Source organism: Erythrolamprus reginae, chromosome 5, assembly GCF_031021105.1.
Source record: "Erythrolamprus reginae isolate rEryReg1 chromosome 5, rEryReg1.hap1, whole genome shotgun sequence".
In the NCBI taxonomy this organism is placed as follows: Eukaryota; Metazoa; Chordata; class Lepidosauria; order Squamata; family Dipsadidae; genus Erythrolamprus; species Erythrolamprus reginae.
Genome location: NC_091954.1, coordinates 102373663 through 102445751, shown reverse-complemented (window position 1 = coordinate 102445751; position 72089 = coordinate 102373663). Strand labels below are relative to the sequence as shown.

Below are 72089 nucleotides of genomic sequence, written 5' to 3'. Positions count from 1 at the left end.
GCATATTGTAAAACTTTGTTTCTCTCTTGTATCTGAACTATCATAACCCCCATTTTATTTATTGTGTTTTTTTTGTTCTCCCTTTACAGTATTTAACTTTTACGACTATCCTGGACAAGGAAAGTAAATGTAGTGAAGATTTAAATATTCCAAAGTGTCAGCATGTCACAGTTACAGCACATTAATCTTCAACTTGCTTGATATAGATTTCCTTATTTAAGAAGGGGGTGGGTTTTTTGATCAGATAGGACATGAAAATATAACTCCCTCTCACCAAAACCTGCAAACAGAATTATCGTGAGGCAAGACAAAAATATTTACTATGTAGCGTATCTCAAGAACCTCCCCTCAGTGTATACACTGAACCTCCCCTCAGTGTAGCGTATCTAAAGAACCTCCCCTCAGTGTATACACTGAACTGGTAGAAAAAGTCATGTTTACAGACAAATGCAAGGGTCAACGTGCTAATATTATAGTTGCCAGCGGCTATTAACTTATACTTGGTAGTTTATGGACTATAAATAAGGACTCCTGGGTATTTTTGCATTCTTAGAAATTGGATGCAATCAAGGCTTTTGAATTCCAAGTATACTTTGGCTCACCTGTTTGTTGTATGGTAGGAGTTGGAAGGACGTGTCAATTGATTTTCTGACTTTCCTAAGGTGAAGGACAATTTCCTTTTGCAGATAAGTTCTATTTCTGTAATATCAGAAATAGATATTATTTCTGATATTACAGAGTGCTAATAAACTTTCCCCCTGGCAATTTTAAAGGGCTATACATCAGAAAGGAAAGGTAAATATTTTAGGCCAGTGATGGCGAAATATTTTAGGTGAGTGATGGTGCCCTCTTCCATCCCTCCGGAGGCTTTCTGGAAGCCAAAAATGCCCTCCCGGAGCCTCTGTGTAAGCCAACAATCAGCTGGCTGGCACACACATGCACATTGGAGCTGAGCTAGCGCAATGTCTCATGTGCCAGCAGATATGGTTCCGTATGCCACCTGTGGCATCCATGCCATAGGTTCGCCATCACTGTTTTAGGCCATTGAATTAGGGCGAGTCAGCCAGGCAAATAGAAGCAGAGTTGAATGGCTAATACAAGGGTCAGCAACCTGTGGCTCTGGAGCCGCATGTGACTCTTTCATCCCTCTGCTGTGGCTCCTTCTCACTGGTTGGCACCACAATTTTGAGAGGGGCTTCCGGTTGTGGAGGAGGGAAGCAGGGCATGCCAGGAGGAGACTCTATGGTAAGGGGCGGGCTTTCCGGTCAGCTCCACAATTGATAGAGCTTTCGGTTAGGACTGGTAGAGGAAAAAGGACGCCGTGCTAGGAAGAGACTCTATGATGGGGTAACCACACTTTCAGTCAGCTCCAGAATTGAACGGGGGGCTTCTGTGGCTCTTTGAGTGTTTAAGGTTACCAATTGCTGGGCTAATCATTAATGATTTGAAACTAATGTTAGTAGTATGATTTTTGGGAGCTCTAGAAACTGAAAATTAGGATTGGGAGCTCCACAAAGAGTTAAGGCTGCCTTTCCCCACAGGATTTTCTTTCTTTCTTTCTTTCTTTCTTTCTTTCTTTCTTTCTTTCTTTCCTTTCTTTCTCTCCCTCACTCCCTCCATCTATATCTATATCTATCTCTCTATCTATCCATCCATTTAACTATATACTGTATCTCTCTCTCCATCCATCCATCCATCCATCCATCCATATAGCTATCTATTGGATTTTTATGCCATCCCTCTCTGTGGACTTGGGGCGGCTTTGGTAGAAAACCAAGTCAGTTTCATATGACTTCCTGTGTGTGTGTGTGTGTGTGTGTGTGTGTGTTGTGTAATTCTAACACAGAAAAAACTGCTGGCTATACATGAGACTCTGACTTTGTTTAGAAACTGCTGGCTATACATAAGAGACTCTGACTTTGTTTAGTCAGCTGGCGAAGATCACAAGAATTGACGTCCTATCCAGGAATCATGGAATCCTTGAAAAGGGCTATTTAGGCTATCAAGTCTTCCTAATAAAAGAATACAAATTAAATAATCTGCTGAAAGGTGCCAGGCGAGGGAAGATGGAAAAACTGTTATCTTCTTGAACCATGCTCTTCCCAGCAGAATGTCCATTGGATGTTCACAGACGGCCTTTCCTGGATGTCAAAAAAGACATTGTCTCAGGATACAAAACCTGCTAGTTGAAGATTTAGTGGGATAAGATCAAGCAAGGATTCCCCATCACTGCTGTTAACGGTGCGATTGCGTGCACAGCTCCACATGAACGGTAGGTTAAGTATGTGCACCCATGTGAGATTTGGCTTCTGCGCATGCTCAGGAAACCAAATTTTGCATGAGGATATTTGCGCGTGCAAAAGTTTGCCAAATTTTGGCGATTTCTTTACTTCTGTGCATGTGCAGAAGGAAAAAAACATCAACATGTGAAATCTCGTATACGTGAACATTCTCGTGGGAGATTTGGCTTCCTGCACATGAACAAGGACCCAGGAGAAGAGCCTTCTCTGTGGCGGCCCCGGCCCTCTGGAACCAACTCCCCCCAGAGATTAGAACTGCCCCTACCCTCCTTGCCTTTCGTAAGCTACTCAAAACCCACCTCTGCCGCCAGGCATGGGGGAATTAAGACTTCTTCTCCCCCTAGGCTGATACAACTGTATGTATGGTATGTTTGTACGTATGCTGGTTTTATATATTAAGGGGTTTTAAGTTAGTTTTTAATATTGGATTTTTACTGTACATTGTTCATGACTGTTGTTAGCCGCCCCGAGTTTTCGGAGAGGGGCGGCATATAAATCCAATAAATGAATGAATGAAATGAAATGAAAAGCCAAATTGCGCACTGGTGCATTCACCTGCCCATTGGTCATGCGGAGCTGCACACACAATTCCATTTTCCCTACCGGAATGCCATCTCCCACCGTCCCCCCAGGAACCCAATACTGGATAATATTGAAATGAAACCCACAAGATTTTGATACTTTTTTTTAATTGAAAAAAATGTGATATCTCAAGAGCGGTTAAATTCACAATTGACCTCTCCAGTTTCCTAAGAGGTCAGTAAGGGGTGTGCATAAGTACATCAGCGTCCCCTTCTTTATAGAGTCTTTGGAAAAGGGCGGCATACAAATCTAAATAATAATAATAATAATAAGAATAAGAATAATAATAACAACAACAACAACAACAACAACAACAACAACAACAACAATATCTTTTCTTCTATTCTTTCATTGATATATTTTATTCCTATATCTTTCTTCTAGTCTTTCATTGATTTAACTTACTATAAGTTTATCCTCTGGAACCTTCATCATGTTTTGGACTAACTAACTAACTAACTAACTAACTAACTAACTAACTAACTAAACAAACAAACAAACAATAAAATAAAATAAACTCAAACCAAGTTCCTCTTCATCAAATAATCTTTTAGTTTTATGACCACTTAACTATATTTTCAGGATGTGCCTCAGAGGATAAGTAACCACTGGGTTAAAGGATTTTTTGCCTCAATTTCATTGTTATGCAACTTCTTCTTTTTTTAAAAAAAAAAGGATGAGAGCACAATTCTCCTTATATCCTGTCATCAGAGCCATACATCAAGTCCTTATACTGCTTCCAAAGAAAATTACAAAAAAGATTTTAGCACCTAGGCTTTTGCTGAATAGCTAAATCAAGTAATCTATAGTGTTCAACACAGAGACACCCCACCAAATTTGAGAATAAAGAATTTCATGCTTGAAACTGCAGATGTCCATCTAGCCTTGATGATAGTTTACTTCCTCCTCCTCTTCCTCCTCCCACAGCCCAAGTACATCATCAAAAGATACCCAGATCTTCCCAACAGCTAGCAGCTGTATAGTAGCCTATCCCTAAGGCATTTCCGATCATCCCTTATGGTCATAAATAATTCACCACAAGGAATCTAATCTACTCTCTTTGATAATCCCACAACATGTACTGGCTATTTCATTGGTCGCCAGAAAATAAACGGTCTTCTTTTAGATAAAGATATTGTTTGATGTTAATATCTCTGGGGCATTCAGCAACCCACAAAAGCCTTTGCCTCAGAGCATGTGATCTTGTAATGTTTGATCCAGCCAGCTTCCTCCAGAGCTTCTGGGATTAAGGTATTGCTGCCTTCAGAGATGTTAATCATCTATATGGTCAGATCTTTACAAGGAAGAATAGGAACAGCTTGGCCAGTTCTATAAATGCCAAGTGCCCATTAGCACGGAGAATAGTTGGCTTCCTTTTAATTTTATTATTTGTTTGTTTGTCAAACACGTACAAGATAGTAGTAGGTGGTATTTGTTGGTTCCCTGAACTACAGTGTTCCCTCGATTTTCGATGCGTTCCGAGACCGCCCGCAAAAGTCGAATTTCCGCGAAGTATGTGGAAGTAAATACACTATTTTTGGCTATGAACAGTATCACAAGCCTTCCCTTAACACTTTAAACTCCTAAACTGCAATTTCTCATTCCCTTAGCAACCATTTAGATTATTACTCACCATGTTTATTTATTAAAGTTTATTTTTTTAAAAAATTATTAAAGGCGGACAAAAGTTTGGCGATGACATATGATGTCATCGGGCGGGAAAAACCGTGGTATAGGGAAAAAAACAGCAAAGTATTTTTTAATTAATATTTTTGAAAAACCGTGATATAGCCGTTTCGCGAAGTTCAAACCCACGAAAATCGAGGGAGCACTGTACTCAAAATTTCCACTACTGGTTCTCTCCAGAACCTTCAGAACCTGCTAGATTACTAGTATTATGTACATAAATATTATAGCTTTCTATGCCACCAATATGTACGTGACAAAATAAACATATAAAATAAAAATAATGAATAGATTTCACCCCTGATGTAAGCTAAAGATCGGGGTTCCCTCTTTGAATGAGGAAACCCTTTTGTCTGAATGTTCTGCTAAATTGTAATAAATTTATCTTCCTTTCTGCTAAATTGTAATAAATTTATCTTCCTGTCTCAGTTTGTCTGGTTGGAAAACATGCACACCAAGGCAGGAGCCTGAAAAAGCCATCACTAACTATCAAAAAGAAAATATAAATTACAGTATTAAGAAAATAGTTTAACTGCAATTTCACACATTCAGAAAAAAGTAATTATAAAGCAGAATACGCCATTAATGGCTTTCACGTAAATAAGATACATTTTTATCAGAAAAGGCTTTACATATTGCTTTAGGCATGAATGCACATAGGCTGTATTAATGCTGATATATTAATTCAAATGTCTGATATTGATATCTGCTTCATTCTGCATTTTTTCAGTAAAACACACAAGAATTATTTAAAAACTAATATGCAGCTAAAATCTGAGGATTTATATAAATAAAGATCTTCCCAATAACGGAAAACCAAATACCTCAATTAAAACAGTCAAAAAGTCAAAGATTTGTTTATTTGTGATCCAATACAGGTAGTCCTCAATTTATGACCACAATTGAGCACAAACTTTCTGTTCCTAAGTGAGACATTTGTTAAGTGAGTCATTTGTTAAGTGAGTTTTACGACCTTTCTTGCCACAGTTGGTAAGTGAATCAGTGCAATAGTTAAGTTAGTAATAAGGTTGTTAAATGAATCTGGTTTCCCCATTGATTTTGCTTGTCGGAAGGTAGGGAGAGAGAAGCCTCCGTGGGGCCTTTCTAGGAATCTCCTGGGAGGAAACAGGCCCTCCGCCCTCCCTGTGGTTTCCCCAATCCCAAACATCATTTGCTTTTACATTGATTTCTATGGGAAAAATTGCTTCTTCTTACAAACTTTTCTACTTAAGAACCTGGTCACAGAACAAATTAAGTTTTTAAGTAGAGGTACCACTGTACATTGAGGAACTCTGGAAATTGATGTCCACACGTTTTAAAGCTGCCAAATTTGAAAAATACTGGATTAAATAGACTTTCAAATGCTTACGGTGATCCTATTGATGGTGCTTCATAAGATTCCTCTCTTTTGATGAGCGCACTGGGAATTGTCTTCCCATGTATGAATGTCATAGAAATGTAAATTAATAAACAGTGACAATATGACAATGAAAGTTGTCAAGAGGCATTAGGAGTATCCTCTAAACTTTTATCCAATCCTCCATAACACAAACATTTATGTATGTTTGGTTTTATAATAAGGGTTTCTAGTTGTTTTATTATTGGATTGTTACATGCTGTTTTTATCATTGTTGTTAGCCGCCCCGAATCTACGGAGAGAGGCGGCATACAAATCCAATAAATAAATAAATAAATTTATTTATTTCACATTCCAGAAATGTTTACAAGGAAGGATCATTCAGTTGTGTTCTCAGTCAAGGATAAAGTAATAGAATTGAGTTTAATTTTTTTTAGAAAAATAAACAAATAATAAAAACACATTCTTGTGTAGATCAGGTTAAGGAACAAGGAAATGAAAAAAAAAACATCAATAAGAAATCCCAAAAGAAATGGTTTCAAAAAGTAGGTCATTTAAATCTGTAATACGCGCTCAGCTCTATTTAGCAGACAGTTTTCAGCAGCAGTGAAAGCATTGCAGGCTTAACAAAAAACAGCAGAGAATTATTCTACCAAAACACACAAATGTAGAGTAGTTAGTCATCTTTTTCATCATTGTAACATGCAGGAAAAAAAACATGTCCAGAGCTGCACTCAATTCTTTTCCAGACAGACTGTAAATAAGAAAAAAAATAGCTAATTTGTTCAATTTCAACATGATTTAACTGTTCACATTTATCACCTTTGTTGTTTGCATGAATAACTCAGGGTAGCAAACACTTCCTCCTCCTATTTTCTCCACAACAATAACCCTGGGAGGTAAAGTCACCCAGATGGTTTTCATGACTAAGGCAGGACTTGAACTCATGGCCTCTTGCTTTCTAACCTGGTGTTTCTTGTCCTGCCTTTAGGTACTTTGGAGAATAATTTGATCCACTCTTCTTTGCAGCAGCCAGAGTCCTCTGAGAGGGGCGGCATACAAATCCAGTTAATAAATCCAATTAATAAATAAACCCCTTGAGTACTGGAATACTTTCCTTATCAGGAAAGACTTAATGAACTTAGACTTAGGGAAAGCAAGTAGAATGCATGGCTGCATAGCTAGAGGTATAACAAGCAGGAAGAGGGAGATTATGATCCCACTGTATACAGCAGGGTGAAACCACATTTGTGTTCAGTTCTGGAGACCTCACCTACAAAAAGATATTGGTAAAATTGAACGGGTCCAAAGACGGGCTACAAAAATGGTGGAAGGTCTTAAGCATAAAACTTATCAGGAATGAACTCAATCTGTATAGTCTGGAGGACAGAAGGGAAAGGGGGGACATGACTGAAACATTTAAATATGTTAAAGGGTTAAGTAAGGTTCAGGAGGGAAGTGTTTTTAATAGGAAAGTGAACACAAGAACAAGAAGACACAATCTGAAGTTAGTTGGGGGAAAGATCAAAAGCAGCGTGAGAAAATATTATTTGACTGAAAAAGTAGTAGATGCTTGGAACAAACTTCCAGCAGTTGTGGTTGGTAAATCAACAGGAACTGAATTTAAACATGCCTGGGATGTATATCCATCCTAAGATAAAATACAGGAAATAGTATAAGGGCAGACTAGATGGACCATGAGGTCTTTTTATGCCGTCAATCTTCTATGTTTCTGATACTGCTATCATGTCACCCATTATTTATTTATTTGTTTGTTTGTTTGTTTGTTTGTTTGTTTGTTTGTTAGTTAGTTAGTTAGTTAGTTAGTTAGTTAGTTAGTTAGTTAGTTAGTTAGTTAGTTAGTTAGTTATTATATTTGTATGCCGCCCCTCTCCGGAGACTCGGGGCGGCTAACAACAATAAAAAGACAACGTAAACATATCTAATATTAAAAAATCTAAAAACCCCAATTTAAGAGATCAGTCATACATACAGTCATACCATACATAAATTTTATAAGCCATGGGGAAGGGAATATTTCAATTCCCCCATGCCTGACGACAGAGGTGGGTTTTTAAGAGCTTACGAAAGGCAAGGAGGGTGGGGGCAACTCTGATATCTGGGGGGAGTTGGTTCCATAGGGTCGGGGCCGCCACAGAGAAGGCTCTTCCCCTTCTTTTCTTTAGACTTGCAGCCATTCTTCATACGGTTTAGTCTTCAGGCCTTTTATCATCTTAGTTGCTCTTCTCTCTGAACTTTTCCAAAATCTCAACATCTTTTTTGTAGTACGGTGACCAAATTTGGTTGCAGTATTCCAGGTGTGACCTTCTTAGGGTTTTATAAAGCAGCATTAATGTCTCACTAATATTTCAGACAAGGAAATTTGCCTGTTATCTATACATATCAGAGGCAGCATTGACTCAGAGGAGATGATGTTGTGTCTAATTAAAGAGGTGAACAGCTGATGTTCCAATTAGTGGCCCGTTTTCATAACATTCTCCATTAAATGTCTGGTGCTTGACTCTCAAAATCAAGATATGTACCAATCACAGGACCAGGTTAGGGAGATGCAACTACTCAGGTTCAAGTCAATCAAGAACAAAATAGAAAAGCATTAATTTACACGGAGACTGGAGGAGAGAAGGGTGTGATCCTTACCACATCTTCCGGAAAAACCTGATATGCTGATATGAAATTACCTTTTCTTTTAGTGTAATGAATTCTTGGCAGTTGTTTCTGCAACAGAATGCTTATTATTTGGAAAAACATTCTCTGAACCAGGTTGAATCAGGAGCAACCCACCGCTGATACATATCATCCACAATTTTAAAAGTACCCGTAATTTCAGTTCACATATTTTAAAGAGACAAAATAGAATATGGAAATAGTAGTGAGATTCTAAAAAATAAATGTTCTCCGTGGCTAGACTTTTTCTAGGGGAATCATTTTAAGAATATAATACAGTGTTCCCTTGATTTTCGCGGCTTCAAACTTCGCGAATAGCCTATACCACGGTTTTTCAAAAAATATTAATTAAAAAATACTTTGCGGTTTTTTTTCTATACCACGGTTTTTCCCGCCTGATGACATCATACATAATCACCAAACTAATAATTTTTGCAAATAAATAACAAAAAAATAATAATTATTGTTAATAAATAATTATGTTTATAAATATCAGGATTACCAAGTGTCTTATTCAATGGTGAATACCAGTAATAATGGTGAGTAAATTGTTGTTAAGGGAATGGGAAATGGTAATTTAGGGGTTTAAAGTGTTAAGGGAAGGCTTGTGATACTGTCCATAGCCAAAAATGGTGTATTTACTTCCGCATCTCTACTTCGCGGAAATTCGACTTTCGCAGGCGGTCTCGGAACGCATCCCCCGCGAAAATCGAGGGAACACTGTAGTGAGATTATTATAGATCAACACAATAGCAAGTAGCATAAGAACATAAGAAGAGCCATGCCGAATCAGGCCAAAGCCCATCAAGTCCAGCATTCTGTGTCACACAGTGGCCCACCAATTGTCCATGGGGATCTTGAGCAGAAAGAGAAGGAAAAACCCTCCCTTTCCCTTGACCCCCAGCAAATGGAACCCAAGGGAATCTTGCCTGCCTCAACCAACATACAGGTGGCACTTGGACATCCATTTCAATAACCACCAATACACTTGGCATCCATGAATCTGTCTAATCCTGCCTTGAAACTATCAAGGCTGACAGCTGTCACAACCTCCTCTGGAAGTGAATTCCATAAACCAACGACCCTCTGAGTGAAGAAATATTTCCCTTTATTTGTCCTTTCTTTCTTACCTATGAGCTTTAGGGAGTGCCCTCTTGTCCTAGTATTGTGTAATAGAGAAAAGGATTTTTCTCTATCCACCTTTTCTATTCCATGCATGATTTTATACACTTCAATCAAGTCATCCCTTAAACACTGTCTTTCAAGGCTGAAGAGACCAACATGTTGCAACCTGGTTTCATAATGAAAGTGCTCCATTTCCTTGATCATTCTTGTTGCCCTTTTTTGCAACTTTTCCAGTTCCATTATATTCTTCTTGAGGTGCGGTGACCAGAACTGTACACAGTATTCAAAGTGTGGTCTCACCATTGATTTGTACTGAGGCAATACAACACTTGCCAACTTATTTTTGCAACATCGAAGGAAAACGTCTACACTAGGTATTTATTATTAAATGGTTAACTTATTATCTAATTACTAGTCTGAGTTTCCACATCATTTTAGTTTATCTTGGGAGTTTGCAAAATCAGAGTGCCAGCTCAATTCCTCCAAGTATAAATCAAAAGTCGAAAACTGCTCTTTAACCTTTCTGAACTGTATTGACATTGTCTTAAGAGGGACATTCCAGGTCACTCCAACTCTTCATTCCAAACATGTTGGGTAAGTTTATAAATCTAAGCAACAATAAGTTTTGGTTTCTTGTGGCCCTGAGTATTGTCAACACAGCCAATTATGACTTAATTCAAAGAACGATGATTAAGTAAAGAACTTAGCACAAAGCAAGAACTATTCACTGGTAATCTCCTCAAGCTTCTCAATTTGATTCTGTTCACATATGTTGGACTACAACTTCCCTCATCCACAGCAGAGAATTATAGGACATACTACTGTCCCCATCTGAAAAAAATAAGAACGAATAAGCTTTGTCTAGTTTTTCCCAGTTAAATACAATGAAAAAGGAGGGTGGGTTTAATGCTATTCCCTTAATTTTTCTTAGGAATCTGCACATTTGCCTAGAATGTTTTATTTTGTTTGAATGTTTTTATTTGTACAGTGGTACCTCAATATACGAACCCCTCGTCTTACGAACAACTCGTGATACGAACCCGGGGTTCAGAAAATTTTTGCCTTTTCTTACGAACTTTTTTTGAGTTACGAACCGGCGTTCGGAGACTGCTGGGAAGCCGCGCGGCTGTTTTAAAAGGTGACAGCCGGGCGGCGGGGCTTCCCAGAAGCCTCCCGAACGCCGGTTCGTAACTCAAAAAAAGTTTGTAAGAAGAGGCAAAAATTTTCTGAACCCCGGGTTCGGTTCGGGAGGTTGCTGGGAAGCCCCCCAGCCCGGCTGTCACCTTTTAAAACAGCCGTGCGGCTTCCCAGCTGTCTCCGAATGCCGAACGCGGAAGTTCGGGTTTGGCGTTCGGCTTTGGGAGACAGCTGGGAAGCAGCGCGGCTGTTTTAAAATGTCACAGCCGGCCTGGGGGGGCTTCCCAGCACCCCCCCGAACCCCAAACTTTTGCCGAACTTCCAGGTTCGGGGTTTGGGGGGGTGCTGGGAAGCCCCCCAGGCCGGCTGTGACATTTTAAAACAGCCGCGCGGCTTCCCAGCTGTCTCCGAACGCCGAACGCGGAAGTTCAGGTTTGGCGTTTGGCTTCGGGAGACAGCTGGGAAGCCGCGCGGCTGTTTTAAAAGGTGACAGCCGGCCTGGGGGGCTTCCCAGCACCCCCCGAACCCTGAACTTTTGCCGAACTTCCGGGTTCGGGGTTCGGGGGGGTGCTGGAATGCCCCCCAGGCCGGCTGTCACCTTTTAAAACAGCCGCGCGGCTTCCCAGCAGTCGCCGAACGCCGTTTTTTTGCGGCAGTTTTTTTGGTTGCACGGATTAATTGACTTTACATTGTTTCCTATGGGAAACAATGTTTCGTCTTACGAACCTTTCGTCTTACGAACCTCCTCCTTGCACCAATTAAGTTCGTATCATGAGGTATTACTGTATTTATTTACTTCTTTCCTTCATTTTGTTTACTGAGGTTTCTAGAAAGAACTGACTTCAAATGTTTGAATTACCAGAAAGAATATTGAGATACAGTGATCCCTCGATTTTCACAGGGGTTGCGTTCCCAGACTGCCCGCGAAAGTCGAATTTCCGCGAAGTAGAGATGTGGAAGTAAAACCACCATTTTTGGCTAAGGACAGCCAAAAACTATCCCCGCGCACCCTTTTCCAAGGCCGCGCAAGGAGCTGGGCTTGAAGTTGAGGGTGGGGAGAGACAAAAGTGCGGAGGCCAGCAAAGATTGTTTTGAATGTTGGCCGCCCCCACCCCCCAGTGCCTCTGGCCTCCTCGCCGCTACCCCCCGCCCACACGATCTGACCCTCTCACCGGCTTTCTTGGGGCACGGATCCTCCTGCAGCTGCGCTGGCGGCTACGGCTTCTCATTCTCCTCATTCGGCCGCTAGCTGCTCTGAGCGCTTTGAGAATGCCCGCTCCACCCCTCTTGCAGTCCCTTAGCTGAGAGCGCTTTCGTCCCAGCTGTCAGCAAGGGGGCTGCAGGAGAGGCGGGGCAGGCGTTCTCACACAGAGAGAGAGTAACAGAGCGAGATAGAAAGGAGAGAGGGAGAGAGAGAGAGCAAGAGGGGGAGAGTGGAAGGTAGAGAGAGAGAGAGAGAGAAATGATAGAAAAAAGGGAGAAAAAAGAGAAATGAGAAAATGATTGAAGCAGAGAATGACAGGAAAGAGAGAAAGAGAGAGAGAAATGACTCTTGGTGATGACGTATGACATCATCGGGTGGGAAAAACCGTGGTATAGAAAAAAACCACGGAGTATTTTTTAATTAATATTTTTTTAAAAACCGTGGTATAGCCGTTTCGTGAAGTTTGAACCCGCGAAAATAGAGGGATCACTGTACAGGTAGATCTCGACTTATGACCACAATTGAGCCCAAAATGTTTGTTGCCAAGTGAGGTTTGCTCCACTCCGTGACCTTTCTTGCCACAGAGTGAATCACTGGAGTTGTTAAATTAATAACCTAGTAAACTGACCTGCCCACTGAATTTGCATGTCAGAAGTCGCAAAACAGATCACAGGACCCTGGAACACTGCAATTGTCATAAATACGAGCCAAACACCCAAATTTTGATCATGTGACCATGGAGATGCTCCAAAGGATGTAAGTGTGAAAAACGATTATAATTTTTCAATGCCAGTGTAACTTTGAGTGGTCACTAAATGAACTGGTGTAAGTTGAGGATTACCTGTTCTGTTGGAATCCTCAAACATAGCAGAGAAATCTGGTTTACAGTGTTCCCTCGATTTTCGCGGGTTCAAACTTCGCGAAAAGTCTATACCACGGTTTTAAAAAAATATTAATTAAAAAATACTTTGCGGGTTTTTTCCCTATACCACGGTTTTTCCCACGTGATGACGTCTTATATCATCGCCAAACTTTCGTCTGCCTTTAATAAATATTTTTTTAATAAACTTTAATAAATAAACATGGTGTGTAATAATCTGAATGGTTGCTAAGGGAATGGAAAATTGCAATTTAGGGGTTTAAAGTGTTAAGGGAAGGCTTGTGATACTGTTCATAGCCAAAAATAGTGTATTTACTTCCGCATCTCTACTTCGCGGAAATTCGACTTTCATGGTCGGTCTCGGAACGCATCCCCTGCGAAAAGCGAGGGAACACTGTATACCTGTCATTAAATGCTGATTTCTGTGGCTGTTAGAAGAAGTCCAAAATGTAATTTGTAAGGACAAGTTTCAGAAAGTTAGACTAAGTATTCCTGCACTGATATTGATATTAATAAGTAATATAGTAATAAGGATGTTTCAAAGGAAACACTGAGGGGCAATTTTTGGCAAGGCAACTAAAAATGATCTCAACTTTGTTTTTCTTATAAATTAACTTACATTGAGCTTTTTGGATACCCATTCGTTAAAATGTCACTGATTAATTACACATGAAAAGCAGTCTGTTGTGTTAGTTCATGAAAAGAAACAATTGACGAATAGCTAAGTAATCTTTTATATTACAGTATTACCACAAACCCAGAGTTCATGGACTTTGAAGAAGTGGGATAGGAAGAGCACTGATGCTTTTTTAAAAAAAACTCTGGTGTTGGAGAAGGTTTCTGAGATAGAAACATAGAAGACTGTCGGCAGAAAAAGACCTCCTGGTCCATCTAGTCTGCCCTTATACTATTTCCTGTATTTTATCTTAGGATGGATATATGTTTATCCCAGGCATGTTTAAATTCAGTTCCTGTGGATTTACCAACCACGTCTGCTGGAAGTTTGTTCCAAGCATCTACTTTTCTTTCAGTAAAATAATATTTTCTCACGTTGCTTTTGATCTTTTCCCCAACTAACCTCAGATTGTGTCCTCTTGTTCTTGTGTTCAATTTCATATTAAAAACACTTCCCTCCTGGACCTCACCTAACCCTTTAACATATTTAAATGTTTCGATCATGTCCCCCCTTTCCCTTCTGTCCTCCAGACTATACAGATTGAGTTCATTAACTCTTTCCTGATAAGTTTTATGCTTAAGACCTTCCACCATTTTTGTAGCCCATCTTTGGACCAGTTCAATGTTACCAATATCTTTTTGTAGATGAGGTCTCCAGAACTGAACCCAGTACAGTGGTCCCTCAATTTTCGCGGGTTCGAACTTCGCGAAATGGCTATACCACGGTTTTTCAAAAATATTAATTAAAAAATACTTTGCTGTTTTTTTCCCTATACTGTACCATGGTTTTTCCCGCCCGATGACGTCATACGTCATTGCCAAACTTTCATCTGCCTTTAATAAATATATTTTTTTTAATAAACTTTAATAAATAAACATGGTGAGTAATAATCTAAATGGTTGCTAAGGGAATGGGAAATTGCAGTTTAGGGGTTTAAAGTGTTAAGGGAAGGCTTGTGATACTGTTCATAGCCAAAAATAGTGTATTTACTTCCGCATCTCTACTTCGCGGAAATTCGACTTTCACGGGTGGTCTTGGAACGCATCCCCCGCAAAAATTGAGGGAACACTGTATTCCAAATGTGGTCTCACCAGCGCTTTATACAGTGGGATCATAATCTCCCTCTTCCTGCTTGTTATACCTCTAGCTATGCAGCCACGCATTCTACTTGCTTTCCCTACTGCCTGACTGCACTGTTCACCCATTTTGAGACTGTCAGAAATCACTACCCTTAAATCCTTCTCTCCTGAAGTTTTTACTAACACAGAACTACCAATACAATACTCAGATACAAAGAAGAAAACTAACTAAGGGATCATCAAACAGCAGAAGGTTTCCCCATGAGACAAGGATAAGAGTCAAACATACTCAGAAAAGTCTACCTACAGAGCTTTGATTTACATTTTAACAGCACTCAAAATAGAGTTTCCTGTCCAGAAATATCTGAAAGAGACTTTTCAACTTCTATGAGGAAACTCCTACAAGATTGATAGCACAAGTGGGAAAGGAATAAACATTCATCCCTCTTTTGCTCAACTTTGCGTGGTTTAGAATGTTAAGTGGTTAGATGTGGTTAATATTTAGAGGAAAGATTATCTTTAACAGCATTATTCCATCTCAGCAGCTTTAAGGTTTAATTGGATTTGTATGCCGCCCCTCTCCAAGGACTCGGGGCGGCTCACAACATATACAAAGAAACAGTAGTAAATCAATCCAATTAATATACACCCTCCTTGCCTTTCGTAAGCTGCTTAAAACCCACCTCTGTCGCCAGGCATGGGGGAATTGAGATACTCTTTCCCCCTAGGCCTTTACAATTTTATGCATGGTATATCTGTATGTATGTTTGGTTTTTATAATAATGGGTTTTTAACTGTTTTTAGTATTGGATTATTATTATATGCTGTTTTATTACTGTTGTTGGCCGCCCCGAGTCTGTGGAGAGGGGCGGCATACAAATCCAATCAATCAATCAATCAATCAATCAATCAATCAATCAATAAATAAAAACAATCCTTAAAATTCTAATTTTAAAAACTTCCATTAACATTCATTCAACAATCATACTAAAAAACATTCGTTGGTCAGGGGAAAGATCCAGCAACCCCAGGCCTGACGACAAAGATGAGCTTTTAGGCTTTTTCAGAAGGCATGCAGGTTGGAGGCAGTGCAAATATCTGGGGGGAGCTGATTCCAGAGGGCCGGCCACCCCACAGATAAGGCTCTTCCCCTAGATCTTGCCAGCCGACACGGGACCCTAAGGAGGCCAACTCTGTGGGACCTCACCAGTCGCTGGGATTCTACACATTGAAGTCATTAAGATGTGTGGACTTCAATCCCCAACATTCCCTAAGCCACCATGTCATGGCTGGCTTGGGAATACTGGGGGTTAAAGTCAGTATCAGATTCCTACTGGTACGGATGAGAAGGCCGCACCGGTAGTAAAACTGGAGCTGCGTGTGCAGCTTTGGGTCTCTGGTGTGCTTGTGCACACGTCCCAGTGCGATTTTACTTCTGTGCATGCAAAGAAAACAAAATTTCACAAGGGGACACGCACATGTGTGAGATTTTGGCATGTTTTTGCTTCTGTGCATGCGTGGATGCAAAAAAATTTGCAAAAATCTCAGGTGCACATACAACCCTTTGTAAGGTTTTGCTTCCTGCGCATACGTAGAAGCAAAATCTCACCGAGACCCATATGCAAGCACACCAGAGACCTGAAACTATGTGCACAGCGCACCAGGAGCAGTGGTAGTGGTACCCCCCGCCTGGTTAAAGTCCACACAACTTAAAGCTCCTGAGATTGAGAAATGCTTAGCGTAGGATGAGAAGCTGAAAAACGGAGAGGGGCGGCATACAAATCCAATAAATAAATAAATAAATAAATTGATAGATAGATAGATAGATAGATAAAATAAATAAATAAACAAACAAACAAATAAACAAATAAAAAGAGAGCTGTAAATCACTTCAACATCATATGAAGAAACACTTTTTTAAAAAAAAAAAATTGTTAACTGTATTGATACCATAATCTGACCCCTGTTTGTATGTCAACTTTTCTTGTATGGACTACTGGTAGTCCTTGACTTCTGACCACAATTGAGCTCCAACTTTGGATTGATAAGTGAGACTTTTGTTAAGTGAGTTTTGCCCCATTTTATGACCTTTCTTGCCATGGTTGTTAAGTGAATCTGCAGTTGTTAAGTTAGTAACCCAGTTGTTAAGTGAATCTGGCTTTCCTATTAACATTGCTTGTCAGAAGATCACAAAAGGGGATTGTGCGGACCTGGGAAACAAAATACAGTGGTAGCTCTACTTATGAACGCCTCTACTTAAGAACTTTTCTAGATAAGAACCGGGTGTTCAAGATTTTTTCACCTCTTCTTAAGAACCATTTTCTACTTAAGAACCTGAGCTCAGAAATATTTCCCAGGAAATTTGAGAGCAGCACGAAGGCCCGGCCAGTTTCCTGCCATTCCCCCTTTAATCCCGGCCATCTCTGGCTTTTCTGGGCTGCTACAGGAGCCTTTCGGTGGTGCTTAAGGAAGCTTTGGCAGCCCAGAGGGAATGGAGGGAGGCACGTGCTCCTCCTCGCTGTCTCACAGTCTCTCTTTTTTTTCTTTTAAGCCTTAAAGTTTTGGGGTTTTTTCTCTCACCTCACCTTCTTCCTTCAGCAGCGACTGTCTTCCTCCTCCTCTTCCTCCCACCCAAATTCCAAGCTTTTATTTCTTTCCTAATGGGTTTGCACGCATTATTTCCTTTTAGATTGATTCCTATGGGAAAAACTGCTTCTACTTACAAACTTTTCTACTTAAGAACCTGGTCATGGAACGAATTAAGTTCTTAAGTAGAGGTACCACTGTACTGGACAAAAAATACACAACTACAGTATTTTCAGATGGGTTAAGATCAGCCTGAATGGAACCAGAACGTTGCAGTGAGGCACTATCTGGGTAGAATAGCAATAGCAATTTCACTTAGATTTATATACCACTTCACAGTGCTTTACAGCCCTCTCTAAGCAGTTTACAGAGTCAGCATATTGCCCCCAACAATCTGGGTCTTCATTAAAGAGGACCGAGAATCTATTAAATATCTTTCAGAAAATGCAAGACAAGATAAATTCAGACTTGAAAGAAACTGAGATAATAGATCTTTAGATAGACAGCTAATTTACACATGGATATAAATTACTTTGTTTACATCAGTGTGAACAATATTTCCATGATACTCTGAATAGGGGCTGCCCTGAAAGCTTACAAACCTTTTTGGACTGTTGCCTTCTGCAGAAGATACAGAACAATTAAAACTCGGACCACACATTTTATGAATAGTTTTTCATCCCAGAGCTATACTTGCATTTAACAATGAACTAAAGGGTCACCACCAGTGAACTGTTGGACAGTATTACTTGCTCTGTTGCATAGATGTTTGGGTGGTTCAGGGTTGGGAATTTGTGGGTGGGTGGGGCATGTTTTTTGGGATTGTTATTTTTGTTGGGACTGGTCTTTAGGCATCATGTGAGTTTTGTTGTATGTGTTTCATTGTATGTGTATACTGTGTATGTATACATACAATGACAATAAAGTACTTATTTATTAAAAAATAAAATAAGAATTATTGGCCTAGCTCAATCACCTATAGATACCAACTTTGCAAGAACCAATAATATGGGGCACAAAAGTTGAGTATGCATTGGCAGTTCTGTGTTAGCAAAAACTTCAGAAGAGAAGGATTTAGGGGTAGTGATTTCTGACAGTCTCAAAATGGTCGGGCAGTGTGGTCGGGCAGTAGGAAAAGCAAGTAGGATGCTTGGCTGCATAGCTAGAGGTATAACAAGCAAGAAGAGGGAGATTGTGACCCCCTTATATAGAGCGCTGGTGAGACCACATTTGGAATACTGTGTTCAGTTCTGGAGACCTCACCTACAAAAAGATATTGACAAAATTGAACGGGTCCAAAGACGGGCTACAAGAATGGTGGAATGTCTTAAGCATAAAACGTATCAGGAAAGACTTAATGAACTCAATCTGTATAATCTGGAGGACAGAAGGAAAAGAGGGGACATGATCGAAACATTTAAATATGTTAAAGGGTTAAATAAGGTTCAGGAGGGAAGTGTTTTTAATAGGAAAGTGAACACAAGAACAAGGGGACACAATCTGAAGTTAGTTGGGGGAAAGATCAAAAGCAACGTGAGGAAATATTATTTCACTGAAAGAGTAGTAGATCCTTGGAACAAACTTCCAGCAGACGTGGTTGGTAAATCCACAGTAACTGAATTTAAACATACCTAGGATAAACATATATCCATCCTAAGATAAAACACAGGAAATAGTATAAGGGCAGACTAGATGGACCATGAGGTCTTTTTCTGCCGTCAGTCTTCTATGTTTCTATGTTTCTAAAAGTTTGTGTCTTAGACCCTCCAAAATATACTCGTGATGAAAGAAAAAAAATATTCTGGTGATAAATAACCCATTCTTTCCTTTCAATTCTTCAGAGCACATGATTTTATATCAATACTTTCTTTTTTAATCACTTATGAATTGTAAGCTTGTTTCTAGGAAAATGAAACCAGGGGACCAACAATACTCAAAAAGGCCATAAGGAAATTACAATGAGTAAGAAAAACTGAAACCTAAAATTCCTTAGTATTACTCACCCTCAGGATATCAATCTTGTTCAGTATCATGGAAATTCTGTCTTTTCCTCCTTAAAGATCTGAACAAAAACCCTTTCCTGAACGTTTATTTCATTTCAGGATTTCCATTTTACACTCAAAATACCTGGTAATTGTGTGTTTTACAACCAATCAAATGTGCTTACTGACTTGCATAGCATAAATGCTAAACGGGTAGGTTAAGTTTAAAAACTGTAAACTCTATGACCAAAACAACACCTAACAAAGAGTTTTAGGCAAAAAGATCAGTTGTAAAAGCTAGGAATAATGAAATTCTAGTTACTACAGACAACAATGAGTTAGTCAGCCTGATTCTGGACAAGTCTTTCCTAATTCCTAATCATGATGAATTGTCATTTTTAAGATGATGCAAAACAGCAATTTACATGGAATGAACTCAAACACCCCACTCTAATCCATATTAGAAGGAAAACATGGGGTGTTGCATCTTCAGATCAGCCTCGATTCCCGACTTCTACGAATGTTTTCTTGGCTAAATTATCGAAAGTTGCTTGCTCCTGCCTTCCCCTTTTCAGAGCAGAGAGAGATTGGCCTAAAGTCACCCACTTGATTCCGATGCCCGAGACAGAACTCGAACTCACCGTCTCCTGGTTTCTACCCTAGCACACCACTATCCCAATCCGTTTTTCCTGGGATTGGTACCCAATGGTTTTCGCATTGTCCTGGTGCCTGTTCAAGGACTCCCAGAAGTTCATTTCATTCGCAAATTTCTTTTGCTGCCAATTTCACTCCCCCATCTCTATCACTTATGCTGAAGCCCATCTGCAATTATCACCATTTTTATGAGTGGCAAAACTATAAGGGTCGCCCAGAAAGTAATGCACCATTTTTTTCTCAGCCTACAGTAATGGTACGAATGCGAAACTTTAGATATACATTGGTACCTCTACTTATGAACTTAATTTGTTCCCTGACCAGATTCTTGAGTAAAAAAGTTTGTAAGAAGAAGCCATTTTCCCCATAGGAATCAATGTAAAAGCAAATAATGCGTGCAATTGGGGAAACCACAGGGAGGGTGAAGGCCGTTTCCTCCCAGGAGATTTGTAGAGGCCCCACGGAGGCTTCTTCCTGCCTTTTCCGGCCCTGTTTCCTCCCAGGAGATTCTTAGAGAGGCCCCTCAGAGGCTTCTCCCTGTCTTTTCCGGCCCTGTTTCCTCCCAGGAGATTCGTAGAGGCCCCACGGAGGCTTCTTCCTGCCTTTTTCAGCCCTGTTTCCTCCCAGGAGATTTTTAGAGAGGCCCCACGGAGGCTTCTCCCTGCCTTTTCCGGCCCTGTTTCCTCCCAGGAGATTCTTAGAGAGGCCCCACGGAGGCTTCTCCCTGGTTACAGTTTCGGAGGCTCGGGTTTGTAAGTGGAAAATGGTTCTTGAAGAGGCAAAAAAATCTTGAACACCCAGTTCTTATCTAGAAAAGTTTGTAAATAGAGCCATTTGTAGATAGAGGTACAACTGTACATTATTTGAATTGTCAGGAGTGCATGTGCAAATTCTGCATTTCTTCAGAAAGCTAGCATAGCTGTAGCATGTTTCAAAATGTTGTCTGTAAGTGATGTATGTTACAATCAGTGTGCCGTCATTCAATTTCCCACTGCAGAGAAAGAAACTGTTGGAAACATTCACAAACGTTTGTGTATAGTTTATGGAGAATCTGCAGTCAACAGAAGTACGGTAAGTCACTGGGCACAGAGGGTGACATTAGAAGATAGTGCACAGTGCAGAAATGGCTTCGTAAGCAAACAAGGAGTGGTACCGACAGGGCATATACGTCCTTGTGTCTCCCTGGAGGAAGGCCATAGAACGGGAGGGAGATTACGTGAAAAAATAGGGAGAGTAGAAGAAACGTCATTCTTTCTTGTGCGTAGGTTTCATTGTGTTCAATAAATAATTGTTGAAGAAAAAAAATGTGGTGCATTACTTTCTGGGCGACCCTCATAGAATTCACCGTCTCCTGGTTTCTAACCTAGCACCACTACCTCAATCTGTTTTTCCTGGGATTGGTACCCAATGGTTTTTGCGTTGTCCTGGTGCCTGTTCAAGGATCCCCAGGAGTTCATTTCATATGCAAATTTCTTTTGCTGCCAATTCCACTTCCTCATCTCTAGCACTTACGGGGAAGTCCTTCTGCCATTATCATCATTTTTATAAGTGGCAAAGCTACCAGTCAAGGTGATTGCAAAACCCAACCACTGGCACCATTTCTGAGCTGCTGTCAGTCATGGAGTGTTAAGAAAGCCCTCAATTCTGTCCTAGACCAAACAGTGTGTTACATATTGGGAGGGAATTTTGGTTTGGGTCTGTAGTGATGTTCTTTTGCTCACAAAAAGGGATGTTTCTTAGAGGTGGGGGAACTGCTGAAGTTTATCCTACTGGATGTTCACTGGAAATAACCCGTCTGATAGAATTTCAGTGGGATAGTGTAGAGCAGGGGTATCAAACTGGTGGCTTGCGAGCCAGATGCAGGCCACACCCACCACAGCTCCATCAAGATTGAAAACATCTCAAAATGTCACGTGACGAAGACGCGGCAAGTTTGACACCTGTGGTGTAGAGTATGTGTCCTCAAGCTACGACCCACCAACAGTGTTCCCTCTAATTTTTTGGGGGGTGGATGGGCGGAAAAGTATAGTGTCTGAGCGGCAGTCCCTTTGGGACTGGGCGGCACAGAAATAATAAATAAACAAATAAATAAATAAATAAACAAACAAACAAAAAACCCACCCTGTTTTGCCTCAGAGAATTTCAAAATAAAATACTGTACTGTGTGTCTATAACAGTGAGCTCATAATAGGGCAACTATATCAATATCAAAATGCCACTTAAATAGTTGAGCTAGTTTCAAACTAGATTTTGATTTTCTTTCTCTCTTCCTTACTCCCATTCTTTCTCTTTCTCTTTTCCTTCCTCTCTTTTTTCTATCTGTTTCTTCCTCTCTTCCTCTCTCTCTCCTTCCCTCTCACTCTTTCCCTCTCGGCTTCTGGGCAGGTTTGGAAAACTCTGAGTTGATGATGATTTTTAAGTGAGCGATTGCTCACTGCTCAACTTAGAGGGAACTATGCCCACCAAAGCAAATAATCCGGCCCGCACAGGACCATGAGGTTGCATTGCCCACATCACCCTGCCCAGCTTTTGGCTGAGTGCACTACTTACCTTTGTGAGCCCCATGGGCTGGAACTGAAAGGGGAGGCCAACAATTTTGGCCTGCAGAGATGTTCTGGAGGCGGGGGTGAAAAATGGGGTACACAGATGCCACAGATGGCCTCTTTTTCACCTCCCCCACCTCCAGAAGATAGAAATAAAGAGAGGGAGAGACAATAAGAGAGAGAAGGAGAGAGCGAGAGAGAGACAGAAAGAGACAAAAGAGAGGGAGGGACAGAAAGAGAAAGAGACAGAAAGAGTGAGAAAGAGAGATTTCTCAAGCTCCTTGGGGCTGAGAAGAATTGCTGCAAATCTGAATTTTCGGAAGTAAACCACTATACAGTGTTCCCTCGATTTTCGCGGGTTCGAACTTCGCGAATAGCCTATACCACGGTTTTTCAAAAAATATTAATTAAAAAATACTTCGCGGTTTTTTTCCTATACCTTCGGGAGTTGGGCGGCATATAAATAAAATAAAATAAATGAAAATTAAATAAATTTGAAATGCAATGCAGAAGCAGCGGTATAACCTGCCAAATTTGCTGAGTGCTGATCTCCATTAGTTTTTGCGCTCCTACGATGTGCTGTGCAAACCCAGCCAAATTACTTGATGGTTCAGGGTCTCTTGCAAATTCCAGGACACAGGTTCCTTCAGGGTTCACAACATGTTCTGTGAAGTCCGAGAGAGGGGCTTTTTGAAGAGGCAAAGTGCTTTCTGGTTTCTCTTGGAAGACGTTTCGCTTATCGGAAGCGAAGCTGAAGAAGCTTCTTGGATTGAGAGGCGAAATGTCTTCCAAGGAAAACCAGAAAGTCCAGTTGAAAAAGCACCTTTGGGACAACCATGACCTGGATGGATAGATGGATTAGAAACATAGAATATTGACAGCAGAAGACCTCATGGTCCATCTAGTCTGCCCTTATACTATTTCCTGTACTGTATTTTATCTTAGGATGGATATATGTTTATCCCAGGCATGTTTAAATTCAGTTACTGTGGATTTACCAACCACATCTGCTGGAAGTTTGTTCCAAGGATCTACTACTCTTTCAGTAAAATAATATTTTCTCATGTTGCTTCTGATCTTTCCCCCAACTAACCTGATTGTATCTCCTTGTTCTTGTGTTTTCATTTTCATATTAAAAACACTTCCCTCCTGAACCTTATTTAACCCTTTAACATATTTAAATGTTTCTATCATGTCCTCCCTTTTCCTTCTGTCCTTGAATTGATATTTCTATGCCGCCTAACTCCCTAGGACAGTAATATGGCATGGGTGCAACAGGTGGCACGTGAAGCCATACCTGCTGGCATGCAAGCCGTTACCCTAGCTCAGCTCCAATGTGCATGTGAGTGCCAGCCAGCTGATTTTCAGATCATCAGGAGGCTCTGAGAGGGCATTTTCAACTTCCAGAGTGTCTGCGGGGGTGGGGGAGGGCATTTTTGCCCTCCCCAGGCTCAAGAAAAAACTCTAAAGCCTGAAGAGGGTGAAAAACGGGCCTATCGGGCTTACCAGAGGTTGGGAAATGGGCTATTTCAGCCCCCCAGAGGTCCTCCGGGGGGGGGGAGGCCATTTTCACTGTCCCCAGGCATTGAGTTATGGGTGTGGGCAATTGCACATGCGTGAAAGCACATTCATACATGTTTTCGGCACCCTAAGAAAAAAAGATTTGCCATCACTGCCCTAGGGACTCAGGGTGGCTCACAACAAAAACGAACATGAATCAGTATAAAAACATTTCAATTTAAAATAATTGCAGCCATCCAATGATTGCAATTCTCCAAAGATCCGTCGTGCGAAGAGCTTGAATTCATCTACATGCAGTGACCCTGATCCACTAAACATGGGGATGTGAACCATTACTAGAGACATTCAATAAGAGATTAGACTGCCATTTGTCTAGACTGGCATAAGGTCTCCTGCTGCACCAGCAGGGGGGTAGACTAGATCAGGGGTCCCCAACCACCGGGCCGCGGACCAGTACCGGGCCGCGGGGCATGTTGCACCGGTCCGTGGAGTCAGCAGCTGCCGGCCCTCATGCCGCCACCCCCTCCCTCCAGCGCTTCGCCTCCCGCCGGGCAAGAGGCCTCGGGAGGCAGGTTCTGCCGGCCACAGGACAATGGATGGGACAGAGGGGCGGGAAGGACCGAGAGGCTCAAGCCTCTTTTGGCTTCTGCCGCGGGGCGCTTTTGCGTTTTTGGCTGGGGGGAGGCAGGAGGGCCAGCCTGACCCCCTCTCTCCAGCACTTAGCTCCCGCTGGGCAAGTGGGCTTGGGAGGCAGGTTCTGCCGGCCACAGGACGATGGCGGGAAAGAGGGGCGGGGAGGACCAGCACCCCCATGCTTAATCCCGCCCCCAACCACGCCCCTTTCCGCCCCCACTGGGCCATAGAAAAATTGTCTTGCTGAAACTGGTCCCTGGTGGAAAAACGTTAGGGACCACTGGACTAGATGACCTACAGGATCCCTTCCAACTCTAATAATAAATAATAAATAAATAAATAAACTAAGGGGTGTGCATCAAGTGCACCAGCGTGCCTAACGTAATGTCCCCTGTCCTATTGTTTCTCTTACTAGTATCATGTATATAAACATTGTTATATCTTTGTATAGTGCCAATAGGTACTTGACAAAATAAATAAATAAATAAATAAATAAATAAATAAAATTTTACTCTGTTCCAACAGTGCTCCCCCTCCCACAACCCCCACCCAACTGAACTTTTCTAAAGTTTTCTTTTCTTTGAAAAAGAATGTGGTGAGACCACATTTGGAATACTGTGTTCAGTTCTGGAGACCTGAACTACAAAAAGATATTGATAAAATTGAACGGGTCCAAAGATGGGCTACAAAAATGGTGGAAGGTCTTAAGCATAAAACTTATCAAGAAAGACTTAATGAACTCAATCTGTATAATCTGGAGGACAGAAGGGAAAGGGGGGGGGCAGGATCGAAACATTTAAATACGTTAAAGGGTTAAATAAGGTTCAGGAGGGAAGTGTTTTTAATAGGAAAGTGAACACAAGAACAAGGGGGCACAATCTGAGGTTAGTTGGGGGAAAGAACAGAAGCAACGTGAGAAAATATTATTTTACTGAACAAGTAGTAGATGCTTGGAACAAACTTCCAGCAGACGTGGTTGTTAAATCCACAGTAACCGAATTTAAACATCCCTGAGATAAACATATATCCATCCTAAGAAAAAATACAGTTAATAGTATAAAGGCAGAATAGATGGACCATGAGGTCTTTTTCTTCTTCTATGAAAAAGTTTCGCTTCTCGTCCAATAAAACTTTTTCAGTGGCCTTTTTGGACAAAGGACCTTCGGGATAACCAGGAAGCAGCCTGAACGATTGGAGCATTTCCAGTAGACCTTCCCTTCCTTCCTTTCTTCTCTCCCATCCTGGGATCTTTTCCCCAACTTCCCAAAACTAACAAACAGGCGTAGCCGAGAAAGAGAAAAAGAGGAGGAGCAAAGCGAGCTTTGAAAAACGAAGTCCGGACTTTGACTCCACCTTAACCACCCCTAATCCCAGCCCCACGGGCCTCTGTCTCCATACGGGGCAGGGTCGCCCATCGCCCGCCCGCCCTTTCTTTCTTTCTTTCTTCCTTCCTTTCTTTCGCTCGTGCCCCCCCCCCCCCCCAATTCTTTTGTGTGTTGTTGCTGTTGTCCACCAGCGACCACCATGCTGGCATCCGGCGGTCCCAGCACGGGCCAAACCTGCGGGCTCATCCTGATTTTCGCCGTGCTCTTGCAATCCATCTTCGTGGCCATCACTTTCCTTTATTTCACCAACGAGCTGCAGCAGGTCGGTGCGACGTTCGTGAATGGGGGTTCGTCTGGCGGGGCGGGAGAGGGGAGAGAAGGGAAGGTTTTTAACTGCTTGCAAAAAAAAGAAAAGAGGAAGATTATTCAGCCCCCCCCTCCCCGGTTCCCTTCCAACAAGCTTTGCAAGCGGGGTCCCTTTGCAGGTCCTTTGTTGTGGGCCTGCGAGATCGATTCAACACTTTGCAACTTTGCTGCAAAATGCACGGTCCGATCCATTTGCAATTTATGTCACTGGGCCGGATCGGCTCCTCGCACACAAAGCCGCGTCGCTAAGGATCGCTCGCCCCGTGCGTCACGAATATACTTTATTAATTTCTCAGCCGCTTATTTCCTTTCCCCGGATCGGAAACTTTCTGGTTCTTTCCCCTCGAATCGGGCCTATTCCCCCCACCGATTTAGTGAGGCGCTTTTCCTCCCCGCTCCCCCGCCCCCGTGCTATGTTTTTGTTGTTGTTAACAAAAGTATAATTTTTATAATCATTTAGATATCTTTACATGTTCCATTTATAATGTTGTACGCCCTGAGTCACCTCGAGAAGGGCGGCATAGAAATCTAATAAATAAATCTAATAAATAAAAGTTGCCTCACGACCGACCGAATTTGCCAGTGGCCCTTTTCCCCCCTCATCCAAATCTTGCTTACTCGACAGAGTAAACCTTCCATAAAGATCAGAGGGATTAAATTGGCAAGAAAGGCTCGTGGTTGCAGTGCAAGCGGGCGGAAATCCTTTGTACGTTGCTTTGTGTACGTGTGTGTGTTTGTGTGTGTGAAGGGGGAGGGGGGAGACAAGTCAATGGCGGGAGAACGGTCTTGGTTTTAGCGGGACTGAACTAACGAAACTTTGCCGTCTTCAGTTACTTTACTTATTTGCAAAGAAAGCAAGTTCTACACTCGAAATCAGTGCACAGCGGCTGCTGCCTCCTTTTCTTGTGTTTCATGCATTAAAGAACAACGTCCTTGGAGAGAGGTGGCATAAAAATCTAATAAATATGTATGTATGTATGTATGTATGTATGTATGTATGTATGTCGGTTTGTCATGTAGATGGTTGAGTGGTTTAGGGTGGGGAATTTGTAGTGGGTGGGACATTTTATTCTATTTTTAATTCTATTTTTAAACTTACCTATTCTAATTTTATGTATGGTGGGACTGGCCTCTGGGTGTCACGCGACTTTCGTTGCCAATGACAATTCGTTGTTTTGACAATGACAATAATTTTTTTATTATTATGTATGTGGAAGGAAGAAAGAAAGACACTGAACTAACCAGGTTTAAAACAAGAACCAGGGAGCCCCTTGGTTTCTTTCTTTCTTCATTTATTTTCTTTCTCTTTCCCTCCCTCCCTCTTTCTGTCTTTCTCTTTCCCTCCCTCCTTCCCTTTTTCTTTCTTTCTCTTTCTCTCCCTCCCTCTTTCTTCATTTATTTTCTTTCTTTCTCTTTCCCTCCCTCTTTCTTTCTTTCTTTCTTTCTCTCTCTCTATCTCTCTTTCTTTCTTTCTTTCCCCCACCCCAGAGGGTTAACAACTTCACAAAAGGCTGAAAAATAACCGGCCTTTGTTTACCTCAGCTTTAAAAGTGGGCTCTCTTTGTCTGAGACCTTCCTGGGGTTTCTGTCCATAAATTGGCTTCTGGGGTAAGATTTGAACTCTTTACAGAAGCACTGAGTGCATGTTGGCCTGGGTTGGTATAGTGAAGACTTTCCTAAACTTGGCAACCTCCAACTCCCAGGATTCCCCAGCAAGCATGTTGGGAAAGTTTTGACAAACCAGTTTTGAAAAGTATAGAAGGTAGGGAGCAATCTCTGTGGGTTTGTTTTGTTTTCTTAGTGGGTTTTCTTTTAATAAAAACAAGCAAAAGCTGGGAGAATGGTATCTTCCCACTGGGCATTGCAACCTGATAAGATTTCTATTTCTGCAGTAGGCGGTATACAGTCATTTCTTCATTTAAAACTGAATTTCCCTGAAGCAGTTCCAGTCTCGTCTTGCAACGTTCAGCCTATATGTTTAAAAGTTGTTGTATTACACAGGTCTTGCTGCTAAATTATCTTGCACAGTTTTGGATTTCTGTGGGGGGAAAGTTGAATGTTTCACTTCTCGACTTGGAAAAATATTACTAAGCTAAGCAGAAAGTGAGCCTTTTTACACACACACACAAATATACATGCATATGTGTGTATTATATTTTGCTGATAATGAAAGTTCAACAGAAAGGAATATATAACCTCTGTGCTACAGGCTCGTCTCCGAATCAGCTTTTTTTACCAGGGAAGAGACATGGTTGATTTTCTGTCAAAACCACCCTGGTACAGTATTCCCAAATGTGGGAGGAAGCAACTTTGCTTTCCTTTTGCCTTCTTGGGATTTGAACCTGTACCATTCTGCATACAAGGCAGGATATTAACACACAGAGAGGCTAATATCCTGCCTTGCCTGCAGCACACTACAGGTTCAAATCTCAGTAAGGGTATGTCTATCTGATGTGGCCATAACAAGGCCGAACTAGATCTACTGTATACTAGGCTCCCTCCCTTTTCACTTACCAGCAAAAATATGTAACCATGTAAAATTATAGTTGTCGACTATAAAAATTTAACTGCCTTGGAATGGCCCCTGCGTGGGGCCTATAGGCAAAAGGAAAGCAAGGTTGCTATATCTGCATGGAAAACTTTAAAAGAAAAAAATTGGTTTAAAAATTTGCTATTTAACTCCTGTAGGCACTGTTTGCAGAGGAATAGTACAGATGAAACTAACTCAGCCCTGCAGGCACACATCCATTCTGTTGTTCAGGCAAGAGGAAGAGCTTGCATTGGACTTATTCCTTTCACACATTTCCACAATTCATACACATTTCCTGCAACCAGCAGATCAGGAAGAGCAAGGGAGTTGCCCAGACTGCCTACTTCCATGCTTTTCCCAGTGGTTTTCTAAGCCATTGGCTGTAGTCACATATTGTTGGATCCTGGTTTGTTAAGGCAAGAGTTGGAGTTAGGCATACTCTGGCATAAAGTATAAAGGCCCCAACCTCCTAGTGGGTAGAATCATCTCTTGGTGCTGAAATTAAAAAAAAATAGTGGAATCCCTTATCTCAGCCCACTGGGGAGCAAATGGAGAGGAGGGGATGCTGTTTTGAGACCCCAGCCTCCCCCCCCCTTTTCCTTAGTATTCATGGGCCATTGCAGTTACAAATGCTGAAACATTGGGAGCAGGAAATGGCACTTCTGTGCTGCTATAAACCAACTTTACATAATGTCTTTTAAAAAGAACAAAGCCCACTCAGCTCTTCCAAACCCCCAGGTAAAACTAGTACATTAATCACCCAATGTCGCCAAAGGTGTATCTCCATTATCTCATCTGTCTCGACCATAGATCTTTAGTAGACTACAACCACCTACCTACTTAACTGAGTCACTGAGCAGATTAAATAAAACTTCCCCATATATTTGGCTCCAAGATACTGGGAAGAAATTAAAGGTAGTGTGTGATGCCTTGATGGCCAATACAAGAATGATGCATTTCTTATTTGGAGAGAAGTAGTACCCTTATGAACAAAAGGTGTATACACCTTATTCCTCCAGGGGTCAAAACAGGTATTCCTTGTTTTTTTGCCCTAAGTGCACTTTTCAACACTGGACTACTGCCTATAACCTTTGGTCAGCAAAGGTTATTGAAAAATGTCCCAGATTAGCCTTGCTTTCTAAACAGTGGAAGGTTATTCTTGTTTTGATAAAGCGAAATGCTCTGAAGTGGACTGTGTTCAATGTCCAGGTTCCTGTTATGATTTGAAAGATTATTTTGGGACTTGGCCAAAGGCAGAAAGGTTGGGTGCAAACCCAGCACCTTTTGCTCATGCTTAACTGAACCAAAGGTTAGTGAAATAAGCCAGTATTCAGGATTTTCACTAGATCAAAGGCTAACCAATGCAGCCTGTATTTGCCCAACACTGGAGGCTAAAATGTGGCAAATTACGCTTGCTTGCAGTTGACTTCAGTGGGATCTAATGAGAGAAAGACTACGCTGCAACATGCAGTGTCTTGCAGCACAAAAATTGCTGATGCAGCGTTTGTACTGGGTAATAGAAATTGATCTGGTGCGTTCCAGGATGTGTTTAACAATATTGGCTCAAGTTACTTATTGTTTGTTCGCATGAATTGATGTAAAGTAATCAAAACTTTGTTATGCGGGAGAGCTGTAAAACTAGATCTAGGTGGGGAGGAAGAAGAAGATTGACTCTTTCTGGGGAAAAAAAGATTATTTATCCTATTATACTATTGGTTACTTCAATCAAGTTTGTGGTCTGTGAAATGAAATACTGTACAGGTAACACTCCCTTTGTTTGATTGATGGGGAATTTAAAAAACAGGACCCAAAGCAAATAACCCAGGCGCACTTCCGTGTTTATTATTCAATATATACAGTTAGAGTTTGCTGTTCAGTACATACTATTAGGCTTCTCATAGTAACAGACATATCATCTAGTAAAAGACAAGCACTGATATTTACACTTTTTTAAAAAAAGAAGAGAACATGATGCAGACATATATTTACATAATAGATGAGCCTTGGTTATTTGCTTTGGGTCCTGCATTTTTAATTCCACATCAGCCAGATAAAGGAGTGTGTTGTCAATTAAGAAGCTGTCTAAAAGCCCACTTCTTATCTTCACACATTTTCCAACTCAAATAACTTTATCATTATTGTCTGAACATAATCTGTCACTGCATTGGAGGCATCCTGCGAATTATCGGAGCTTGGGTTGAAATTTTTCTTTAAAAGATAAGTTTTTTCAGGCTGTAATGTTTTGTAAAGAGAACAATTTTAAAATGCATCCAGTATTAAAATGAGAGTTTCCTTCATAATACTATGTTTCAAATAATAAGATTCAATCGAACAGGAAGGGACCTTGGAGGTCTTCTAGCCCAACCCCTGGTCACTCCTCCTGTTTCTCTTAGCATTTTGTTTTTGCAGCCGAGGAGGGTGGGATGGGGAGTTAGAATCTCCTGTGATTATTTCGTGTTTAACAATTTTCACAACTTACACACAGAGAGGATTAGAAAATAGGGTATTTTAAATTAAATATGAAATCAATGAGAATTTTTTAAAAAAATAATCCTTATATTATTAAAATAAGAGCATGAACTAGGGAATGTATTGCAATGTTTTTAAAAAATTCTTGAGACAGGCTAGTTCTATTATTTGTGTTCCTCTAGAAGTTTAACTACAATTTTCATAACCTTTATCTCTGGCCACAATGGGAGGTGGAATTTAACTGAATTGTTGCCATTCCTGAATGGTGCAAGTTTAAAGTTCAGTGTGTCCCGAAGCTTTCATATATACATCCCTTCATCATACAGTTGCCTCTCCTGATTTTCTTCTTTTTCTTGACATCTGTTTTCCAAAATAACAATTGCTGAATTGTCTAGGAGGCAGAAGTTAAACCCAGCTACATCACATTTCCAATGCTTCATTCTGTGTGACTAACTTTTAATACTTCCTAAAATGCAGTTTCTGGGGAACTTTGTGGGTGCCAGAGTACAATTATATAAACCCAGTATTTCTTAAGAGAGAGGAAAAAATAATCAAGGAGGAAGTATTATATAATAGTATATAACTACTACTGTATGTAGGAGTTACATATAACTAGGACCTATAACTAGGAGCTTTGGTGACACGGTGGTTAGAATGCAGTACTGCAGGCTACTTCTCCTGGCTGCCAACAGTTTGACAGTTCGAGGCTCAAGATTGATGAGCCTTCCATCCTTCCAATGTGGACCCAGATTGTTGGGGGAAATATGCTGAGTCTGTAAAGTGCTTAGAGAGGGCTGTAAAGCACTGTGAAGGTGTACATAAGTCTCCGAGTCTTGGAGAAGGGCGGCAAACAAATCCAATAAATAAATAAATGCTATTTCTATTATTGATCATTGCACAGTCAGCCAGATGTTTAGGCTGGATTTGGCATTTTTGTCTATCTAATCCTTATCAAGGACCTGGGATAGGCACATCTGGATGTTTGATGGTGTTACAGAGATCATGGCAGGATATGGAAGCTGTTCCAAATAAAGCCACCTTCCGCAGTTGACTGAATTTGTTAATGCCAGTGATGTTCAAGTGGTGCTCCAGTTGTTTAGGATGGCATCCAAGGTGCTATTACTACGGGTACTATCCTTCCTTGCTTGCTTGCTTGCTTGCTTATTTATTTATTTATTAGATTTGTATGCCGCCCCTCTCCGCAGACTCTGGGTGGCTCATAACAATAATAAAAAACAATGTATCACAAATCTAATATTAAAAATTCTCTAAAAACCCCTTATTTAAAAAACAAGACACACACACAAACATACCATGCATAAATTATATAGGCCTGGGGGAGATGTCTCAATTCCCCCATGCCTGGCGGCAGAGGTGGGTTTTAAGAAGTTTGCGAAAGGCAAGGAGGGTGGGGGCAATCCTAATCTCTGGGGGGGGAGCTGGTTCCAGGGTGTCAGGGCCGCCACAGAGAAGGCTCTTCCTCTGGGTCCCGCTAGACGACATTGTTTAGTCGACGGGACCCGGAGAAGGCTAAATCTGTGGGACCTAACTGGTCGCTGGGATTCATGCAACAAAAGGCGGTCATTCTATTTCTGTTTGTAGGTCTTTGTATTTTGCTATCTTCTCCAGTTCTTTCTCTTGTATTCTGCTGTCTCCTGCACTGCTACTTCTACTATTAAGACTTTTTTGTCTTTCTTATTGACAATTGTTAGGTCTGGGGTATTATTTGGTAGGTGCCTGTCTGTCATGATTGTTGTCATTGTTATTGTTAACAATGTTATTGCTGCCTATTTTGCCATGGAACTACTCCAGGCAAATATAGATTGGCAGACATGACAGCCTCTTGAGTATTATGAAAATTCATCCATATTCTAGCCCCAAGAGGTGGAGTTTGTCTGCTGAAAGGTTCTTGATTGGCTGCTCACATTTTAGCACTGGCCTATGACAATTTATTGTCAGATTCAAAATCTGAATCATGGAATATTCATTCTGCCGGTTAGATGAAAGGGCTTAATGTGCAATTCTAGGCACAATTTTGTTTCGGGAACTCCCTCTAGTCTAGTTTATTCTTAAGTCAGACATATGGAATTACTGCTTGTTACTTCTACCCGAATGCCACTGTTGAATCTTAAACTAAATCAGGGCACAGTTATGTGTGTATAGCTTAAAATAGCTTTTAATCTATGGGTTATAGGAGAAAAAGATGAGTTACTAAAAGGAGAGGTTAAACATGTCATCACTTTGGAGACATTGCATTGCCACAAGAAACTCAAATCTCTCTCCCCTTTCCCTGAATTCTATTATCTAGTGCCAATTTAATTTTGACTATTAATGTGTTTCCCAAAAAATAAGACCCTGTCTTATATTTTTTTGAACTTTAAAATAAGCGCTTGACTTTATTGCCATGCATGGTTGGTCTTATAAGGGGATGTCTTATTTGGGGGGAAACAGGATACTTGACCAGATTCTTGTATAGGTAGTCCTCAAGATAAAAGTTTGAAGATTGAGCCCAAAGTTTCCATTGTTAAGTGAAACATTTGTTAAGTGAGTTTTGCCCCATTTTATGACCTTTTTTATTAAGTGAATGACTGCAGTTGATAAGTTAGTAACTCAGTTGTTAAGTAAATCTGGCTTCCCCATTCCCTTTGCTTCCCCACTGACTTTGTGAAAGGTGATCACGTGACCTTGGGATCAGTTGCCAAAGCATATCAATTTTGATCACTTGGTCATGACGCTACAAAGATTGTAACTCTGAAACATGGTCGTCACTTTCGGTCAGCCATAACTTTTGAACGGCCACTGAATGAACTGTTGTAAGTTGAGAGCTACTTGTATATAGGTAGCAATAATAGACTTAGACTTAGAATAACTTTATTGTCACTTTAAATATACACTAATTAGCATACATTAAAATGAAATTCTTCTATAATTTGAATTCCAACAATTTTCCCCAAAATAAGACATTGCCTGATAATAAGTCTAATCAAGCTTTTGAGTGCGTGGCAATAAGACCAAACACCTATTTCAGGATTCAAAAAAAGATAAGATGGGGTCTTATTTTCAGGGAAACGGGATAATGCTTCTGGTTATTTGCTCCTGACATGGACAGAGTTTTATGACTAGACAATGCCTTCCTTAAGCTCTACTATGCTGTCTTGCTTTTGAAACAAGAAGCATGGATTACAAAACAAATGAAAAAGACTTTTCACTTTTATGGAGAATATATTTTTGGTATAAATAGTATTTGATCCTAGTTGCTAATGCTAGTTGGTTCTGTACCCCTTCCTGTGCCTCTCTTGCCCTGTGCTTTCTCCCCGCTTTCTATCTACTTGTTAATTGTGGAGGATGCTACACTTGTTATCTACTTTTATAGTGAAAAACATTTGGATAATGCAACTTTATATAGATCTCCCCCAAATGTTTATTTTTCTTAGAATTGTCTGTGGCCAGCGCAGACAATGAGACCACAGAACATAAACAGAAATGATGAATTAACACTGGAGCCTGCCTCCCACATAGAGCCTTTCAGCTAATGACAAGTCTTGTCTTATGAAATGAAAATAGCCTGGAAATACCCTGCAAAAAAGCAGCTTAACTTTCAGTCTAGAAATGAAACTTCAGTGCCCAGTTAACTTTTATGTGGGGAAAACCACTGCAGGTGTTCTTCCTGTATCTCTGATTGATTGATTGATTGCATTTATCCAAAACGGACTCAGCCGCTAACAGCAATCATAAATATAACAGCAATAAAAAGATAGTAAAAATTTAATAATAAAACCAACAGTGCAATAAAAAACAATAATATCATAAAAAACATACATACTGGCAATCAATCCTAATTCCAGGCCTGCCGGAAAAGCCAGGTCTTAGTGGCTTTCTGGAAGACCGGTAGGAAGGAGATAGTGCGGATCTCTGGGGGCAGTTGATTCCAAAGGGTTGGAGCCGCCACAGAGAAGGCTCTGCCCTGGGCCCCCGCCAACTGACATTGTTTGGCAGATGGGACCTGGAGAAGGACGACTCTGTGGGCTCTTACTGGCCTCAGTAAGGTACGAGAGGTATCTTATGATAATGCTTTCTTCCCTTTGAATTTCCAAGATTACTGAGGCGCAATGGGAGAGATAGATTCCCACAATTTTTACCAAATTAGTCTTGTCAGTCACTTGGGACCGTGTCTTCCTGTGGTTGTCTGCTTCTCTGGAATAGCTGGAGAAGAAAGTGCAGAATTCATGGGTGTCATGTTGACAGTTCTGGAAACAGTTCCTTAAACATGTTTTTTGCCTCTTGCACCTCCAATTTCCATTATTATTATTATTATTATTATTATTATTATTATTATTATTATTATTATTATTATTATTCTTTTTCCTTCTCCTCCTCCTCCTTCATTATTATTATTATTACGACTACTACTATTATTACTATTATTACCATTATTAAATTACAAACTGCCCATTCTACTTGTGTGTCTTTCTTGTTATTTCATCTGTTTTTAACATTTGGGGTTTTAGATTTTGTTGCAAATGGCTGAACGTTTTGGGTAGTCAGCAGTATGCCGGGTTAAATAAATAAACGAACGGGGAAGAATCTACTCCAGATGTGAAGAATTGCATTCGCTGGGGGTGTCACGGGAAGATAGGTACAGTATTGTAATCTTGAAGGATCGATGTAGTAACATTTTGTAATAGTTCCTGCCGGCTGGCCAATCTATTTATTCTTCTGTTTATTCAGTTTGGGCTTTTTTTCTTTTATTTTTTTCTTCTTTTGGCTATATAGGCTTTTTCCTATCTTCAGGGCTGATGGTTTCCAACAGAGGTAAAAAGGCTTTCTCACAAATTGAGTTTTTCCTGCATGGTGTTAGGAAAAAAACAGCCTGGTAAAACAAACAGACGATGCACACGACTGTCTTCTTCAGTTTCTGATTCCAGCGATAACTTCCTCCTTTTGCGTAAGAGCAATTCTGGCAAGAGAAGCCTAGGTATCTTACAACCTTACGTAATCTGTTTCTCCCCTTCATGGATTACTGCCTTGTCGTGGCGAAGGGGCTTGCGTAGCTCAATGACGCTATGAGCTATCCCATGTTGGGCCACCGTTCTCATAGTGGAGAGCTCTGACAAAATGTGATCCACTGTAGAAGGAAATGGCAACCCACTCCAGTATCTTTGCCATGAAAACCCCATGGACAATATCAAAAGGCAAAAAGATATGACGCTGGAAGATCAGCCCCTCAATGTCGGTGTCCAATATGCTACTGGGGAAGAGAGATTGAAAGACGCTTGTTCCTGGTGAGGAAAGCTATGGCAAATCTAGACAGCAGGCTAAAAAGCAGAGATACAACCCAGCCAACGAAAGTGCGTAAAGTCAAGGCTATGGTTTTCCCAGTTGCAATGCATGGCTGTGAAAGTTTGGACCGTAAGAAAGGTTGAGCGCCAAAGAATTAAGGTCTTTGAACAGCGGTGCTGGAGAAGACTCCTACGAGTCCCTTGTACTGCAAGGTCATCCAACTGGTCAGTCCTACAGGAGATCCAACCTGACTGCTCTTTAGAAGGCCAGATCCTACAAATGAAACTCAAATACTTTGGCCACCGAATGAGAAGAAAGGACTCACTGGAGAAGAGCCTAATGCTGGGAAAGATTGAGGGCAAAAGAAGGGGACAACAGAGAATGTGGTGGCTGGATGGAGTCACTGAAGTAGTGGGCGTGAGCTTGAATGGACTGCAGAGAATAGTAGAGGACAGGAAGGCCTGGAGGGAAGTTGTCCATGGGGTTGTGATGGGTTGGACACAACTTCTCAACTAATAACAACAATCTGTTTCTTTTAATCCTGTGTCTGAAACAGTAGCCCATTCTTTGAGGGATAAATAAGCTTTGTGGCCCTTTTAGTATGGGATCAAAATAGGCCTGTAAAACAGCAGCATTGCAACAGGAAATGATCAGGCCAAAAGAATACTAGTAAACCACCTTATGTAAATTGGGAACATCTGCTAGATTTATACTCTACTAGATGAGGTTTAGATCCACTTCATCTAGCTTTCTGCATCATATGGTGACAATCTGGATATATCCAATAGGCTTAGAGATAGTTCTCTATCCTGGTTGGTTGGTTATTTATTTGATTTATATCTTGCTTTTCATTTAGGAGCATTAGATGATGCACATAATACTTCTCTTTTTCACTTCACACATTAACAATGTGGGTGGATTGGATTGAGAGACTGGTCCATAATTATTCGTAAGATCCCATGGATGAAGATGGAGTAGAATCTGGGCTTAGCCATGCCCATTCCAGTTCCTTAATGACTAGTTATTTGAGAGACATATGTTGACAGAGGGTGAGAAATTTCAATTTCCCTGTTTCACTTGGTGGATACTTTTATATTCCGCCATGGAGCCTCCCAAGTCTACTGGTCTACTCTTTAGCCTACTGGAAGACTAAGCTGCACACTCCTCTTTCTAGAGTCTTTTTTCTAAAGAGAAAGCTTCTCTCACAAATTCTTTGGTTGTTCTTCACTTTATGTGTTTTTAAAGGTACTCTTTTAAGGCACGATCATAAACTGTTTCTCCACTTGCCAAACTACAGCCAGGAAAATATTCCCTTCTAACTTAGGTAGCTGTTGATCAAAGACAGATTTAGGAAGTATTTAGATCTGGTAGTAGTTATGAGGAAAAAAAAGCTTGTATCCTTCTCACCCAAGGTTGAATAGGAATTTTGGCAACTGACAGAGAGGGAAGATTGCACCTTAAGTCAGGACAAGCCGAAACAAAAATCTGAAGCAGGCAAGTCAGCAACGACTGCCTCTGTCAGCTTTTGAAGGCCCTCAAGCCAGATACATTCAGTGGCCCAGCCTGGTCTCTACCTGTTTGGCTTCCTTTCATCTTGCCTCCCACCTTCTTCTCAGACAGAAAGTCATTCAGCAAAGAGACTGGCGCCTTCTGCTTCTCCTCCCTAGGGTGAAGACCAGGGAACCAGTGATAAAGAGCAAATATAAGTCCAGGGGCTGATGAGTGTCCCACCTAAACTAGGTTGTGACAGGTCTCTGATAACTCCAACCTTGACATTGACCCTGTGGAGGTGTTTGAGAAAAGCATAGCTGATTAGCATTGGGAGTCTTCCAGAATATAGTTAAGATCAATTCATCAGGACCTGAATTTTTCCTAGTTCTGTCTCCATCTTCATCCCCATCTCTCACTTCCATTCTCTTCATTGGGTCACTTCCATTTCCCAGTTATGAAAAGTCAGTGGGAGTTCTGGAAACCTCACAGTAATTTTAAGAGTCCATAAAACCAAATTCAAAATATTTGATATCCAGTTAGTGAGATCAAATATTGAGGATAGATTAGATACCCAAAATTACCTAGTAGACATTTGTTACTGTTGACTGACTATAGCCTTGATTTATTGTTGAATTTGATTATAGCAACGATTTAGAGTTTGGAATTTATTTAATAGCTTAATATGGAAGAAAATATGAAGAAAGATATTGAAGCCATGGTTTTGTTCTTTCGCTCTTCTCCTTTTGTAGATTCTAAGGGCTCTTCAGTTAAGTAGAGAGCATTCAAAATGTTGCACGAAGACATGCTTTCAAGGCTAAAGTTGAAAGCAAACCAACATCTGTTCCTCTCGTTTTGTAGACTCACATCTTCTCTCTCAAGTTATTCTATCCAAAGTAGGGTTTCCTTTTCAATCTGCCTTGAAGTGACTCTACCTGGGATGAGTTTAGGCGAGAAGTGGTTTTGTCTGCTATTTGTGGCTAAATTCTATAATACATACAGGAAGAATCAAGTTTGGTCAGATTTGAGAGGAAGTTTGATGGCTTTTTGATTTTATAGATTACCATCTGAACATTTCGTACTTAATTTTCTATCTTGAAGAAGCTTCGTTACAAATTCAAGAAACGTTTGCCACTGTTCAGAAAAGCAGCTTGTGCCATCTTCTTGTTTCTTGGTGAAAAGCCCCCATGCTTGTACAGATAGTCCTTGACTCACAATTTGTTTACTGACTATTAGAAGATACATCAGGATTGAAAAAAAAATGACTTGGGACCATTTTTCTCATGGCTGTTGCAGCATCCCCGTGGTTATATGATCAACATTTAGATGATTGGCAATTAACTCATATTTATAATGGTTGTCCTTGTGTTATGTGATCACCCTCTACCACTTTTTGACAAGCAAAGTTAATGGGGAAGTGAGATTCACTTAAAAACCTTATAACTAACTTAACAACTGTAGTACAGTGAACCCTCGATTTTCGCGGCTTCAAACTTCGCGGAAAGTCTATACCACGGTTTTTCAAAAATATTAATTAAAAAAATACTTTTCCCCCCTATACCACGGTTTTTCCCACCCGATGACGTCCTATGTCATCACCAAACCTTCGTCTGTCTTAATGAATTTTTAAAAAAATAAACTTTAATAAATAAACATGGTGAGTAATAATCTAAATGGTTGCTAGGGGAATGGGAAATTGTAATTTAGGGGTTTGAAGTGTTAAGGGAAGGCTTGTGATACTGTTCATAGCCAAAAATAGTGTATTTACTTCTGCATCTCTACTTTGCGGAAATTCGACTTTCGCGGGCAGTCTCGGAACGCATCCCCCGCGAAAATCGAGGGAACACTGTACAAGAATTATGACAAGAAAGATCGTAAAGCAGAGCAAAATTCATTTAACAACTGTCTCTAAGCAATAGAAATTTTGGTTCAATTCTGGTCGTAACTGGAGCACTACCTGTATAGATTTTTACCTTTGTCTTTGAAACTTGATCATATGGTAGTGAAATGTACATCATGGACCATGTACATGTGTGTTTTGTGAGTTATGGACGAGAAATTGTTTCTGTCTTTGATGGCCATTGTAACCCTTATTTCTGGATAACTTATAAAGCACAGATTTGGATTGCGTGAAAGTGCTCCGAGCAATAAAATGAAAATAGAGATGGAAAGATGGAAACAGCAGAATGAAAGTTATGGATAACTAGAATGTTCCTGGAAAAGCATGAAAAAAACCTCTGAATCCTGTCGATGAAGCAAAGATGTCAACTTTCGTTGATTTTTGCTGCCTAGGTATGTACATGGATGAGGATGAATTACATGAGGTTGGTTGGGGCAAGAAAAAGCTAGTTTAGAGTAAAGATAGAGGCACAGTTTCCATGTAAAGAATTTACAGATGTTCTCCCTTTTTTTAAGTAGCACAAATTATGTGTAATCAATTACCTTCGTATTTTAGGACATAGGGATGCTTTAGAATTTATATTGGGTGAATAACAAGACGGGGATTAGTAGAGTGGCCAAATAAAGACCAAATTAAACACGCTGTCAAATTTGTTTTATACAGATTATTCACCGGATGAAAACAGACAAGCAGATGGAAAGCCGCCATGAAGCTTAACTGAAGATCTACATGCAAGTTAACCTGAAGAGGCTTCAGCTTCTTCCTTCAAAAGCTGAGCAAAGTTCCATTATCCAGTATTTTCAAGGTTCTCTATGAATATCCATGATTCCTTTTACAGCTTTGGGGTAGAACACATAGTTTTGTAACAAAACTATTTATTACAAATAGTTGTTTTTTTCCTTGTAACTTTGATGAATAAAGTTTTCACTTTTTTTTTTGTAATAACTTGACTGTTTTACTTATTTGATCTTCCCTGAACATCTAGCTTAGCAGTGTATAAATATTTTCGTCTGATAACACCCCAAACCATTAATACGTCATCATATTCCTCATAGTAGTCGCATCTGTAGAAAGGCTCTGCTCTAGAAGCCCATGTGCTTCCTGTCCAGCTCCCCTTCCTCTCACTCTCTGCGAGATACGGAATTCAAATAATTTTCATGGAAGCAGGGATAAAATTTACTCATTTCTGTGAATAATAAGTTCCATTGGAAGGTGTGTAGTGCGTTTACAAGTAACAAATAACAGTGGACTTTTAAAGCAGAGCTTACGTCCAGTTCTAGATAAACATTTTGGGTTCCTCCTGTATTAGTATCTGGAAGAAAAGAGTAGTTTATCGGGTTGAAATAGCCTTGGGATCTTTATTAGGTAAAGGTTCCCCTTGCATATATGTGATAATCATTCCCGACTGGGAGGCAGTGCTCATATCCATTTCAAAGCCGAAGAGTTAGCGCTGTCCAAAGATGTATCTGTGGTCATGTGGCTGGCATGATTAAATGTCAAAGACGCATGGAACGCTGTTATCATCTTACCAAAGTGGTCCCTATTTTTCTACTTCCACTTTATAGATGCTTTCGAAATGCTAGGTTGGCAGAAGCTGGGACAACATGGCGCTAGGGATTCGAACTGCCAAACTGCCTATCTTTCTGATCAACAAGCTCAGCGTCTTATTCGCTGAACCACTGTGTTCTTGGGACCTTGATTAAGCCCAAGCAAAAAAAATCACAAATTGTGTTGGATTTTTTTTTCTTCTGGGTGAATCCCAAACAGAACTCAGAAAATGGAATATCCAAGTCTCAAAAAAGTTTGCATGTCATAAATTCTGTATTTTGCTTAGTGCAGTAGGCCAAATCATATACAGTAGGATACCTCTCATTGCATGATTATCACAGTAGACATTATTGTAGTTTTCCCTTTTAAAATAGATTTAAACATACAATTAATATCAAGAGTTGAAATTTAAGTGGTCTGTCAGTTCTGCACTAAATGTAAAAAAAATGTGCAAAACATGTTTTTAAGTTTCAAACAGTTGTCTCGAGATAACAACTTACTGCTCTGAGCTTATAAGAAGTATTTCAATACTTCCGTTCTGCAAAATGATCTATTTAGAATTTAGAACCCTTTCCAAAATGGGCACAGTGCATCCAGTAATTTTGGGACAACTCAAAATATTTAACATGCCACTAAATAGTAGGCAGGATCAGGATGGAAAAAATAGGCGAGGGAGAAAAACATATTTTTAGCTTATTTTCACCCTAAATGATGCAGTTCTTAAATTCCCAGTCGATTTCAATAGAAAACCTACCATACCAAATTCAACAAGAAACATAACTAGATCGGCAGCAAGTTATTGCAAGAGCCACACACATCGCTACCAGTTGTCCTTCTTTCGACCGAGAAGCCCTTAAATTTGCTCATAAATTCAATAATTTGTCCATGAAGACAGTTTGATGGGTTTGAGGCTTGGACTTCGTGATCAAACTGCATATCAAGATATTTCAAAGGCTCAGCTTATAGGAGTCCATGGGAGATCGATGCTTCTGTCCTGCAAGAACGAATTTTGTGGTCCAATAACTTTATAAAGAGGGCTATCCTTCTATGTAAGCCATTTGTCATTCTGAGACATGTGGCAGGGGTGAATGGCAGATGGAAGGAAAATAAGGCTTCCTTGTTTTGTTCAACTTGTTTTGTTTTGGACCACACTGTTTTTGTTCAGTTGCATTATAATTATAGTGTCCTACGAATAAATTTGCTTTTCATTTGTGAAGACCTTTTGGAAGAGAGGTTCCCATTTTGTTGTTTTTTACAATACTCTGTTTAATCTTTATTTCCTGATTTTTTTTCCTGCTTCTTTTGTCTCTTAAGGTGGAGTAATAAAGTTAAATAAATAAAAAATGTATATCTTTAGTCAATTATTTTTCAGACGAATTTGACGCCATTATGGAAAAAGCCCTTAGAAGCATCAGTACGCAAAGACTGCAATCTGAAGGAAGTCCATTCCAAATTCCTCTTCCAGTGGGAATTATTGGGGCAATTCTGTAGTTTTGGACTTCCAATTCTCTGAATCTTTGCCACTGTGGTGGAAGCTGAAATTAATGGCAATTGACATTGTAAATCAAATAAGAACTCCTGGGTCACTTACTTGGGTTTAATTCAATTAGCTTTCTAGTTAGGTTTCACATACTTCTCCATGATGACAGGCCTGTAATAGATGTAATATACACTGGTTAAAAAAATAAAGGGAACACTTAAACAACACAATATAACTCCAAGTAAATCAAACTTCTGTGAAATCAAACTGTCTACTTAGGAAGCAACACTGATTGACAATCAATTTCACATGCTGTTGTGCACATTCAACTTTGTACAGAACAAAGCATTCAGTGACAATATTTCATTCATTCAGATCTAGGATGTGTTATTTGAGTGTTCCCTTTATTTTTTTTGAGCAGCTTAGTATGTTTTTCTTCTGATCAGACGTGTCAGGAAGAAATTAAATAATGCCTGGAAAAATTATAATGGTTGAGCGTGTTATTACAACTTGGGAATTTTAGCAAAATCACCAATGTGGATCAATGATGAAACTGCTAAAATCCCCAGCCAAAGGATTGTGAATGAATGAACTCAGTTGAAGTTTGCAGGAGAGGAAGCAAAGATCTGTTAAGTCTCTGTGCTAGACTGAACAGATGGAACTGGGTTGATAGTAGCTTCCTCCTACCGGTACCATCGGCCTGATAAAAAGAAGATAATGAAATATGTTTTAAAATGTAAGCTGGGATTCTCTAGCAGCCCAACACCGATAACAAAAATGGAAGTTGGGGGGTTTTTTGTGTCTAAATGTTGTGTCCAAAATAAATATTGCCGATGTTCCGTTACTGTACTATTCCTACTGTTTGCATTCCTTCCTTTACAGTACCATTCATTTAAATTAACACTTGGCTTGCCCCCCTTTTTCTAACACAGCTTCGAGACACCTACGCAAAGAGTAGCTTTTCTTGCTTCTCCAGAGAAATTTTTTTCCTAGAAGATATGGAACCAAATGATAAAGAAGATGGCAGGGACGATAAAGAAGATCCTTGCTGGGCGGTCAAATGGCAGCTGTCAAGACTCATTAGAAAGGTATTCCTTTAAATTCCCATCAGTCTAGTTCCAAATGGAAATCAAGGGACGTGGATTTTACTCCTTTCTAAGTTTAAAGTGTCTGCTTTAAGTAGGATATGTCTGAACTTTCTGGCAGCAGTGAAATCTACTTACCTTCCGAACTACTGGTATTTTTCCACCCTCTGCACTTGCGCAGAAGGTTTTGCGCATACGCAGAGGGTTAAAAAAACAAAATGGCAGTCCAGGTGGGTGGAGCCTCGCGCTGCTGCCACTACTGGGTCTCCAAACCGGTAGCATTTCACCCTTGCTTTCTGTAGTATGTACTCAAAATTCTAAAATGCCGATAGGAGAAACAGTTGCAATCAAATATTCCAGATTGTCACACTTTCATGCTCATGGGAGGTATTTTAAGAGGGAAAAGGGCATCTGTAAAAATATTGTTGTTGTTATTATTATTATTGTTGTTGTTATTATTATTACTACTACTACTACTACTAATTAGATTTGTATGTTGTTGTGCCGCCCCGAGTCTTCGGAGAGCGGCGGCATACAAATCTAAATAATAATAAGTGGATAAAGAAAAGACCTGGTCATGGCTTACAAGTGGAACACTCAAAAAGGAGACAGAAGGACTTATACTGGCGGCACAAGAACAGGCCATTAGAACAAATGCTGTCAAAGCCAGAATTGAAAAATCAACAGACGATCCAAAGTGCAGACTCTGTAAAGAAACAGATGAAACAATCGATCACATACTCAGCTGCTGCAAAAAGATCGCACAGACTGACACAGACAAGCATAGACATGATGCTGTGGCCCAGATGATCCACTGAAACTTGTGCCAGAACTACCATCTACCAGTGGCAAAGAACTGGTGGGATCATAAGCCCGAAAAAGTGGTCGAAAATGAGCAAGCAAAACTACTGTGGGACTTCCGACTTCAGACTGACTGAATTCTGAAGCATAACGCACCAGACATCCTGATTGTGGAGAAAAAGAAAGTATGGATCATCGATATCGCAATCCCAGGGGACAGCAGAATTGAGGAGAAGCAGCTAGATAAATTAGTGAAATATGAAGATCTAAAAATTGAGCTGCAACGACTCTGGCATAAGCCAGTGAAAGTGGTCCCAGTGGTACTTGGCACGTTGGGCGCAGTACCAAAGGATCTCAGCAGACATTTGAAAACCATCGGAATTGACAAAATCTCCATCTGTCAATTGCAAAAGGCCGCTTTACTGGGATCGGCAAACATAATTCGCCACTACATCACGCACTCCTAGGTGCTTGGGAAGCGTCCGACTGGTGATGAAATACGAAATCCAGCATAGTGATCTCGTTTGCTGTGTTGTATTGAAATAATAATAATAATAATAATAATAATAATTCTAATAACATCAGAATGGGGGAAAAGATATTTGTAATTGTAATTTGTAATTGTAATTGCAGATGGTGGCCAAGAGTCGGGCAGAAGAAAGAACATCAGCTTCAACACAAGGTTGGGAAAGTTTATGATTAATGATTCATGAATGGCTGCATTGTTGCACTGAGGAAATGAGTGAGATATTCATTCAAAGACAGATTGTGATGTAATTGAGATTATTTAAAGAAGCTGAACGTGGAGCACTCTGCTCTAGGAGGCACTTCTGTGTCTAAGAAAACGATTAAATTGAACTGGTCCTTTCTGCATTATGCATAAGTGGATAAGGTGATAATAACATTTATGGAGGAAATAGTCAAGCGGCAGAGCACTGTTTAATTTGCAAAAGGTCTGAAATTCAGTTCTGTAAATGATGGACAAATCTTCTACTAGTGATCTTGAGAAGATGCCGAATAAATTTTAGCTCATCTACAGTCATATGGGAAAGATGGAAAGAAGGACCAAGCCATCACCTGCTGAAAGAACAATTCCAATGTGTTCTTATTCAATGGTTTCCATTTTGACTACTTTCTCCTTCCCAGCCGCCGCCGCCGGGAAGGAGAAAGTTGGTGTAGCTGCCTACAGCTACAAGACGAACCACTGAGGAAAGGAGCCCTCCCCCCCGAAACTGCCGGTATTGCAGCTGCCCCCATCCTTCCTACAGCTTGGAGTGCTTAGACTATAGAGCTCCTCAGATCTTTATCCCATAGGAAATAAAGGAAATAGGGGCTGGAAACCAATTACATCCATTTCCATTATTTCCTATGGGATAAATTAATTCGGTACTCGACCAAATCGGTTCTCGACCACACTTCTTAAACGAATTGTGGTCGAGAACCGAGGTACCACTGTATCTTCAAAAGAAAAAAAATGGAAAAAAGTCCATTTGCCTCCTGACAAAGCACCTTTGGGACAACCATGACCTGGATGACTGAAAATCTCTACAGTCATCCATGTATCTGTTCCATCCTTTCCTGTAATATGTAGAATATACAGGGTGTCCAGCAAACCTGGAAAACGGAAATCAGGAATTATCAGGGAAATCGGCGGTTCGGGAAATATCGGAATTATCAGGGAATTCATGGAAAAAAAATGGAATAAATCAGGGGGAAAAACAAACTGTATTAAAATGTTGAAAAGTCAGGAGAAAATCATGTAAAAAAGAAACAGCCAACAGATCGCGCTGCCTGGCAGAGACAAGCAAAAATGAAGATAACTGTGGCAACAACTTGCTTCCTCAGCTACCAATATTTCTCCACGGCTTAGCCGTTTAGTATGACATCATCTACGACAACGCCATAACTAGATCACAAGTTATAGGGAAATATCAGGGAATTTCACAATGCTTTCCCCTTGGACACCCTGTATATATTTAAGTGTGTATGGCAAGGGGAAACAAAACTTCAGCATCTAAATAAAGTGTTACAAGATGCAAAGGAACAAAGAAGATTGGGTTTACCTGATATAAAATTATGTTTTGTAGCTTGTTATTGTTTTTACTTGTTGGTTTTAAATTGTTTTAGATTGTTTTTAAGGGTTACATTGATGTTTTATTCTTTGGTTGTGAGCCACCCAGAGTTCCTTGGGAGTATGGCACCATACAAATCTGAATATATATATACCTCTGTGTTGTGTGTGTGTATACTGCCTTACCAGACAGATTCAGGTTCAAATCCCAACAAGGGTGTGGCTACCTGATGAAGGCAAATAAGCCCAAAATAGATCTATAGTAGTCTCACTTCCTTTTCATCAGTAAAAATATGTTACACACACACACAAACACAAATGTTGGATGAAAGATGGGGGGGAGGGGGGTGGTCTTGCCGAGAAACAGAAAGACACAATCTGGGATGTGGGTGGTATGGATGTTTCTGGTATGACAAAGCTAAGGCTAATATAGATTTAAAAAGAGTTCCTGATAGGAAATTAAATGTTGGCATTTCTTTTTATCCAGACAATATTTCATCAGATACCGGTACCATTGCAATAGACGTACCAAGGAACCCTCGAGTTGCAGCTCATCTCACCTCCAGCAGAAACACAAGGAGAGCTTTATTTGTACAAAGTAAGATGTTGCCTTATTCTGGGGAAAGATGAATGGATGGATGGATTTATTTCTTTTATAGCTAGGTGGCAGCCCTTGACTAAGCTAGGAAGCTAAGCAGGATAGGGCCTGTTTAATGGTTGGATGAGAGATTTCAAGTAAGTACCTTTCCGATTATTGTGAGCCAAAATCAAAATACACTGCTCAAAATAATAAAGGGAACACTTAAACAACACAATATTACTCCAAGTAAACAAAACTTATGTGAAGTCAAACTGTCCACTTAGGAAGCAACACTGATTGACAATCAATTTCACATGCTGTTGTGCACATTCAACTTTGTGCAGAACAAAGTATTCAATGAGAATATTTCATTCAGATCTAGGGTGTGTTATTTGATTTAATTTTTTGAGCAGTGTATATTTCAAGTAAACCATTTCACGTTTAAACAGACACAATAAAGCTGCTCTATTTGCGTCCCTATAAACCCCAGGAATCAAATTTGACAATATCTTTTTCCTTACAAGAAAGAGAAGAAACTGCTGATTAAATAGGAATCTTTACACCCATTTTTTGTTTCAAAACAAAAACAAACAAAATGAAAGCAAAACTACAGGATGCGTTCCAAAAGTAATGCAATTTTTTAAAAAATAATTTATTGAACAGATTTGCACAAACACTTAAAATTCTTCAAAGTACTGTCCTTGGGCCTCTACACATTTTTTCCAGCAACTCTGCCATGACCGGTAAGCACCCTGGAAGGTGTCTTCGGGGACCTCTCACAAGGTCTTTGTCACGGCTGATTGAATCTCTTCTATGGACAAAAAATGCACCTTGCCACAACGCGCTACAAGTCCGTGAGTTCCTGGCCAAGCAACAGGTGCCAACACTCCCCCCCCCCCCCTATAGTCCTGATGTCGTCCCAGCAGACTTCTTTTTGTTCCCAGCCCTGAAAAGAGAGGTCCCCGAAGACGCCTTCCAGGGCGCGTACCTGGTCATGGCAGAGTCGCTGGGAAAAATGTGTAGAGGCCCAAGGACAGTACTTTGAAGAATTTTAAGTGTTTGTGCAAATCTGTTCAATAAATTAATTTTTAAAAAAATAATTGTCTTACTTTTGGAACGCACCCTGTATATCAGGCTGGCCTTTCCCAAAAACTTCCCAGGTAGGAACTTGATATTTTGTATTATGTCATCAAATACATTGTGTTACATTTTTTGTTACAAAATGTTTTTTATAAAAAAATTGCCAAATCTTAATTTCACTGGGATTCTGGACGCTTTCTCTAAATTAACCCATTTAATTATTGTTACGGTACACCCCAAAAGGTACTTTTGTTTCTAAAAAGTAACTGAACTTTCTTATTCCCCCCCTCTTTGAAACATATTTCACTTCTCATCCAAAGAAATTACTTTCGTTCTAACTAAGAGGTAGGGAATGGAAAGATTTATATTCTTTGCAGTCATCTGATCATTAGCATTCTGTAAGAGGGTCGTTGAGGCTATTTGGGGATTTATCTGTATCCTGAGACTCACCAGAATAGAGATTGTAAATGTCTGGAAGTGTCTTGGGACTGCTAGCCTCAATGACTCTGCTAATGACCAGATAATCACCAGATACAGTATTTTTCAGCGTATAAGACCCACCTTGAAAATTTTGGTGTGTCTTTTTTTTAAAAAAAATATAACCTTTATTACAAATAAATGGGGGAAGGGAATACAAAAAACAAAAGGTCTATTTAGACATTGGTACAAATTTGTGTGGTTTTTAAAGTATGCAATTTTAAAATAGTATACATATTTACATATTAACCCTACCCAGCCTCTCAAATGGAGTTTTTAGAGGTTGAAAACAACATGTGAAACCTGTTTCAGAGGCTTTTTTTCAGCCTCTGAAACCTGTTTGAGGCAGGCAGGGCTACAATGGAAGTTTCAGAAGCTGGAAGAAACCCTCTGAAACAGGTTTACCAGGCTGAAAAAGCAAGGCACAGAGCTCACAACCAATGAACCTGTTGCTAAAGTTCACCTCTGGAAACTGCTGTTTGAAGTTATTCGGGGAGGCCATCAGCTTTTTTCTTATTTTCCTCCCCAAAAACTAAGGCACGTCTTATACTAATACAGTAACCGCAAAGCATATAAATCCTTCTGTTCAGCATCAGTCAGTTAGAACTGCAGAAGCTGCTTGGCTGATAAGCGAAACGTTTTGTTGGGGGGTTTTGTAATAATTTTTATTAATTTATATACATTAAAAACAGTACAGAAAATGCGTATTGTACAAATAACCTATACATACAAAAGAAACCAAAACAAAAAAGAAAACACATACAAACAACGAGAAAAGGCAACATCCTAATATGAATTAATTTATGAATATGAATCACATTTATGCACTATACCCCTTTGAGGCTCTCTTACGGCTAATCATATCAACGCATTAACTAATATGATTATATATCTTAGAACATTTTCCTGTTTATGCTTTTGGGACATGCATGACCTGGATGATTGAGAGTATCCATAGACATCATGTGATACCTGTTTGCCCAGTTAAAGGTTACAGACCTGAGAGTTTTAGGATGCATGCACACATTGAAAAATGTTCGGAAACTTCAGATCGTGCAGAATGCAGCTGCGAGAGCAATCATGGGCTTTCCCAAACATGCCCATGTTACACCAACACTCCGCAGTCTGCATTGGTTGCCGATCAGTTTCCAGTCACAATTCAAAGTGTTGGTTATGACCTCTAAAGCCCTTCATGGCACCGGACCAGATTATCTCAGGGACCGCCTTCTGCTGCACGAATCCCAGCGACCAGTTAGGTCCCACAGAGTGGATCTTCTCCAGGTCCCGTCAACTAAACAATGTCGCTTGGCGGGACCCAGGGGAAGAGCCTTCTCTGTGGCGGCCCCGGCCCTCTGGAACCAACTCCCCCCAGAGATTAGAATTGCCCCCACCCTCCTTGCCTTTCGTAAGCTACTTAAAACCCACCTCTGCCGTCAGGCATGGGGGAATTGAGATCCTCTTTCCCCCTAGGCCTCTACAATTCTATGCATGGTATGTTTGTATGTATGTTTGGTTTTTATATTAATGTGTTTTTAATCGTTTTTAACATCATATTGTACACTGTTTTTTATTGTTGCTGTTAGCTGCCCTGAGTCTCCGGAGAGGGGCGGCATACAAATCCAATAAATAAATAAATTGTGTGTGAGAGAGACAAACTTGTAAAGGGGGTTTAGCATAACAACCAGGCTTGATTTTTTCCCATTTCTTCACTGACGGCTTCCTTTGCACACTATGCACCTGTGATACATAACTCAAGATAAAGTTAATATGTTGAGAAGAAGGGACAGACGCAGAGACGAGTCCTAGCAGGAAATTTCTGGGGCTCCCAGAAGATGTAACAAACTCTGTACAGAACCCACCATCCTGGGCTGTTAAGGATGTTGAATATTTTCACATTCTAAAACAGAGTGGATGTGTGCAGTCTGCTTTCCTGTGATATTAAGCTTGAGAAACCTGGACTAGATCAACGTAATTATTTCAGTTAAACCAATTTGCATTAAAAATCAGTGGAGTGGAAGTTAATTATCCCTGCTTTAAGTTGTAATGATTTCATTTGCTCAAGTGGTAAATATGAGAGTTAAGGTCTAGCCCATTGTCATCTTTTGCTAGGTACTATTAATTATCTAATGCTCCCTCCCCAAATAAATGGGTAGGCGTTATTAAACATATTCTTGGTATATAATTTAGAATTATATACAAATATATATACAAACTTTTCAAGATACAAACCCGGGGTTTAAGATTTTTTTGCCTCTTCTTACAAACTATTTTCACCTTACAAACTCACTGCTGCCTCTGGGATGCCCCATCTCCGGACTTCCGTTGCCAGCGAAGCACCCATTTTTGTGCTGCTTGGATTCTCCTAAGGCTCCCCTCCATGGGAAACCCCACCTCCGAACTTCTGTGTTTTTGCGATGCTGCAGCGGAATCCCAGCAGGGGAATCCCAGCATCGCAAAAACGAGCGCTTTGCTGGCAATGGAAGTCTGGAGGTGGGATTTCCCAGCGAGGGGAGCCTCAGTGAAATTGCAGCATTGCAAAAACACAGAGGTCCAGAGGTGGGGTTTCCCATGGAGGGGAGCCTCAGAGGAATCCCAGCAGCGCAAAAACGGGTGCTTCGGCTGGCAAAAGAGGTGAATTTTGGGCTTGCACGCATTAATCGCTTTTCCATTGATTCCTATGGGAAACATTGTTTCGTCTTACAAACTTTTCACCTTAAGAACCTCGTTCCGGAACCAATTAAGTTTGTAAGACAAGGTATCACTGTACCAATATATTGGTATATGCATTTGGAAGTAAAGCCAACTCCTCTATGTGACCTATAAATACGCTTCTTTTCAAAAGCACTCATATTCTCTGCATGAATCTTTATATAACCTAACCCAAACTCTACTATCTATATGCAAGACAAAGAGTTTCTAAGGGGAAATTCAAGTATGACTCCAAAGCAGCCCAGGCAAACTAGCGAGAATGTCCTGGCCATAGAACAGTGGTTCTCAACCTTTCTAATGTCAGGACCCCTTAATACAGTTCCTCATGTTGTGGTGACCCCCAATCATAAGTCTAGCGTCTATTCTCCCGACAGAGCTTTAAGCTGATTGGCAGGAAGATCAGAGGGACGCCCCTGTTAGGCATAGCTACTGGGCCCATGACTTGTCGGGCAGAGAAAGTTTTCCACACACAGAAGTTAGCCCACCAAGTAGCCACAGTTAACCACTATACCTAATTGAAGTCTTCAATGAAACACAGCAGCAGGCTTTCTTGTAAAAATATATTTACTTCTGTTTTATCAAACTGCTTCTCTAAATAAACTATCTATCATACAATACTTTCATATAACTTATAATATCTACCACTGCAAGCACTAAGCACTAAATTACAAACCACTCTAACAAACCACACCCATGTTCCTCCTTATATAGGATACAGCCGATCAGGTTGCACAATTAGCAAATCCATGATTACATGCTGATTATGGCTTACATCAGCCTCTCCCATGGTTACAAACCATTTACTTGCATTGTGATATTACCTTCAGAAATGAACTTATTTCTGACAACCACTGTAAATGGCTGATTGGTTGTATTGTAAAAATATGTTCCAAGGCGCCAGAATAGAAGTGTTAGTTTCTAACCCCATGGGAAATTTGTCTTTTCCCATGGTCTTAGGCGACCCCTTGATGCCCATGCCAACAAGTATTTGTAGCATTCTAGGGAACTGTTGTAAGTTGAAGATTTCCTGTAGAGTGTTCAAAGCGTTGATAAAACGTTCCACTTTTGCAACTTGTATGGCATCTATAATATGGGTCACTTTCCTTAATTCATATGAATGGTGATCATACATATAAGGGCATTGGGATTTAGGACTCGTATATTGGAATAAAAGCTGAGTGCTGTAGTGGCCTAGAGGTGGAGCCCTTGTCTCACAATCAGGAGGCTGTGAGTTCGATTCTAGGTAGAAGCAGATATTTCTCTCTCCAGGCACAGTGACAATATATCTGCTGGAGAATATATCTGCTGAACAAAACTCCACATTGGTGAAAGGAAGGGCATCCGGCAATTAAACACTCAGTTCCATTCAGTTGCCAGGTTCCACACTGCAAAGGATTATGGGGTATTAAAAGGGGGAGATGATGGAATTTTAAAAAAACCCTAATTTTCTACCTTTTTCAATCTATCACAGGTACCCCTATCAGAAACAATTTGGGATATAAAATAATCTCTTGGCAACCCTCGGTGTACCCTTCCTTTCTTCACAATATATTGCTCAACAATGGAGAACTTATCATACAGCAGCCTGGATTTTATTACATTTATGCACAGACTTATTTTCGTTTCCGGAGATCGGAAAGTGCTGACCCCACTGCAGATTCTGACTTGGAGAGCATTAGGAATCCAAATCAGTTGGTTCAGTACATTTCCAAATTTACAGACTATTATCCAGAAGCCATCCTTCTAATGAAAAGTGCAAGAACCAGTTGTTGGTCTAAAAAAGCAGAATATGGACTGTATTCAATATACCAGGGTGGAGTGTATCAGTTAAGGAGAAACGATAGGATTTTTGTCTCCATCAGCTATGCAGAATTGGTGGACATGGATAAAGAAGCCAGCTTCTTTGGAGCTTTCCTGGTCTCTTAAACAAAGAAAGGAGGAGAGAATAATTTGACATCCATAAAGAAGTTGTGGAAAGACCTGGACAATTCTGTTTTTGAAGTATAGTAAGAAGTAGTTGCACTATCCACACAGAATTGCCTGAAGTATTTAGTTTCTCTGTTAACCACCGTTTCAGGGTCCCGTTACCCAAATTCCACAATGAATGTTTGGTATGCTACAGATAACAGGAATGCTAACAAGCTGTTGTGGGTCCAGGGATTTGGGGGTTTTGTATGGAACGGGAAAGTTGCATTCGATTTGTTTTCAGCAAAGTTCTGTTGATCATATAATAATAACAACAGAGTTGGAAGGGACGTTGGAGGTTTTTTAATCCAACCCCCTGCTTGGGCAGGAAACCCTACACTTCTTCAAACAAAGGGTTATCCAACATCTTTAAAACTTCTAGTGTTGGAGCATTCACAACTTCTGGAGGCAAGCTCTTCCACTGATCAGTTGTTCTAACTTTCAGGAATTTTCTCCTTAGTTCTAAGTTGCTTCTCTCCTTGTTTAGTTTCTGCCTATTGCTTCTTGTTCTACCCTCAGGTGCTTTGGAGAATAGCCTGACTCCCTCTTCTTTGTGGCAACTGAGATACTGGAACACTGCTATCATATCTCCCCTAGTCCTTCTTTTCATTAAACTAGACATACCCAGTTCCTGCTACCGTTCTTCATATGTTTTAGCCTCCAGTCCCCTAATCATCTTTGTTGCTCTTCTCTGCTCTCATTCTACATCCTCAACTCTTTTTTACATAATGGCGATCAAAACTGGATGTAGTATTCCAAGTGTGGCCTTACCAATGCATATTATAAAGTGGTATTAACATTTCACTTAAATGAAATGGGTAATTATTTGTGCCAATGTGTACAATAGCATCAATATCACAGTCCACGCTGGCATTGTTGACTATCTTAAGAATACTCCTCTTGTCTCTGCTGGCAGTAGCACCTGGTAGACACGTGACCTCTTTCAAAACCTCGATATCCTTTCCTAAATTTACGTCCTTTGCAATTGAATCACCAGAAGGGGGCTTCTCTTTTGGGTACCTTGCTGCTCTTGTGTGACTGATGTATAATACCTAATTCACACTTTCTCCTTTCCAAAATAAGTTCTTCCTCTTGGACCTCGGTCCCCTGCTTATTTGAGTTATCATTATCACAACTACCTTGATCTGTTGCTTTAGTGTCCCTATTAAAGCCAGCAAGGGACCTCTATCTGTTATGCTGGGACACAGCAAAAGCTTTGTGTGTGTTTTTCACAGCTCCCACCCTGCCAGATCCTACAATTGTCCATATTGCTCTTTTTTCTGCAGGATCTTTGTAGTAGAGGGGGCTGATAGTGGGGCAGCTCAATAGACTGGAACGGCTGAATTGGGCACCCAATTTCTGCTTGCAGTGCACAGATTAAAGATTCTAGATAGGGTAATCTATCCACGTAGATCATGTATGCATGGAATCCATGCACCTAAGAAAGTGATTTCAACCTGCACTTGTATATACTTATATATACCATTCAGATCACCTGCACCCCTCCACGCAGCTTGAAATGGTACAGTCCTGAGTGGGCTGTACCATGCAGTAAATCCAAACAAGCAATTCCTTTTTGAGAGAATTGGGAGGAAAAATGTGAATCCTATTTGGAACAGTATTTTCTTCATGTTCTAATTGGGCCGAATGGATGAAAATAAAACCTAAGAGTCAAAATTACTCTGAGACTCGAAACAAGCTTTGGATTAGTTGAGTACCTACTTTTAATGCAGGAATGGTTTTTTGTATGAAAAAAAATATTTTTAAAGTTGGGTTTGTTTGTTTTTTAAAGTATAGCATGCTAACAAAAATCAGGACAATCAAAGCCATTATTTTTTTGCAAAGGTCCAGGTGCTGTAAGATACAAACTGAAGCGAGAGATGTAATTTAGAAGATCCTGAGCGAATCAATAAATGGTGCCTTTTGTTCTTGTGAGAATTAGCGTTATCACCTGTAGACTACTGCTGAAGACACTTTTTTTAAAAAAAGTAAGTAACTTTTAATCGCAGCTTCTGTAAAAAGCAGTGAAATGTTTCTGAGAGTTTACTGTTTTATTCCAGAAAGGTGTATGGTAAGTAAGATGGTCAAAGGGGCTCACACTTCATTTAGAACTGGAATAACATAACTGTTTAATACTGGGTAAAAATCAATGTATTTCTGTAATGCCAAATAGTGTCAGATCGGTATTTACAGTAGTAGCATTCACCATGTGGCAATATTGTTATTGAAATGCTATGAAAATCTTCACTTGCAGTATGCTTTTGCATTGTGATTGACAAAAGATGGACAATTGTCTCCCCAGCTTCTACAGCACACCCTTTTGATGTATACAGCTTAGTGAATACCATTTTTCATGGCTCTGTTGTGAATCCCCGAAGAATTCTTTGCAGGTATTGATGTGGTTTTTCATGTGACCCATTAGCTCAACTCTTCTAAGGGCTTCCTATCTCTTTTTTTTTTGTGTAACCTAGAAGGAAAATCCCACCCTAGCTACAATTTTGCACAATGGGATCATTGTAGCCTTACTCCGTGGTCCACATACGTTTAAAAGAGAGAGAAATGTAGACCAACTGATAATGCAGAAGGAAAATCCCATCATAACTACAGTTTTGGACAATGTGATATTGTTGAAAGCATAGAAACATAAACCGACTGCGCCTTCAGAAAAAAATCTTTCTGAAATGCTTTTAAGCAAATGCAAAGAGATACTGAAGTGACATACTGTATCAAATGTTGAGGTGTAAATATGTAGCATTGACATTAATGTGACATCCCATTTTAGGATCATCATCCTTTGTTCACGCCACTCTAAAAAACATACAATCGTCAATTCTTAGCAGAGTCAATCTAGTTTGATGGTCTCTAATTTGGGATGACATGTCTAAGGAGGTCTGACTAAGAGCTCCCTGGAGACTGTTGAAATAATATTGGGAAAGTTTATAGAAAAAATGGTTGCCCTCATACCTCAATTGCATAACTCATAGTGATATTTGAGAAGAATTAGAAAGGTCTGGAAATAAGGACTCCACAACCTATAGAAAATCTGAGGGACAAAAATCTGAATGACCATTACTGGTTAGCAAACCTGTGTTGGAAAAGTTTAAATTTTGCAGCCCAGGTATGGTTAATTATACTGTGAAGCAAAACACCTATTTAGCTAGATAGTACCCTCTTTATTAAAGTTGATTTATCAAATGGATGCAGGGAATGTGATGGCAAGCTCTTGATCAATCTTTCACATTTTTTAAAGCAGTATGGATATCAAAAATACTGTCGTGTGAGATATATTTTGTGTTTTTTTAAAAAAATGAAAAATTGTCTTATTCTGACTGCTTCAATAAATCAAAAGAAACAGGTAATACTTGAGCACGGAAAAAGGAGAAGATTGGCAAACTCTTTGGCTAGTCTTTTTTAGGTTGAACTGTAAGCAGGGCAACTGTTTACAGGCAGGCAAATCTAGACCACCAGTAGATGGCATCCTAACCCTCCACATTGTTATGTGTCCTTGCTGCCATCTTGTGGTTATTTTAATTTTTGCAGCTGATCATATGTAATGGTGGTTTATTGGAGATAAATCACATCCACACACTTCAAAAATAAAAGGCAATGAAAAAGCTAAGAAGCTTAACTACAAGCATGAACCCTTTTTGCACATGATACAAAATGCTTATGCAATGTTTATCTGTGATGATGTTCTTCAGCAGGCTTGAAAAATGCAACCAATGGGGAAGTGATGTAATTCTTGTATATTCTTTTTTAAGTGAAATTTCTTACTTGAGTCCTGATGTTTTGTACTTTCTTTTTTAATAAAAAGTTCCAAATCAATTGTGGTGTCATTTTTTTTTCTTGGTACACCTCCTTTCGTCTGAACAAAAGCCTTGGCAAGCTGTTAAATAGCTTCTGGATGGCAATTCTTGAATTTTGCCAACAAGGCTGAGAGATACGGTCTCCAGAAACATGTAAAGGAAGCCATAGCATAGCAAAAAACAGGAAGAATAACATCAATGGATCAAGTTACTGTTTGTGTGTCCGGCAAATAGACTCGAACTGCAGCAATGCATCGGGCTAGAGGTATAGTTAATAAAAATCAGGTGGACAGGAAATAAAAGGTCTACAAATGAGAAAGGAAGAATATATGGTTCAAGCATTTGCAGATGACCTAGTATTTATTTTAGAACAACCGCTAGAGGAAGAGGTAATCAAGGAAGTGATGATAACATGAGCTAAAAATGTTGGCTGTAATATTGATTTGGAGAAATGGGAGAGAATTTGGAATAAAAACTACACATTGACGATGACTGTAGCCGATATTGTAGCCTCTTATAAGAAAATGTTTTAAAGATGGTATCTTCTACCAGCGAGATTGGCCAAAATGTTCCCAAATACAGTACCAGCCTGCTTGAAGTGCAGATAAGGGAACACCCTTATGATTGGTATAAATGGCTAGAAGATGTAAGGGTTAAGGAAGATAAGTAGATAAAGGAAAAGGAATTAAAATTCAGTAACAAACTCGGTCAAAGAATCGATACAAAATGAAGGATTATAAATCTATTGTGTATAGAAACAATTTAATGGAACTAAAATATAGAGTAATATGTGTAGAAATAAAATAAGCAAACGTGGTACCTCTACCTACAAATGCCTTTATTTACAAACTTTTCTAGATAAGAAACGGGTGTTCAAGATTTTTTTGCCTCTTCTCAAGAACCATTTTTCACTTACAAACCTGAGCCTCTGAAGCCATAACCGGAAAAGGCAGGGAAAAGCCTCCGTGGGACCTCTCTAGGAATCTCCTGGGAGGAAACGGCTGGAAAAGACAGGGAGAAGCCTCCGTGGGGCCTCTAGGAATCTCCTGGGAGGAAACAGGGCCTTCACCCTCCCTGTGCTTTCCCCAGTTGCACACATTATTTGCTTTTAAATTGATTACTATGGGGGAAATTGCTGCTTCTTACAAACTTTTCTACTTAAGAACATATAGATATATATTTGACTATACAGTTGGTACCTCTACATACATACATACATACATATATACAAAAAAATTTAAATTTTTTAATAAAAATATTTTTTTAAGAATAAATTGCATAGGGCTAAAATACGGGCAGGCTGTTTCAAAGGCTGCTAAATTTTTCCATGTGTATTTTTTCCTTTCATATTTCTATTGCAAGCATGAAAGGAAATGGAAAAAAAACATTCAAAAGAAAAAGATGGAAAACAAAGTAATAAATGAGCAACATAATAAAATTATTTGTTATATTAATGAAAAAAAAACAAGAGGACAAGCTTAAAGCTAAAACTTAACATAAACCTTGTACAAAATGGTGGAAGGTCTTAAGCATAAAACGTATCAGGAAAGACTTAATGAACTCAATCTGTATAGTCTGGAGGACAGAAGGAAAAGGAGGGACATGATGGAAACACTTAAAATGTTAAAGGGTTAAATAAAGTTCAGGAGGGAAGTGTTATTAATAGGAAAGTGAACACAAGAACAAGGGGACACAATCTGAAGTTAGTTGGGGGAAAGATCAGAAACAACATGAGAAAATATTACTTTACTGAAAGAGTAGTAGATGCTTGGAACAAACTTCCAGCAGACATGGTTGGTAAATCCACAGTAACTGAATTTAAACATGCCTGGGATAAACATATATCCATCCTAAGATAAAATACAGGAAATAGTATAAGGGCAGAGTCGATGGACCATGAGATCTTTTTCTGCCGTTAATCTATGTTTCTGTGTTTCTTTTAAATAGCAGAGAAAAACTATACTTCCAGAAAGCCACATCAAATTTAAGGATCTGTAAAAGAATAATAACAATGTCCTGTTTAGTATTAAGACAAGGCAGCTGAGTTAAACTGACTTAATCATGTTTGGAGTAGATCTATTTAAATAATTGGGAGGAGTTAGTGTGACTACATTTAAAACAAAGTTTCTGGCATTTATTACTGCCGTGATGTACTTTGCTATTTGTATGGGTCAGGCACACATGCACAGAAATACAGAGCAGACAGTGTATATCATCTGTACTGTTTGCTGCTTGGCAAATTGCTGGGACGCAGGGGCTTTTCCCCCTTATTTTCCTTCCCCAAAACTAAAGTGCATCTTATATTCTGAAAAATATAGTAATTTAACCACTGCAGTGAATTGCTTAACAAATGTGGCAAGAAAAGTCGTAAAATGAGGCAAAACTCACTTAACAAATTTCTCCCAGCAACAAAATTGTGGGCCTGAGTGTAGTCGTAAGTGAGGGATTTAAACTTTATCTCAAAATTGCTTGTTTCTGGAGAAATACTGTGTTTCCCTGAAAATAAGACCTGTCATTTTTTGGGGGGAACCCTGAAATAAGTGCTTGGCTTTATTGCTATGCACTCAAAAGCCCGATTGGGCTTATTATCAGGAGATGTCTTATTTATTTTTTGTTTTATTGATTGATTTGATTTGACTTGACTTGACTTGACTTGACTTGACTTGACTTGACTTGACTTGACTTGATTTGATTTGATTTGATTTGACTTGACTTGACTTGACTTGACTTGACTTGATTTGATTTGATTTGTATGCCACCCTTCTCTGAGGACTCGGGGTGGCTAGCAGCATATAATATAACAATACAATGCAACGGCAAATCTAATTAAATTTAAAACTACAATCTAATAATCCAATATTTAAAAACAATCATGCCAGTTCAATCATGCAACATACTGTATATCTCGTTGACCAGGGGGCTGAGACCTAATTGCCCCAAGCCTGGCGACATAGGTAAGTCTTAAGACTCTTACGGAAGTAAGGCAAGGAGGATGGGGGCAGTGCCAATCTCCAGGGGGAGCTGATTCCAGAGGGCCGAGGCCCCCACAGAGAAGGCTCTTCTCCTAGGCCCCACCAAGCGACATTGCCTGGCTGATGGGACCTGGAGAAGGCCAATCGGTCACTGGGACTCATACGGCAGAAGAGGAAAACAGAGTAGGAAATCGATTTCAAAGAAAAACATTGTGCCTTGGGATATCTGGGTACGTGTGTACTGCATGTGTGTGGGGCATTGATAGGGAAAACGGCCCTTTTAAATTGATAAATAAATTGATAAAGTATTGCCCACAAGATCATATGCTGCAACGTCCTGCCTGTCGGTGACTACTTCAGCTTCAACCACAACAACACGAGAGCACACAACAGATTTAAACTTAATATTAACCGCTCCAAACTTGACTGTAAAAAATATGGCTTCAGTAACCGAGTTGTTGAAGCGTGGACTCCGTAGTGTCATCCCCAAACCCCCAACACTTTACCCTTAGATTATCTACGGTTGACCTATCCAGATTCCTAAGAGGTCAGTAAGGGGCGAGTACAATTTCCCTGAAAATAAGACCTGTCATTTTTTGGGGGGAACCCTGAAATAAGTGCTTGGCTTTATTGCTATGCACTCAAAAGCCCGATTGGGCTTATTATCAGGAGATGTCTTATTTATTAATGGGAAAATAGGCATGGAGTTCCAATGTTTGTAATGGAGAAGGTCTTAGATCCGGGGTTCCAGAAGTGCTAAGCTGGCAAACTGTAGTTATCCCTTTAAATTCATCAAGCAGAATACAGCTGTCTGAGGAACATCTAAGGACTGTCAGTGTGTTTAAAAACAAACAATTAGATCACTGAAGAATGTCCAAATTGGCTCTCGGCTGCAGCTGTTCATTATCTCTTAGGCAATTTGACAGGGAATGCTAACAACATGGAATGAGAGACTGACCTTGTTTGTACAAATCATTTTTAAAAAATACACGTGTTTGATTTGAAATATTTGCGAGTGGGTTTTCCTTTGTCCCAATCCGATTAGGCCCGAAGCAGAACAGTGATGTGATCAACATTGGTCCCACCATACACTGGAAGTCTATAGTGCTCTTCCACTTGTTTCTTTTTAATTATCTCTTGTAGGGTAAAGACCAAAACAGCTGTAGGGAGCTTCCTTTTTTTTTTTTTGGCAGAACCTCAATTCTGTCACAAAAACCATAGGAGCCACTCAGACTACACATAATAGCGATCAGTTTAGTCTTAAATAAGTGTGACACTGCTGGGATTAAAACCAACCTCTTGAGAGCTAAAAAGTTGGGGAATTGACCCATTTTTCTTGTTCCCATTCCCATATGCTTTCCTTCCACAAGACCAATATGTGTGAACTTGTCATAATATGTTGGATTGGAGAATGGCCAGTGTTGTGCCTATTCACAAGAAGGGCAGTAGAGAAGAAGCTGGTAACTACAGGCCAGTTAGCTTGACATCAGTTGTAGTTAAAATGATGGAGACTCTACTCAAAAAGAGGATAAATCAGCACCTAAAAAACAATAACTAGACCCAAATCAGCATGGCTTTACTGAAGGCAAATCATGTCAGACTAATCTCATTGATTTCTTTGACTATGTCACAAAGGTGTTGGATGAAGGTGGTGCCGTGGATATTGCCTACCTGGACTTCAGCAAAGCCTTTGATATGGTTCCACATAAAGAGCTGATAGATAAATTAGTGAAGATTGGACTTAATCCCTGGATAGTTCAATGGATTTGCAGCTGGCTGAAGCGTAGACATCAGAGAGTTATTGTTAATGGCGAGTATTCTGAGCAGAGTCAGGTTACAAGCGGTGTCCCACAAGGATCTGTTCTGGGTCCTATTCTTTTTAATATATTTGTGAGTGACATAGGGGAAGGTTTGGTAGGGAAGGTTTGCCTATTTGCCGATGACTCTAAAGTGTGCAATAGGGTTGATATTCCTGGAGGCGTCTGTAATATGGTAAATGATTTAGCTTTACTAGATAAATGGTCTAAGCAATGGAAACTGCAGTTTAATGTTTCCAAATGTAAAATAATGCACTTGGGGAAAAGGAATCCTCAATCTGAGTATTGTATTGGCAGTTCAGTGTTGGCAAATACTTCAAAAGAAAAGGATTTAGGGGTAGTGATTTCTGACAGTCTCAAAATGGGTGAACAGTGCAGTCAGGCGGTAGGGAAAGCAAGTAGGATGCTTGGCTGCATAGCTAGAGGTATAACAAGCAGGAAGAGGGAGATTATGATCCCACTATATAGAATGCTGGTGAGACCACATTTGGAATACTGTGTTCAGTTCTGGAGACCTCACCTACAAAAAGATATTGACAAAATTGAACGGGTCCAAAGACGGGCTACAAGAATGGTGGAAGGTCTTAAGCATAAAACGTATCAGGAAAGACTTAATGAACTCAATCTGTATAGTCTGGAGGACAGAAGGAAAAGGGGGGACATGATCGAAACATTTAAATATATTAAAGGGTTAAATAAGGTCCAGGAGGGAAGTGTTTTTAATAGGAAAGTGAACACAAGAACAAGGGGACACAATCTGAAGTTAGTTGGGGGAAAGATCAAAAGCAACATGAGAAAATATTATTTTACTGAAAGAGTAGTAGATCCTTGGAACAAACTTCCAGCAGACGTGGTAGATAAATCCACAGTAACTGAATTTAAACATGCCTGGGATAAACATATATCCATCCTAAGATAAAATACAGGAAATAGTATAAGGGCAGACTAGATGGACCATGAGGTCTTTTTCTGCCGTCAGACTTCTATGTTTCTATGTTTCTATGTTTCTATGTTTATAGCTTATATTTAATATTCAATACACTCTCTTTGCTTCGAGTAACTAGTAGTAGGCCTAAAAAGAGTTAAAATATGTAGTTGGATCAATCAACTTGGTAGATGGAAACAACCAACCAAGTAATATAAGCTTGAGTCTTAAAATCTTATACTTTTGACAGGATAGTAGAATGGGATAATAAAAGTTTTCCCTGTTTAGGTTTTGTTATGTTGTTTTATGTTATGCAAAATATTACACGGGGCAAAACCCGAACTCAGAACAATCTACATACATATAAATATTTGTATATTTATATACAAATATTTATATATATACACATTTGTACATATAGTACAAATGCATATTTGTATTTAAATGTTTTAAAAACTGTTCAAATTTTTTTTAAAAAAATAAAAATTAAAAAAAGCCTTTTTCCTATTTTGCTGCTCTCTAGATGTATTAGACAAATTTCAAATTGATGGACTTTTGAGAGAAAGTCAGTTCTGTCCACATTCACGATCTGCTTTCTCAATGCTAACATTTCACCGGCACCTTCTCCATCTCTGTTACCCTTACAGAAATTTGGGGTTGCAAATCAAGGGAGATCCTTCCTCCACAGAGAATGTGTAGATTACACAACACTACAGTTCAGGACTGGTAAAAAATAAATATCAGTTGGGGTGCTGAATCAACATCCTTCCATTGTCCTAATAATGGGAGAGAATGGGACCAACAAGTCTCACTTGGAGCTGTCCATGGTCCTACTATCTCTGCTGAACTAGATTTGATTTTCCTTATAGCGCAGTGCAGTGTCTTAATTTGCACTAACAACTTCTGCACAGTTCAAATCGCTATTGAATGGACACCTGCCAGCTGCTAAAATCTGCTGCTGCTGACCGACTTTGATGTAGGTATTATCCCAGCAAGTAAAAGGTATGTAGTGAAATTGTAATGGGGAATGGGTAAAAAAGCAAGCTATTATTTGTAGGTCTTGGACTATAATTTTAACCCTGAGAGTATGTTGGCTGCAATTACCACCCTGTTCCATCCAACTGGAGGTTGGACCATGGTGGCACAGTGTTTGGAGTGCAGCACTGCAGGCTACTTTTGCTGACTGCAATTTGGCAGTTCAAATCTCACCAGGCTCAAGGTTGATTCAGCCTTCTATCTTTCTCGGGGTGGGTAAAATGCGAACCCTGCAAAGCATTACAAAGCGGTATATAAATCTAAGTGCTGTTGCTATCAAAGCTTTAAACACAGAATGTGACTAAGTACTAGGACATTTCCTTTCCCCCAAGTAGAAATTAGTTGTAGTGAAACCAGAGTGCTGATTGGAAGCTCTGATAATGAAGGCAAAGCTCAGATTATTGGACACATATGTCAACAACAAAGTCATTGGAAAGATCCTAAAGTTTGGGAAAATTGAAGGCAATTGAAGAGGAGAACAACAGAAGACAAAATGTTGGCAAATGGCAGAACATGAGGTTATAAAAAGAGCAGTTTCTCACAATCAATTCTGGCTGGAATTGTGGCCAACTGACAAAAGACTGAATCATCGAACAAGTGAGTAATTGACACTTCCTTTGATTCTGGACTCAATAAGACATGAATTGGGATGTATGCAGTGATGGGTTGCTGCCCCCATGGAGGAAGTTTATGCACTATTTATTGACTACTTAATAGTTTGTATTGCCCTTCCTTCTCTAGTACCTTAGTATGATTCTTAAGTACTTTTAAAATAGGAAACAATTAAATAGTATGTTTTTACCCATAGACACTTTAATCATTTTAATCACTATCTAAAACTGAACTTTTATAGCAATTAAAGAAAATTGAGCTACTTGCCTAATCTGTTATCATACTGAACCTTGTTGATTCAGTACAAAACCTTAAAATATTACTGTGCTTTTCAGCAAATAATGCTGTCTATCATTTGTCCCTTTGGTGACTATTCAAATAATGTGACTTAAATCAACTGAAAAAGAGTCCAAGCACCTATTTGAAAACTTATCTTGGTTGGTAAGCCATTCCTACCTAGTCCCATGACTGTTAAGCAACCCCGTTACAGGCTTGTCAAGCCACACCCACCTGGTCACATGGCCAGCAAGCCGCACCCACACAATAAGCCAGGCCCACAGTGCTGTAGGAAAAAGTTTTGCAGCCCTTCACTGAATGTATGGTATGGTGTGACTGCATGAATGAGATTTTATATTACTGTTGTTATTAATTGTTTATGTTCATTTATTATTTCTATTGTTGTAAGCCGCCCTAAGTCCCCTGGGAATGGGCGGCATGCAAATTTAATTAATAAAATAAAATAAAATAAATAAAACACACACTTACTCTGCTGAAAATTCTAAAGTCTCCTGTTTTTGAAGAACACTGGTAGCAGAGAAAGATCTCTAGGGAAACAGTGCCATTGTTTTCTGAAGTAAAGGAACAGACGTTCACTAGACCAGAGTTCTCCAACCTTGGCAACTTTACCACTCGTGGACTTCAATTCCCAGAATTCCTCAGCCAGCATGAGCTGTCTGAGGAATTCTGGGAATTAAAGTCTACAAGTCGTAAAAGTTGCCAAGATTGGAGACCTCTGCACTAGACAAACCTATTCCTTGGTACAAAAAGCAAACTTTAACAAATCCTGCTTTGCCATTGAAAACTTCCAGGTCCATTGAAACCAACTCAACTGTAGACAGCTCAGGACTTAATGTGCTACAGATCTCAAGCCAGCGGCAGAGCTCTCCTAATCACGATTAACCAGGTGGCTCTAAACACAGTGGTTCCCAACCTTTTTTTTTTTTGGCTATGCCCCACCCAAGCATCTCTAAAATCCTGATGCCCCCCCACCCCCATGACATATAATTCTAACTACAGTGGTTCCTGTACCTAAGAATGCCTCTACTTATGAACTTTTGTAGAAAAGAACCGGGTGTTCAAGATTTTTTTGCCTTACTTACAAACCCGAGCCTCTGAAACTGTAAGCGAAAAGGCAGAGAGAAGCCTCCGTGGGGCCTCTCTAGGAATCTCCTGGGAGGAAACAGGGCTGGAAAAGGTGGAGAGAAGCCTCCGTAGGGCCTCTCTAGGAATCTCCTGGGAGGAAACAAGGGCCAGAAAAGGCGGGGAGAAGCCTCTGTAGGGCCTCTCTAGGAATCTCCTGAGAGGAAACAGGCTCTCACCTGTGGTTTCCCTAATAGCACACATTATTTGCTCTTACATTGATTCCTATGGGAAAAATTGCTTCTTCTTACAAACTTTTCTACTTAAGAACTTGATCATGGAGCAAATTAAGTTCATAAGTAGAGGTACCATTGTATTCAAAAAGTGAACTACTGTACATACAGAGGAAATCTAAAAGGCCATTAACTTGGTTTAAGATATCAATTGTCCCCATTAAAAATCAAATTGCCTCCCCCCCCCCCCTTCTTGTGGGGCATGTGCTCCACGTTAGGAATCAGAGTTCCAAAGGCTTTGCAAGCTGTATTTTCACTGTGCGCTTAACACCCTGTTTGGTTTTACTCTGTCTCTGTGGTTTAAAGCCTTTTTCTTCTAACCTGACCTGCTCAGTTGATTCATGGATCAGTAGATTATGGGGGACCGGGGAAATGTGTTCAGTGGGGTCATCCCAATCAGGTTGATCGGGTTGCTGAGAGCGGTACAAGGTTGCGGGGATTCATCTGTTCCTTTGCTTTCCAAAATACGCTGCCATTTATTTATTTATTTGTTTGTTTGTTTATTTATTTGTTTGTTTCTATTTGTTTTATCAAGTACATATTGGGGGTATGTAAAGATATAATAATATTCATATACATGATACTAGTAAAAAATAAAAGAAGAAACCTTAGGACAGGGGACGGAAGGCACGCTGGTGCACTTATGCACGCCCCTTACTGACCTCTTAGGAATTTGGAGAGATCAACAGTGGATAGTCTAAGGGTAAAGTTTTGGGGGTTAGGAGAAGATACTACAGAGTCTGGTAGTGAGTTCCATGCATCAACTACTCGGTTACTTAAGTCGTATACAGTCGAGTTTGGAGCGGTTTACGTTTAGTTTGTATCTGTTGTGTGCTCATGTGTGTTGTTGTGGTTGAAGCTGAAGTAGGACGTTGTAGCAGATGATGTTATGGGCTATGCTTAGATCGTGTTTAAGGCGACAGTTTTAAGCTTTCTAAACCTAGGATTTTAAGTCTAGTTGCATAGGGTATTCCATTGCGAGTGGAGGAGTGGAGGGCTCTTCTGGTAAAGTATCTCTGGACATTTTCTAGAGCGTTTATGTCCGAAATGCGGTGCGGGTTCCAGACAGATGAGCTGTATTCAATGATTTATTTACTCATCCCGCTGCTGGGAATCTCTCAGCCATCCTCTCGCCTCCCGATCCAGCCCTTAGACCGTCCTCTCTGTTCGACCCAAGGGTAATAATTAATAATAATTTATTAGATTTGTATGCCGCCCCCTCTCCGAAGACTCTTTTTGGGTGCGCATTGGACAGTCTCCCTCCACTACGACCACCACCAGATCGGGCGCTTTGCTGGGGACTGCTGTGTCCGTCGGGGGGTGGAAGGGAGGGCGGAGAGCGGAGCCGAGGCTCTGCAGATCCTCCCGAAGGTCGATCCTTTCCGGGGACGGTCGATTCCACGCTCGGATGGGATGCGCTGCGCGAGTTGGAATGAATAGTCCCGAATAACAACAACTACAATAATATTACGCTGCGCTCTGCTCTGCTCAGAGACGCTCCCTGCAGCCGGGGAGCGGAGGGACGTCCTTGTAAGCCGGGGACGGGGCTTCCTCTCTGGGGAGGGGGCGAGGAGCCCGCTGGGCGTGCCGACCCTGCTTCTCCGCCTCTCCCGTCCCGGCTGTTCCTCCGCGCCGCGCGGGCAGAAGGAGAAAAGTTGTCCGTGGAAGCTGGCTAGGTAAGCAGGCGGCGTGTGGGTCATGGATGGGGGGCTGCTCCAGGGAAGGGGGTCAGACTTTCTCCTTTAGGGGACTCTCACCTGGCATAACGGACCCCCTTGAAACGCAGGATCTTTTAGATCGTTTGGATCTTCTGCAGACCACCTACCTGAAATTCTGTGAATACTATTCATAGTCTTGTTAATAATACTGCCTAGAATAATAATAATGATGATGATGATGATGATGATGATGATGATGATGATAATAATAATATTAATAATAATAGATGGGAGGTTGTCACTTTCCTCCCGTGCCCTGGAATTCTGTAGCCATTGGAAGAGTTCTCCTATCAAAGGATGGTGTTCTTGGATTACTTTCACCCTGTTCTGCTCTCCTGAACGGTGCACAATTTGTTTTTTTAAAGAGAGAGAATAGTTCATCCCATGGGATTTGATCCAAATAGCAATAAAAAGGAAATAAAACAACAAGGTTGGGACACATGCAAGCAGAATCCAGCGTCTTGCCATTACACTATTATGCCATTAAAAAAAAAATCTTGTTTGAGGATGTGTATCTGAGTAGGATAGCATGGATGGATGGATGGATGGATGGATGGATGGATGGATGGATGGATGACGGGTGGGTGGGTGGGTGGATGGATGGATGGATGATGGGTGGGTGGGTGGGTGGATGGATGGATGGAGGATGGACAGACAGACAAACTATAAGATATCCCCCCTCACTTTTTATCACTTTTGTAAAGTTCAAGCTCCAAAGTGTATAGTTTATTATATTTCATCAGTTATGCCATACTTTATTAATTTTCATCAGTTAGTTGAAAAATACCATTCATTTGGCCTGAAAAGCAAGATAAACTAAATATCTATATATTTGCTTTTTACTCATGACTCTTGCTGAACAACAAACCATTTTTTTCACAGAGCTTCATTTGTCTTATAAAATTTACCTCTGTATAAATGCTGCAGGTTGGGCTAGGTTAAGAGAATAAAGCTGAATTCACCCCACAAAGTCAATGGAAGACCAAATCACTGGTCTTGTTAAATTGGTCCATTGTTATTCTTGGGTTATTTTATTGTAGACTTCTTTAGGAGTTTAATGCTCAATGTCACAGATTAGAAAATGGGTTTCTTGTGTGAACGCAGCTTCAGGAGTCCTGAAATATACTGTTTGAGTTTGATAGGTCAACTAGTTCTTGGATTCTGATTTCATTGCATAATAATTGATTCTTTCCTGAACTGATGCCTTCCAGATGTCTTGGTACTATTAAATTCACAGGTTGAGCTTCTCATTATACAACAGTGACCTTTGGTAGTCTAGGTAAATAATGCAAAAGAATGCCTTGTCGGTGGAAAAGGTTTCACAAATGTGAAGTGGAAGAGATATCGACACAAAGGGTCACATTGGTTAAAGGGTTGGAAGCAGCTCAGCTTGGTTTCTCTCAGAGTGTTGCTTCTATATTCTGGTTCCTTCGTGCATGCTTTTCAGTCAGTGACTGCAGCCTCCATCTAAAAACGGTCCCTCTGGAGAGAAAAACCACAGTTTTTCAAGGTAGACATCCCCATTTTCAGTAGCCCTTCTTCTTACTGAGAGACCTCCAATGATGACATAGCCCCGTGAACCAGCTCATTTATTGTTATTTTTATTTATTTATTTATTTTGTCCAATACACAATATATATTGAAGAGAATAGACATGTAGCATTATATATAAAGAAAAGGATAGAAGAAAAGATATAAAAATAGAGAAGATATATGAAAGGAAGAAAAGATATATTTTATTATTTTATTATTTATTTATTAAATTTGTATGCCGCCCCTCTCCATAGACTCGGGGCGGCTCACAACAATAATTGAAAAAACAATGTAGAATACAAATCTAATAATTAAAACTAAAACCCATTATTTAAAAAAACATGCACACAACATACCATACATAAACAATATAGGCCTGGGGAAGTTATATCAGTTCCCCCATGCCTGACGACAGAGGTGGGTTTTAAGGAGTTTACGAAAGGCAAGGAGGATGGGGGCAGTTCTAATCTCAGGGAGGAGCTGGTTCCAGAAGGTTGGGGCCGCCACACAGAAGGCTCTTCCTCTGGGACCCACCAAACGACATTGTTTAGTCGACGGGACCCGGAGAAGGCCAACTCTGTGGGACCTAATCGGTCGCTGGGATTCGTGCGGCAGAAGGCGGTCCCGGAGATATTCTGGTCCGATGCCAACACTTTGAATTGTGACCGGAAATTGATCGGCAACCAGTGCAGACTGCGGAGTGTTGGTGTAACTTGGACATACCTTGGGAAGCCCATGATTGCTCTCTCAGCTGCATTCTGCACGATGTGAAGTTTCCGAACACTTTTCAAAGATAGCCCCATGTAGAGAGCGTTACAGTAGTCGAATCTTGAGGTGATGAGGGCATGAGTGACTGCGAGCAGTGAGTCCCGATCAATGTAGGGCCGCAACTGGTGCACCAGGCGAACCTGGGCAAACGTCCCCCTTGCCACAGCTGAAAGATGGTTATATGATATATGAGATAAGGAGAGACAATTGGACAGGGGACGAAGGGCACACTAGTGCACTTATATACGCCCCTTACTGACCTCTTAGGAACCTGGAGAGGTCAATTGTGGATAGTCTAAGGGAGAAATGTTGGGGGTTAGGTGAGTCCAGTAATGAGTTCCACGCTTCGACAACTCTATTGCTAAAGTCATATCTTTTACAGTCAAGTTTGGAGCGATTAATATTAAGTTTGAATCTGTTGCGTGCTCTTGTGTTGTTGCATGGTTAATGCAGAAGCAAAACAATGATTATGGCAGATGACTTACTTTGTTAGAGGAATCCGAATCTCATGAAGGGACTGGAAAGTTTTCAAGTTAGATTGAATTTCCTCTCTCTCCTCCCCTTCCAATCCAATCCAATCCACATCTTGCTTACCTGGCTTGTTTGTTTTCATTTAGCATCTCTCAACTGTCTATTTTTTTTTTTTGCCATCCTCAGAGCCCATGGCCTGGTTCTTCTCAGATATGAGGAAGCAGCTGATGTAGTCAGATGAACAAATACTGACTGGACACATAACCATCATGGATTATGACAACAACACCCAGACTGAAGTTTCGTACCTGTTCCCTGCACCTCTCCTCACCAGTGTCACTGTCACCTGTTTGCTCTTCTTCACGGTTGGGATTCTTGGAAACCTGATGACAATGCTGGTGGTCTTTAAGTTCCAGGATATGAGGACAACCACCAACTTGTACCTCTCCAGCATGGCTTTCTCCGACCTCTTGATCTTCCTTTGCATGCCCCTGGACCTCTTCCGCCTCTGGCAGTATCAGCCCTGGAATTTTGGAGATCTTCTCTGCAAGCTCTTCCAATTTGTCAGCGAGTGTTGTACCTACTCAACCATACTCAACATCACAGCCCTGAGCGCCGAAAGATACTTTGCTGTCTGCTTTCCACTCAGGGCCAAGGCGATCATCACCAAGACCAAAGTCAAACTCCTTATCCTCATGCTCTGGGTGATATCTTTCGTCAGTGCCGGGCCCATCTTTGTTCTGGTTGGAGTTGAGCATGAGAATGGGACAAATCCTTTGGATACCAATGAATGTCGAATCACGGAGTATGCCATTCATTCAGGGTGGCTGACCATTATGGTGTGGACCTCCAGTGTCTTCTTTTTCCTGCCCGTTTTCTGCTTGACCGTTCTCTACAGCCTCATTGTGAGAAAGCTTTGGAAGCGAAAGAAGAAAAACATTGGGCCAAAGACTTCCATCAGGGACAAGTACAACAGACAGACAATAAAAATGCTAG

The 72089-nt window shown here is 40.3% G+C and overlaps 2 protein-coding genes across 2 annotated transcripts in view; both read left to right on the top strand.

The window, feature by feature from the left end:
- The first annotated feature begins 25998 nt into the window (after window positions 1-25998).
- TNFSF10 (TNF superfamily member 10) lies at window positions 25999-57609 on the top strand. Its single transcript, XM_070753627.1, has 5 exons — window positions 25999-26277; window positions 43949-44104; window positions 45536-45584; window positions 47461-47571; window positions 53291-57609. The coding sequence occupies exons 1-5, from the start codon at window positions 26155-26157 to the stop codon at window positions 53743-53745; spliced, it is 894 nt and encodes a 297-aa protein (XP_070609728.1). The 5' UTR covers window positions 25999-26154; the 3' UTR covers window positions 53746-57609.
- A 13702-nt stretch (window positions 57610-71311) lies between these two features.
- GHSR (growth hormone secretagogue receptor) overlaps window positions 71312-72089 on the top strand; it is an 18164-nt gene continuing 17386 nt past the window's right edge. The window contains exon 1 of the mRNA XM_070753651.1: window positions 71312-72089. Within this exon, the coding sequence (XP_070609752.1) occupies window positions 71363-72089 (727 nt within the window). The 5' untranslated portion in view covers window positions 71312-71362.

Coding starts and splice junctions, on each gene's coding strand:
- TNFSF10 (XM_070753627.1), top strand. CDS start 26,155: ATGCTGGCATCCGGCGGTCCCAGCACGGGCCAAACCTGCGGGCTCATC. Junction 26,278..43,948: donor TCACCAACGAGCTGCAGCAG/GTCGGTGCGACG, acceptor TTTCTAACACAG/CTTCGAGACACCTACGCAAA. Junction 47,572..53,290: donor GAGAGCTTTATTTGTACAAA/GTAAGATGTTGC, acceptor AATCTATCACAG/GTACCCCTATCAGAAACAAT.